This window comes from Rhinoderma darwinii, chromosome 5, assembly GCF_050947455.1.
Source record: "Rhinoderma darwinii isolate aRhiDar2 chromosome 5, aRhiDar2.hap1, whole genome shotgun sequence".
In the NCBI taxonomy this organism is placed as follows: Eukaryota; Metazoa; Chordata; class Amphibia; order Anura; family Rhinodermatidae; genus Rhinoderma; species Rhinoderma darwinii.
In genome coordinates this window covers 151393838-151465926 of record NC_134691.1, presented here as the reverse complement: position 1 = coordinate 151465926, position 72089 = coordinate 151393838, and the positions used below count along the sequence as shown (strand labels likewise).

Genomic DNA, 72089 nt, shown 5'->3' with positions numbered 1-72089 from the left:
CATAGAGGAAGTCATGCGTCCAGTCATAATTCCAAAATCTTTCAACCAGATCAAAAAGTACTGTATATCTATGGAACATGATCAAAATGATTCTACAGTGTCCATTTCCACTTCTGTTTTTTTGTTGTCTGCTGGCTCGTGGTACACTAAAATAATTTGCTGAGGTCTCTGGATCCATAATTTCTAGCACTTTCCATATCCTCTGGGTCTCCTGGGTCTCTTCTAGATATAAACAAGCAAGTACATTCTTTTAAAGGGAACCTGTCACATTAAAATTGCAGACTGATCTGGTGGCAGTTTGTTATAGGGCGGGAGAAGCTGAGTAGATTAATATATAGTTTTGTAGGAAAAGATTCAGTATAACTTGCAATTGATTGATCTAAATCTCTGTTCACTTGGTGCTAAGGAGTCCAGTGGGAGGTCCTTCTCAGTGATTGACAGCTCTTCCTGTATGAGTGTGCATACAAACCGCCCGCTGGATTCCTAAGCCTAGAATGAGCAGAAATTTTTAGTGACTCAATAAGGGCATTTGCAACACGCCAAAAGGACATCTCCAATGCTTAGCTTTAAAACCCTAGTTCTATTTTCCCCTTATTTTGCTTAACTATATCTTATTGAAGTATTGAGATTGTATGTATTTTTCTGCAATATAAATAGCTTAAGGTACTATTAATTGTTCGTTCGGCCGATAGTTATCGTTCCGCAACACCGCATAAACTTGTATGCTGTTTTGAAAATGTAAACTAGGCAATTATCGTTACAAATATTCAGAAATATAGGGATCATTACAATAAACTGCAAGGACACTTCTGAACTTTACATTTCTATACTGCTATGACATTAGGTTTGTGGGCCTTTCCTAAGAAGGTATGTGGTTGCCTTTATGAATGAAGATGGCTCTATGCATAGCAATTTTTCATACAAGTGTTTATTTGAAATCCTATCTTACAGTAACTTTTTCCTCATGAATTGAAAGCTCTTGTGAGCAGGGTCCTCGCTCCTCTTGTTTGAATGGTTATTCGGTTTTGTCACTGTGTAATGTCTGATATTGTCTGTGCATGTTCCCTGAATTGTAAAGTGCTGCGGAATATGATGGCATTATATAAAGATCATTATTATTGTTAATATTATTATTACAGTTGCAGCATGTAAATATCCTAATATTATTATTTGTTTTACAGCGCTGTTATAACGTCCGCGGTCGCAGACCGCAGACTCCCATCATCCTGCAGACGTCTTCCTCCACGGAGATGCCAGCACATGCGGCCGTCCTGTCCTGCAGTGACCACTAGGGTGCGCGCGCGAGCTCATTCCTGGCCTTAAAGGGCCAGCACGCACACATGTTAAAGATATGACTGATTGCTCCCACATCACCCTGGACTATAATAAGGACCCTGCCCCTTTACTCATTGCCTGAGCGTTGTTGTGTTTTCCTTGTCAGTCTAGCAAATGGTCCCTTGGTGTTTTCCTGTTCCCAGTGTTCCCGTTCCTGCTGCCTGTATCCTGTATCCCGTGCTGCCTTGTTCCTGTGCCTTAAAGAGTTGGAGTCGTGCTGTGTTACACCACGCCTGGTGTCTGCTGCCAAGGTCCCTTCTGAGCCTAGCCATCGTTACTGTCTGGACTATCACAGGTACACTTGCTCGGACTATAGACTTTACTTGGTACCCTGTTTGGCCAGCTGCTATCCCACTACGGCGGTACGGCCCAGTGGGTCCACATACCCACAGATCGTGACAGCTATTACCTTCCCTGGTGCTGTCCATATTACATACATTCATGTCAAATTCGTAACATGCATAAACAATAAAAATAAGAAAGTACAACATGAATTTGCTGAGTGACAGACTAGTATGGAAGCAGAGAGCGTCCTCTCAGCAACAGCTTATAATCTATCATGATTACTCTTTTGACTGATGATAGAAATTGAAAAAAAAAATCGCAATTGCAATTGATCTTTCAAGACAGTTGTTGCTTGTAGACACAATCTTATGATCTTGCTTTTGCATGTGAAAAGAGAAAACACTTAGACTACGATCACGGTCTGTAACCAGTAGAAAAATTGTTAGACTATTGTATACACAGTTTTATTTCCATCACTAAACAATTGGATCATACATTAGAACCTCGAAAAATCATAGCATGTTAAGACACCATTAACCTTATTTAAGTTGTATTAATTATAAATACAATCTCCATTACCAATAACACCCTTAACCTTCTACAAAATAATATCTTTACTAAACAAGTGTGTAAAAGGGTTTTTCTTAAATAGAAATTAGAGGAGAGGGGAGGGATTTGAGTAGAGCGATGTGGTGATTTAAAACATAACCTATATTTGTATTGTAAATTATAGAATACTCTACTAATACTACTACTAGTATTTCTATACTATAGTACTACTACTGGTACTAATAATATAAAATAAGCATAAAGTAATTATGTCAGGTTATAGATATTATTACCTATCAAGAACATCTTGGCCCTTATGTGATTATAGAGGTCCAGTGAACACCTATACGCAGGGCTGGCCTTAGGGGTGTGCGACCTGTGCAAGTGCACAGGGCGCTGCACCCTCCCAGCATGTAGGGGGCGCCACTGGGCTCTGCCTCTACTTTGTGCTCTGCTCTTAGTTACACACATGGAGTAAATAAGAGCCGAGGAGCAAGAGAAGAGGAGGAAGCTCTGCCCACACCCCTCCTGCAAGAAACCTGTGAGCCTGTCAGCAAGGAGAGATGGTAAGTGTCTATGTGTGTCTGTGTGTCTCTGTATGTGTATATGTGTGTGTATACATTATGTAGCTCTGTGTGTATACAGTATGTGTGTCTGTGTTTGTATGTGTATATGTTACAGTGTGTGTGTGTGTGTGTGTGTGTGTGTGTGTGCGTGTGTGTTGTGAAGATATCTGTGCTGCCCACCATATACCCTGCTGCCCCTTTATACCCTGCTGCCCCTTTATACCCTGCTGCCCCTTATATACCCTGCTGCACCTCATATAAACTGCTGCCTCCTATATACCCTGCTGCCCCTTATATACCCTTCTGCCTCTTATATACCCTGCTTTCCCTTATATACCCTGCTGTCCCTTATATACCCTGCTGCCCCTATATTCCCTGCTGCTCCTATATAACCTGCTGCCCCTATATACCCTGCTGCCCCTTATATACCCTGCTGCCCCTTATATACCCTGTGGCCCCTTATATACTCTGCTGCCCCTTATATACTCTGCTGCCCCTTATATACCCTGCTGTCCCTATATTCCCTGCTGCCCCCTATATACACTGCTGCTCTTATATAACCTGCTCCCTATATACCCTGCTGCCCCTTATATACACTGCTTTCCCTTATATACCCTGCTGCTCCTTATATACTCTGCTGCTCCTTATATACCCTGCTGCCCCTTATATACTCTGCTTCCCTTATATATGCCTCTGTGTGTGTGTGTGTGTGTTTATATGTGTCTGTGGGTATAGTTATCATTTACGACATTATCTGTACTCAGAGAGTTATCACTGTGTTATCTGTGGTGTTACATAGGACTGCAGGTGACATCTACTACATTATCTGTACTCAGTTATTACTGTGTGTTATCTGTGGTGTTACATAGGGCTGCACGTGAAATCTACAACATTAGCTGTACTCTGTATATATGTGCCTGTGTGGGTATATATGGGTCTGTTTGTGAATGTGCACAATTTGAAAAAATGTTGAGGGATCAGTGGCGCTCCTCCGAAGACTATTTGTAGAATGAACGATGTTTTTGCCGGCTGCCACCCACTGCGATCCCTCGGTGGATGAATCCTCCTTGCAGGGCGCAAATGTGTGATGAAGAGATAAGTAAAAGATGCAGTATCACATGCGGTAACTGCAACAGGCTTGGAAGAAGAACCCGTTCGTCTTCTTCCAAGCCTGGCGCCGTTACCGCATATGATAAAGCATCTTTTACTTATCTCTTCATTACATGTTTATGAATGTGTCTTTGTGCTTGTATATATGTGCCTTTTATGTAATTATATATGTTCCTGTCTTTGTATTTTTCTGCCGGTGTGCGTATATTTGTTTGTACGTCTATATATTTACCTGTATGTATATATTCCAGAATGTGTGTATGTATATTTGCCTGTATGTCTAAATATCTGCCTTTATGTATGTACAGTAAATATTTTCCAGTATGTGCGTGTATATATATGTGCTTAAATTTTGGTTTGTGTAGGGGGCGGAAATAAAGAATCCCGCACAGGGCGCCATCCAACCTAAGGCCGGCCCTGCCTATACGCTGGATTGAGTTAAAGGCTATGTACACGTTTTCCGGTAAAATCTGGTCCTGCGTGTCTCTGATCCAGATAATAATGATCACATCTAAGTTCATGAACTTAGATGTGATCATTATTAGCTGGCTACTGCATGTCAGCGTAACGCAGGACCAACTTTTACCTGAGCCATCAGTGCAGCTGGCCTGATGAAATCGACTTTGATGGCAGGATACAGCCTCTATGTATACAGGAGCTGTATTTTAAAAAGTAAAAAAAATAAATAAAGTCAATCTAAAAGTTGTTTGAAATCACTAAACGTATTGATTTATTTAAAATAAAATTTTGTTCAAAGCTGTACTTAGTCTTTAATGTACAGTATATGCATTTCACATGTTTCCCTTCTTCTTACTGGGGCATAGGAAGTCAATTTGACCCCACAATAAATTGGCAATAGTAGTGATTGACACTTTTCTCAATAATGCGTGGTGTATAGTGCACTTAGATCTATTGGGGGGAAATTTACTAACTTTCTACAAGTGTTTTCTGGCATAGAAAATGGCAAAAGGCCTTGTCTGACCGCTGTTGTTACACCATAATTGGGGCGCACAGCCAGCCAAAAAATGCAACACGTTTATTAGAAGGCAAACTCCAGCAAACTGTTTATTACGAATGGCGTTTAAGATTATGCGTTTCGAGCCCGAATCAGGCTCTTCATCAGATGGCCGTGCATTCCAGCATCTCAAATTTCCTGACATTCCTGTCCATATATGGACAGCGACGTCAACGGTATTTCCAGGACCCTAGTGCCCGACCAGTGCACTTGCGATGCTCTGGTCTCGGACTCCAGCATTGATTCTCCTGACATCACTGTGACAATGGGATATGACGCTACCATCCATTAGAGTTATATGTCGGGACTCCTCCCGATGACCTGGCCGAGGATTCTGGCATTTTAAATCTCCTAATTTCACTGTATATATATGGATAGTGACATCAGGGGCGGAATCCCTAGCCAGAGCGTTGCCGGCACTCTGGCCAGAAATTCCAGAATCTTAACCCCTTCCCGCATAATCACGTACAGTTACGTGATGGGCACTAGTGTGTTAGCACATCCCCACGTAACTGTATGTGATGGTGATGGAGCTAGCTCAGAATGTTACAGCTGGCACCTGATGTAATGGCCAGAACTGGAGATAACCGCCGATCCGGCCGATTAACCCCTCAGATGCTGTGTTCAATAGAGATCGCAGCATGTGAGGTGTTTTTAGCCACCGGCACCCCAGCAACATGATCGCTGGTTTGCCGGTGGCTGCAATGGCAACCGGAGGCCTAATACTGGCCTTCCGGTTTGCCAGCAATCGGAGGAGAGGCCTAAATGGCTTCCGGTACCATCGGCAAGATGGCGCCAGATTAGCAGCTGAACTGGCATCATATGTTACAGCGGACACGCTGCTGTAATGGCAGGAACCGGAGCTAGCTACGATTCCTGCCATTAACCCCTTAGATGCAGCGATCTAAAGAGATCACTGCATCTTAGTGGTTTGTAGCAAATCGGCAGCCCTGGCATACGATGGCAAGGCTGCTGACTGCTAACATGGCAACAGGAGACCTAACAAGGGCCTCCTGTCTGCCTTTACGGAAGCCGATTAGGCCCTGACCAGAGGCGGAGCCTGATCGGCTTGCTGTCAGTGAACAACTGACACTTCTAATACATTGCTCTAAATAGGTAGTGCAATGTATTAGAACACCAATCAAACAGTTGTAGCTTCAAGTCCCCTAGTGGGACTAAAGAAAAGTGTAAAAAAAGTAAAAATAAAAGTAGTAAAAAATACAATAAAAGTTTCAAGTAATAAAATAAAACACAATCCCCCTTTTCCACTTATCAAGTCGTTTATTATTGAAAAAAATATAATAAAACCATACATATTTGGTATCGCTGCAACTGTAACATCTTGAACTATAAAAATATTATGTTATTTATCCCGCACAGTGGACGCCGTAAAAAAAGCCTGAAAAAATACTGCCAGAATTGCTGTTTTTTTTGGCCACTTTGTCTTCCAAAAATTGAAATAAAAAGTGATCAAAAAGTCGTATGTATCAAAAAATGGTACCTATATAAACTATAGCTCGTCCCGCAAAAAAAGAAGCTTTCATACAGCTCTGTCGATGAAAAAATGAAAATGTTATGGCTCTTACAACATGGCGACAGAAAAATACATTCTTTTTACAAAAGTAATTTTATTGTGCAAAAAGTTGGAAAACATAAAAAAGTGCTATAAATGAGGTATTGCCGGAATCGGACTGACCCGCAGAATAAAGTTAACATGTAATTTATTATGCGTGGTGAAAGCTAAATAAAAAAAACGTAAAAACTATTCCAGAATTGCTGTTTTTTGGTCACCTTGCCTGCCAAAAAATAGGATAAAAAGTGATCAAAAATGGTACCAATAATAACTACAGCTCATCCCGCAAATAAGCAGCCCTCATACCACTACGTCTATGAAAAAATTAAATTAGTTAAGGCTCCAATAAGTCAGGAAATAAAAAATCTTGCAGTTGTGCGGGCCCGAGGGGAACATTTCTTCTGCTTCAAGAGGCGATTTATCAAGGCCCTAAAATTAGGGTACCAGGAAGGGGGGCCCAAACATATCTGCTGGAAGCGAAGGTGACCGTATTATACTAGGACAATGCTTCTCAGCAAAATCCCCCAAACTGCAAAGGTGCCGAGTGTGGACCAAAAGGGGATAAGAAAGGACACCATTTGTCAGTGAGACACTGGCCTGTGCATAAAGGATTGCTTCACAGCGTAACACACATCTATAGATTATTATATATATTTTTTACCCCATTATTATACCACCTGACTATGCCCCTGATGTATTTTGCCCAGCTTACATGTAGCCCCACATTATAAACTGAAATACCAGTAATACTCAAACAGAACAACTACCAAGCAAAATCCACGCTCCAAAAGCCAAATAGCTCTCCCTCAATTCTGAACCCTACAGCGTGCCCAAACAGCAGTTTACTTCCACATATATGGCATCACCATACCCAGGAGAACCCTTCTAACCATTTTTGGGTTGTGTGTCTCCAGTGGCACAAGCTGGGCATGACATATTTGCCACTGAAATGGCATATCTAGTGAAAAAATTAAAACTTTGCACCATCCGCAGCGCAATCATTTATTGAAAAGACCTGTGGGGTGAAAATGCTCAATACACCCCTTAATAAATGCCTTGAGGGGTGTAGTTTCCAAAATGGGGTCACTTCTCAGGGGTTTCTTTTATTATTTTACATCAGAGCCTCTGCAATTGTGAACCAATACTTTGTAAATTGCCAAATTAGGCCTCAATTTCGCATGGTACTCTTTCACTCCTGAGCCTGGTCGAATGTCCAGGAAAAAGTTTAGGACCACATGTATGGTGTTTCTAAAACCGGGCAACACAGCATAATAATTAGAGAGCTGTCTTGCTATGGTGGAACAAGCTGGGCACCACATATTGGCATATCTATGGAAAAAATCCCATTTTCACTCTGCAACATCTAGTGCACACTAATTTCTGGAAAGCACTTGTGGGGTTAACATGCTCACTACTTCCCTAGGTGAATACCTTGAGGAGTGTAGTTTCCAAAACGGGGTCACTTCTGGGGGTTTTCCACTGTTTTGGTTCCACAGGGGCTTTGCAAATGCGACATAGCACCCAGAAACCAGGAAAATCTGAACTCCAAATGGCACTCCCTCCCTTCTGATCCCTACTGTGTGCCCAAACAGCAGTTTATGACCACATATGGGGTATTGCCGTACTTGGGAGAAATTGCTTTACAAATTTTGGGGTGCTTTTTATCCTTTTATTTGTGAGAAAATGAATTTTTCTTAGCTAAATCTACACCTTATTGGAAAAAAAATGTTTTTTTATTTTCACTGCCCAATTCTAATCAAATCTATGAAACATGTGTGGGAGTCAAAATGCTCACCCCTAGATGAATTCCTCAAAGTGTGTAGTTTCACAAATGGAGTCACTTTTGGGGAGTTTCCACTGTTTTGTTCCCACAGGGGCTTTGCAAATGCGACATGGTGCCAAGAAACCAATCCAGCAAAATCTGCGCTCTAAAAGCCAAATAGCGCACCTTCCCTTCTAAGCTCTGACGTGTGCCCAAATGGCAGTTTATGACAACATATGAGGTATTTCCAAACTCTGGAGAAGTTGCTTTACAAATGTTGGGGTTCTTTTTTCCCTTTATTTGTTGAGAAAATGAACAATTTTAAGCTAAAGTTACATTTTATTAAAAAAATATATATATTTTTTATTTTCACTGCCCAATTCTAATAAAAACTATGAAAAACATGTGGGGTGAAAATGCTCACTACACCCCTAGATTAATTTCTCAGTGGGTGTAGTTGCCTAAATGGAGTCACTTTTGGGTAGTTTCAACTGGTACCTGAAGGGCTTTGCAATTGATTTTTGTTTTTTAGCTTTTATGAAACACCTGTGGGTTCAAAATGCTCACTACACCCCTAGATTAATTCTTTGTAGGGTGTAGTTTCCAAAATGGGATCTTTTTTTGGGAGTTTCCTTTGTTTTGGCATCACAAGACCTCTTCAAACCTGACATGGTGCCTTAAATATAATCCAAAATCCACTATGTGGTCCTTTACTTCTGAGGCCAGTGTTTCAGTTCATTAGCACACTAGGACCACATGTGGGATATTTCTAAAAACTGCAGGATCTGGGCAATAAATATTGAGTTACGTTTCTCTTGTAAAACCTTCTGTGTTACAGAAAAAATGAATTAAAAATGAATTTATGCCCAAGAAATAATAATTTGAAAATTTCACCTAAAACGCCTAAAAGGTTAAGAGGTGGGGAAGGATTCTGTTTGCAAACTGATGCCCCATGGTATCAGTGGTATCAGTGCCCCATGGTAAAACCTCATGGTAAAACCTCATGTCAAATGCCAATATACAATATATGGACAAAAGTATTGGGACACCTACACTACACATTACACCTACAGGAGCTTTTAGGGCATCCCATTCCAAATCCATAGGCAATAACATGTAGTTAGTCCCCTCTTTGCAGCTTCAACAGCTTTAACTATTCTGGGAAGGCTTTCTACAAGATTTTGGGGTGTGTTTGTGGAAATTTTAGCAGATTCATTCAGAAGAGTATTTGTGAGGTCAGACACTTGTGTTGGAAGAGAAGGCCCGGCTCGCAATCTCCATTCTAGTTCATCCCAAAGGTGTTCAATGGGGTTGAGATCAGGGCTCTGTGCATGCCAGTTAAGTTCTTCCACACCAAACTGTGGATTCTATTATTAGGCGGACAGATATGGTCATCTGTCGCCGCGACCGTGAATGCTGAACAGTGAGCTGTCTGCCGGGTGCTCGGGTCCGGCATATTGCGGAATGAATAGACAGATTACTGGGTGGGGCTGGGGTACACATCGGTACCAATGACAAAGTCAGTGGGAGATGGAAGGTCCTTAAAAATTATTTTAGGGAACTAGGAGAGAAGCTAAAGTCCAGAACCTCCAAGGTACTGTTTTGAGAAATACTACCAGCGCCACGAGCGTCACTAGAAAGACAGCGGGAGATTAGTGAGTTAAATAAGTGGCTTAGAAATTGGTGCAGGAAGGAAGGGTTTGGGTTCATGGAGAACTGGGCTGACTTCCCTGTTGGCTAAAGGCTCCATGGTAGGGACGGGCTGTATCTAAATGGGGAGGGTGCAGCTGTGCTGGGGGAAAGAATGGTTAGACGGCTGGAGGAGCTTCTAAACTAAGATCTGGGGGAAGGAGGGTGGGGATACACAATCAGGGTCAGATAGAGCACACAGGGAGTGGGATACAGAAGGGGTTAATGGGGATTTAATCGGGCCTGGGGATAGCAAGCCGGGTAGGGAGGTGACTAGGAATAAATACGGCCCTAAGAATATTAAAAGTGTCTGTAAGATTAAATGTATGCTGGCGAATGCAAGAAGTCTTGCAAGTAAAATGGATGGGTTGGAGATTCTAATGACTGACATGGATTATGATGTAGTGGGCATAACAGAAATCTGGCTGGATGAGAGCAATGACTGGGTAACAAATGTGGGGGGGCTACACCGTAATCAGAAGGGATAGAAAAGATAAAAAAGGTGTAGGGGTTTGTCTGTTTGTAAAATCCAGCCTAAGACCAGTCCTGAATGAAGACAATGGGGGAGACTGTGATTGTGTGGTGTCTTTATGGGTAAATATTCATGGAACGGTTAATAACGGTAAACTACTAATTGGAGTTTGTTATAAGCCACCAAACATAGCGGAACAGGTTGAGGATGAAATACAGCAACAAATACTAAACACAGCAACTAATAATGGCGCCCTTATTATGGGGGATTTTAACTATCCTGGCATTAATTGGGACATAGAGGCTGCTGGATGTGCTAAAAGCTTGACGTTTTTATACACAATTTAAGAGAATTATTTCCCTCAGTTGGTTAATAAACCAACCAGAGGGGATAATGTGCTGGATCTGGTCTTATCTAATAAACCAGACACAATATCAGATGTGGAGGTCCGGGAGCATTTGGGCAATAGTGACCATAATATGGCGAGTTTTAACATAATTTTCAATGACGCAATACGAAGGGGAGCAACAAAAACCTGGAATTTTAGGAAAGAAAAATTCAATCGACTGAGGGAAGCACTTCGTCATGTTGACTGGGATCATGTAATGGCAAATAGGGATACTGACACTAAATGGGGAGCTTTTAAAAGATATATTACATGAATCATGTAGTAAGTTTTTACCCACTGGTAACAAAATGGCTAGGAATAAAAGGAGACCAATATGGATGAATAGGGAATTACTGAATATAGTAAGACAAAAACAAAAAGCATTCAAAACATTGAAGGCTGAGGGTTCAGAAAAAGCATTCCAGACTTACAAAGATCTCAATAGAAAATGTAAAAATGAAATCAAGTTAGCAAAGTTATCTACAGAAAAACAAATCGCTAAAGACATTAAAATAGATCCCAACATTTTTTAAATAAATATATTAATGCCAAAAAGAACAAATCTGATAATATTGGCCCTCTTAAAGATGAGCATGGGGATACAATTGTAGAGGAAAAAGGGAGGGCTGAGATATTAACCCCTTAATGACCAGGCCATTTTGTGCGTTTCTCCTGAAAACAGCTCCATCATTTCAGACGTAAATGCAGTTAGCGTGTGCACATACCCTAAAACTGACAGGCAATCTATTATGCCGTGCCTCTGGCATGGCCTAATAGGCAGGTACGGAAGGCAGACCTGGGGGTCTTTGTTAGGCCCCCGACTGACATGAAAACCTAACTACGCCCCGCGATTTCTTTGCTTGGGCGCCGATGTGGTGACAGAGGGAGCTCCCTTCCTCTGTCAAACACATTAGATGCCACTGTCACTATTGACAGCATCTTATGGGTTAAACTTCCTGAATCGGAGAGCGCTTCGATTACGGCAGGTGCGGCAGGAGCCAGGCTGTGTATAACACTGGGAGTACCCACCCGATCAGAGTGACGGATATATCCGTCGCTATGCGGGAACTAACACCTGCTGGTGACAGATATATCTGTCGCTCTTTGTTAAGGAGTTAAACACGTACTTTTACTCTGTGTTCACTGATGAGGTGCCAGTACCAGATATTCAGGGGGACAGTGATAAAGGTTCCCCACCCAATATTTCCTGCTTAACACAGGAGGACGTACAGCTGCGCCTGAGCAAATTAAATATTGATAAATCCCCTGGCCCAGACGGAATTCATCCACGGATATTAAGGGAATTGTGCTCAGTATTGAACAGACCATTGTATCTCATCTTCTTAGGCTCTCTTATAACAGGATCAGTACCACAGGATTGGAGGACAGCTGATGTTGTACCAATATTTAGGAAGGGTAAAAAGGTGGAACCGAGTAACTACCGTCCAGTAAGATTGACATCTGTGGCATACAAAATATTTGAGGGTATTCTAAGAGATGAACTACAAAAGTATATAGCAGAGAAAAGTCTAACATCTGATAACCAGCATGGATTCATGAAAAACAGGTCGTGCCTAACCAACATGCTCGGTTTCTATGAGGCGGTAAGTGCAAATCTGGATGTTGGTCATGCGGCTGATGTGATTTACTGGGATTTTGCAAAAGCATTAGATACTGTTCCATACAACAGTCTTCTTCTGAATCTACAGACACAGGGACTGGGGGAACATGTATGCAAGTGGGTAAAGAATTTGTTAACGGACAGAAAACAAAGAGTTGTTATAAATGGAACTTACTCAAAATGGGTTGAAGTCAGAAGCAGGGTACCACAAGGATCGGTGTTAGGTCCAATTTTTTTTTTTTTTTCCCAATAACTTTTTATTGAGGTTTTACAGAGAGGCAATAGTGTAATTACAATATGAGTAAAAGCAACATTGTACACAGTATACAAATAATTGTTAGGATTCACAATTAGAAGATGTGTGTACATAGCGTGATTTCTACAATAGACAAATAGAACAATAATGTAATACGAACATTATGGTGTATGGTCTTTTCACAGTCACTAAATGTCAATGGGGGGAGCAAAAGTACAAGGAGAAAAGTCTCAAAGTACAAGTCTGGTGGGTCTGTTAGAAAATAGGCTCAATATGGAGGAGAAGCAAAATATCAGTTGACATTATCAGACATAGGTGGGTCTTCACACCAAAGATGTTGAAAGGAATTAATTTTGCACAATGCAAACCAAGGTGCCCAGTTCTTTCGGTATTTGGCATGAGAATGATATTCAAGATGTGATAGCTCCTCCATTCTTGCAAGCTGGGCTCCCTTCCTAAGCCAGTGGCTTATAGGCGGCGCAGCCTCGGTCGTCCATAGCTCCTTGGGGCCCCCCTTAGGGAATGTCGACCACAGATTTAGGAACACTGCTTGTGGGGTAATAACAATAGAGGAGTGTGTGATGATATTAAGTGTATGTTGTATCAATAGGGAGAGATTTTCTCGCATTCCCACCATAAATGTATAGAAGATCCCGGGGCTTTATGACATCTCCAGCAGTCTGGGGAGATTTCATTACATATTTTATTCAAAACCCAAGGAGTCTTGTACCACCTAGAGGTCAGTTTGTATGAGGATTCTTGCAATTTAATACATCTAGAGGCAGAGCCGTAGCTAGGTTCTCCAGCACCCGGGGAAAAGATTCAGTTTGGCGCCCCCCCCCCCACCTCTTTCCCGACATCTCCTTCCCCCTCGCCGTGTTTGTTTTCTCTACCAATCAATGACGTGTCATTTCTTTTCCACATTTCTTTTTATGTAACTTGAGCATAAAAACATTTGTACATTTTACAAGCAATATAGTTCTATACACAACACCAGAACCAAGCTCAGTACATAAATACAGCCCCAGAACCAAGCTCAATACATATATACAGCACCAGCACAAATACAGCTCAATTTAGTGCAACCCCTGCTGTACAGGTTTGTACAGCGTAAAACTACAACTCCCAGCATGTCCTGAACAATGGTGAGGTTATGCTGGGAGATGCTGTTTCACAAAAAATAAATCATATCATAATCATACCACCCATCATCTCTCTGCAGATCATACAGTGACTACAGTGCTGATTAGAGGCAGAATGAACACTCACCGGTGACGTCTCAGATTCTAGTTATTTTTCTCCATCCGGTCCAGTCCTCTATGATGACTTCTCCCGGTCACAGCCCATTTCTGCAGTTTGCCGCTCAGATGTCTTCAGCTTCTCAATTTTCCAACATTTCTACATCTATAAATAAAGATAAAATTATCATTATACCACACACTACGCCCCTAAATATAATAGCGCCATACACTGCACCTCTAATTATAATAGCACCATACACTGTGTCCCACACACACTGTGCCCCCTGTAGATAGTGTCTGCCATAGAGCCCCCTGTAGATAGGGCCCCCATAGAGCCCCCTGCAGATAGTGCCCCCATATAGCCCACCCCTGTATACAGTGTCCCACAAATAGCTCCCCCTATAGTGCTCTACAGATAGCCCACCCCTGTATATAGCCCCCGTGTAGATATAGCCCAGCCCTGTATATAGTGCTCCACGTATAGGCCAACCCTGTATATAGCCCCCTGTAGATATAGCCCACCCCTGTATATAGTGCTCCACAGATAGCCCACCCCTGTATATAGCCCCCTGTAGATATAGCCCACCTCTGTATATAGTGCTCAACAGATAGCCCACCCCTATATATAGCCCCCCTGTAGATATAGCCCACCCCTGTATATAGTGCTCCACAGATAGCCCACCCCTGTATATTGCCCCTATAGATATAGCCCACCCATGTATATACTGCTCCACAGATAGCCCACCCCTGTATATAGCCCCCCTGTAGATATAGCCCACCCCTGTAAATAGTATCCCACAAATAGCTCCCCCTATAGTGCTCCACAGAAAGCCCATCCCTGTATATAGCCCCCTGTAGATATAGCCCACCCCTGTATATAGTGTTCCACATATAGTCCACCCCTGTATATAGTGCTCCACAGATAGCCCACCCCTGTATATAGCCCCCCTGTAGATATAGCCCACCCCTGTATATAGTGCTCCATAGATCGCTCCACCCCTGTATATAGCCACCCTGTAGATATAGCCCACCGCTGTATATAGTCCCCCTGTAGATATAGCCCACCCCTGTATATCGTATCCAACAAATAGCTCCCCCTATAGTGCGCCACAGAAAGCCCACCCCTGTATATAGCCCCCTGTAGATATAGCCCACCCCTGTATATTGTCCCCCTGTAGATATAGCCCACCCCTGTATATAGTACCCCACAAATAGCTCCCCCTATAGTGCTCCACAGATAGCCCATCCCTGTATATAGTCCCCCTGTAGATATAGCCCACCCCTGTATATAGTATGCCACAAATAGCTCCCCCTATAGTGCTCCACAGATAGCCCACCCCTGTATATAGCCCCCTGTAGATATAGCCCCCCTGTATATAGTGCTCCATAGATCGCCCACCCCTTTATATAGCCCTCCTGTAGATATAGCCCACCCCTGTATATGGTGCTCCATAGATATCCCACCCCAGTATATAGCCCACCTGTAGATAGACAACCCCCAGTAGATAAAGTCCCCCCATGTAGATAAAGCCCCCCCGTGTAGATAAAGCCCCCCGTATATAAAGTCCCCCCCCCCGTAGATAAAGTCCCCCCGTAGATAAAGTCCCCCTTGATGATAAAGCCCCCCCCCGGTGTAGATAAAGTCCCCCTTGTAGATAAAGCCCCCTGTGTAGATAAAGCCCCCCATAGATAAAGGCCCCCCTGTAGATAAAGCCACCCCCGTAGATACAGCCACACACTTTTTTATTACAATAAAAAAACAAAACTGTTCAAACTCACCTTATTCCCGCTCCCACGCCGGCTGGCAGCAATGGAGACCTGCTCTCTTCTGCGCAGGTCTCCTGGGGGTTGAACGAAGTGTCTATGAAAGGCGCCGATTGGCTGGGCAGGATGACTTTGTCTGTCATTCAGCACCTTTCAGCGACGGAAGCGTGACTCGTACAAAAGAGCCCCCTGTAGATAGTGCCCCCAAATAGCCCACCCCTGTGTATAGTATCCCACAAATAGCTCCCCCTATAGTGCTCCACAGATAGCCCACCCCTGTATATAGCCCCCCTGTAGATATAGCCCACCCCTGTATATAGTGCTCACAAGGATCGCCCACCCCTGTATATAGCCCCCCCTGTAGATATAGCCCACCCCTGTATATAGTGCTCACAAGGATCACCCACCCCTGTATATAGCCCCCTGTAGATATAGCCCACCACTGTATATGGTGCTCCATAGATAGCCCACCCCAGTATATAGCCCCCCTGTAGATAGACAACCCCCGTAGATAAAGCCCCCCGTAGATAAAGTCTCTCCGTAGATAGAGTCCCCCCATAGATAAAGTCCCCACCGTAGATAAAGTCCCTCCGTAGATAAATTCCCCCTTGTAGATAAAGCCCCCCGTGTAGATAAAGTCCCCCGTAGATAAAGTCCCCCTTGTAGATAAAGCCCCCCCTGTGTAGATAAAGCCCACCGTAGATAAAGTCCCCCCTGTAGATAAAGCCAATCCCGTAGATACAGCCACACACTTTTTTATTACAATAAAAAAAAAAAACTGTTCAAACTCACCTTAATCCCGCTCCCACGACGGCCGGCAGCATTGGAGACCTGCTCTCTTCTGTGCAGGTCTCCTGGGGGTTGAACAAAGCGTCTATGAAAGGCGCTGATTGGTTGGGCAGGATGACTTTGCCTGTCATTCAGCGCCTTTCAGCGACGGAAGCGCGACTCGTACAAAAGAGCTGAATGGATGGTCACGGAACGTACCCGGCCATTCATGCTTCTAATTGTACCTGTGTCCTACAGACACAAGTACAATTATAGTGCAGGAGGAGGTGGCGCTGGCGCCCCCCTCTAAGTTGCGCCCGAGGGACATGCCCCGCCTGCCCCCCCCCCCCCCCCCCGAGGTATGCCCCTGCTAGAGGTTCCAAGGGAGTTTCTAAAAATCTCCTTGGTGTCTTTGTCAGAAAAAGTAGTATTCAGTTCCAACTCCCAAGGTTTAAGAAAGGAGGGCCGTACCGATGAATTCATCTTAATGAGATTGTTATAGTATAATGTAATAAGCTTCTTAGGTGGTTGGCGAAGATGAAGGGTTTTTTCCAACCAAGATGGCGGGCGGTCATGTGGCCCCTGCCTAAGCGTTTCCAGGTAACATTGTCTGAGGTGAAGGTAAGGCTGGGTTCACACGACCATGTTACGTCCGTAATGGACGGAACGTACTTCGGCCGGAAGTTCCGGACCGAACACAGTGCAGGGAGCCGGGCTCCTAGCATCATAGTTATGTGCGATGCTAGGAGTCCCTGCCTCTCCAGGGACTCCTAGCATCGTACATAACTATGATGCTAGGAGCCCGGCTCCCTACACTGTGTTCGGTCCGGGATTAGGGGCCGAAATACGTTCCGTCCATTACGGACGTAACGTGCTCGTGTGAATCCAGCCTTAGTGTAAAGGATCTGCCAGGCACTGCGGGGTTAACTCCCAGAACTAATCAGTCAGCACCTGAGAATACATCCCTGAGACTGACTCCTGCTTCCACCATTCAGGCTGGCAGGCTTAGGAGTGGGAGAGCCTATCGTAACCTGGCCAGACTCAGCTAGCTCCCGCCCTCGGTCTATTTAAGCCTGCACTTCCTGTCCCTCGGTGCTTGTTATTGCTTTTGTTTCCTTCCTTGTGGTTCCTGGCCCAGCTACAGCTCCTGCTATTTTTGATCCTGCTCCATACCGACCCTGGCTTACCGACTACTCTTCTGCTTTTCGTTTTGTACCTCGCACACTCCTGGCTTGACTCGGCTCGTTCACCACTCTGGTTGCTCACAGTGTTGCCGTGGGCAACGGCCCCTTTTCCTTGCTTGTGTTCCTTGTATGTTTGTCGTGTTTGTCGTGCACTTACTGAGCGCAGGGACCGCCGCCCAGTTGTACCCCGTCGCCTAGGGCGGGTCGTTGCAAGTAGGCAGGGACAGAGTGGCGGGTAGATTAGGGCTCACTTGTCCGTCTCCCTACCCCCTGCCGTTACACTTAGAGTGAAAATTTAGTGACGAGAATCAAGGTTGAGTTCTCCTTCCAGGGAGGGCAGGAATGGCCCCGTTAGACAGTATGAAATCATATGTGCTGCAGGACGCTGCTCTAGGAAGGGCAGGACAGTCTCCAAGTCTCTCAGTTTGTGACTGCACAAGGTCTCGGACCGTCATCAGGGGAGACGGAGTCAGGTGCAGGGATTTCATCCCTTCATCCTTTGTCCATGTTTATTTGGAAACAGAGGTAAGAGAGTTACTAGAGAGTAAAGGGGCTGCATTGGGTTTATCAAGCTACAGAAGGGAGGTTAGGGGGATGCCTATGGTGGTCTCCTCCACGGGAACCCCATGTCTACCCGAAGTATGATCAAACCATTCAGTTATCCTGGCTAGTTGTACGGGGTGGTAGTAGGATTCGATGTCTGGAAGACCTATCCCCCCTGAGCGTTTAGGAAGGACAAGGGGGCTAAATGATATTCTGGGTTTAGTATTGTTCCAAATGTAATTGGAAAATAGTCGTCTAATGGAGCAAAAATAAATAAATCGGAAAAGGGAATCGGGAGAGTTTGGAATAGTTAAAGGAGTTTGGGGAGAATGACCATCTTTAGTAAGTTGGATCTACCAATCTAGGAGATATATGGGATTTGCCAAGACAAAATAGTGGTTTTAATATCGGAGAGCAAGGGTGTGTAATTACTGTGATTCCAGAGGTCAGGAGAGGGAGTTTAATTAATTCCTAGGTATTTTATACTATCTGAATGAAGTAGGAAAGGGGATATTAGTTTCAGAGACGTTAACAGAGCCGGAGCGCAGGAGACACAGAGGCCTTTGGATTTGCTAGAGTTAATTTTGAAGTTGGATAAATCACCAAATCGGGTAAATATCTCCTCGAGTCGGGGTAAAGTAGTAGAGGGGTTAAGTGATGAAAATAAGCAAATCATCAGCGAAATGCACTCGGTTGCCAATAGAGACTCCTGCAAGTAGTGGCTCCTGACTCAGACTCTGGATCAAGGTCTCGATTGTGAGGACAAAGAGGAAAGTAGAGAGTGGACAGCCCTGTCTTGTTCCATTCCTAATCTGGAAGGGGTGCGATAGGTAGCCATTTACCCTAACTTTGGTGTATGGGGAAGTGTATAGTGAAAGGATTTTGTGAATGAAAATTTGTGGAAAACCGAAACGGGAAAGTGCCCTGACCATATAGGTCCAGTCCACCCGGTCGAAGGCCTTTTCTGCATCAGTAGACAACAGAACCATAGGAACCTTTCTCGACCGGGTGTACTGGATCAAATGGAGAACACGCGTAGTATTGTGTTTACCCTCTCTAACTTTAACAAAACCGGTTTTCTCCTGGTCAATCAGAAACGGTAGCAATGATTGCACCTGTTAGCTATGATTTTGGCGCCAATATAACATCCACATTCAAAAGCGATATGGGACAATAACTACCACATTGCGATGGGTCGTTACCCTCTTTTGGTATTACCGAAATATGTGCTTCAAGCGCTGAGGGTGAGAAATGTTGAGAAGCGTTAAGAGAATTACAGTGAGGGAAAAATGTTAGGAAGATGTCTCCAAACTGTTTATAGTATGAGGCTGGAGGACCATCAAGTCCCGGGGACTTACTAGAGGGCATACGTGAAAACGTGTCACAGCGTTCTGTAATTGTGAAAGGGGACTCGAGCTGGGTTTTTTGTGTATCAGTCAAGATACGAAGAGAGAGGGAATCTAGGAAAGACTCAATCATTATGGTTCTGTCAGCAAGCTCCTTGGGAGTCTCCCCAGGATGTAGACCGTATAGTGATTGATAGAAGGAGCAAAACTTAGCTGCAATGTCATTTGTGTCCACGAGCACAGCTCCAGTAGGGTACCGGATTTTGGGGACATAGCTCTGTTGTAGTTTCTTTTTAGCTAAGTATGCCATGAGTTTGCTCAGCATGTCACCATGCATATAGTATTTGTGAGTAGCAGAGATATATGCCTTTGCTGTTCGCAAGTTCAAGCATTGTTTTAGCTTTTCTCTGCAAAGTATTAGTGAGGAAAGAACCCCTTGAGCTGCAGAAAGTTTGTGTTGGTTTTCAAGGTCGGATATTTGGGAAAGGAGGCCGTCAATTTCCCTGTTCCTCTCTCTCTTCATAAACGAACCCATAATAAGGACCCCTCTGATCACTAGTTTATGAGTCTCCCAAATAGTGCTGGTGGAGGCATCAAGCGTATCATCCTCCACGAAGTAAGATTTCAGTGTGGACTCAATTCGCTGCTTATTACGTGGGGAGTAGAGGAGAGTTTCATTAAGTTTCCAGTTATATTGCCTAGGCAAAAGAATGTGTATATTAAGGAACATGGATATTGGGGCATGGTCCGACAGGAGAATGTTGCCTATAGAGGGCGAATCTACTAAGGGGAGTTGGTGGTTTGTGATTAATAGGTAGTCTAGTCTTTGGTAAGAATGGTGGGGGTGGGAGTAGAAGGTGTAGTCCCTAGTATTGGGATAAAAGATTCTCCACACATCAATCAAATGTAAAGAGGTTAAGAGTCTGCAGACTTTCCCCGAACCAGAGTAGATGTGAAATAAGGAGTCAAGAAGAGGCTAAAGGGTAATATTGAAGTCTCCTCCCAGGAATGTCAGGCCCCCAGAGAACTGGGAAAACGTTTCCAGAGTGGCAGACAACCAAGGAATCTGACCTGAGTTCGGGACGTATATTTTCCCAATGGTGGTCAAAGTGTTCGCCATTTTACCTTTTATGAAAAGAAAGCAACCTGTGCTATCGGCGATCTGGGAGATTAATTCAAAGGGATGTCAGATCGGAAACCTATACTGACTCCGTTACGTTTGCCACTATCATTGCATAAGTGGAACAATGTAGTGTAAGGTGATTTAGGAAGATTTGGAACTTTATCTTTCAAAAAATGGGTTTCCTGCAGCAACAGCACAGACAAATCCATTCTCTTAAGGGAGTGGACGACCTGGGAGTGCTTAGTAGGTGAGTTGAGGCCCTTGACATTCAGTGTTGTGATCCGAACACGTGACATAAATGCACAAGTAAAGAAGATGAGAAACACAGAAAAAATAACAAAACAAATAGACTACTTTCCAACGTGTAGGTAAGGATACTTGCACTGCTCTACAGTGCGATAGTAGTCAGTTAAAAACTGACTGGCTAAGAGGCATGGTGAGAGTGAACGAGTGTATAAGGATATGCACCCATGAACTCATGCCATCCTGGCTCAGGGACGTTCATGTTTCAAGACAGAATATAGCAAAGCAGTGGATGAAAACATATTTTAAACAACCTGAAAAAATAAGGTTAAGACAATATATCCTTAGACAGACAGAGCATGGATGTGAAGAAAAGACATTCTTAAACAGGGCAGCCAGTCTATCATGGAGGGTTGTTTGCCAGTCTCTTCTTAGGTAGGCAGGATCTAGGTTTCAGCCAGATGTCCGGTTTAGGCAGAGAGGGTAGAGAAGCTACATCTGTGTATGGATGCCAAGATGGTAGGTGTGGTCAAGTTCTAGGGGAGGACAAGATTTCTCTAGGTCTTCCGGTGAGCGAACGATGAACAGCCGACCTTGGAAGTGGTTGTATGGTATTTTTACGTTTCGGAGTCGTTCCGTAACGACTCCCAGAGACCTTTGTTTGGTCAATGTGGTCGTGGAAATATCCTGAAAGAAAGTCAGTTTATGTCCTTCAAATATAAAATCCAGCATAGCGCTTGCCTTACTGAGCACAGCTTCTTTAACAGGAAAGGACAGCAGTTTGCATAAAATATACCTTGGGCGTTCACCTTCTTTTGATTGTGGGCTTAGGGCCCTGTGGGCTCTTTCAATCTGTAGGTCTGGGGGCGAATCAGGGCTGAGGACAAAGTCCAGGATTTTCTTAGTCATGGACATGGTCTCATGTGGAGGGAAGTTATCTGGCAGTCCCCTTATCCTTAGATTTAGTCGCCCTCTGTTGTCTTGGTCTTCCAGATAGGTGTGAAGAGAATTCAAGTGGGTTTGATATGCCAAGAGAGCAGAAGAGGTCGCGTCTCCGTGGGTGAGAAGAGCAGTTTTAGTTTCTTCAAGTAGCTCAACTCTAGCCCCAATGTGTTGGACTTCCTGTTTAATATCAGCAAGTTCCCGCATTACAGGTTGAAGGGCATTTTCAATAATCTTTTGTAAGCCTTTAGAAGAAATGGAGATCATTGAGGGTGGGTCAGATGCCGCCTCCTCCACGTAACTCTCAGTGTCTGAAGTGTCATGTTGATCGGTGGACACCAAGGTTTTTTTAGCGGAAGATGTAGACCTCTGGGCGAGTGTTTTTTCAGGTATTTATCCATGTCAGGCTGGGATTTCTTCTGTTTGGGGGTATTGGGAGGGTCTCCGTGTTTAGCCTGACCAATTTGCACCATATACCTTTGTATATACGTCAGAATGAGCCGGTAATGAAAAGTCTGCGTTGCAATCACATTCGTTAATAATGTTTAGACATGTAGGCATTAAGTGGTGTGTCCTAATGGAGGTATCAAAAAAAAACAAAAACCTGATCACTGTTCATGTTGCATAAAGCTCATAAAAAATGACCAAACCTCGCATTACGTAATTGAGATAACAAGTCCTTGTATGACTAAAATATCAGTATTTGGACAGCAGATTAGCAATTGCATTAAAATTATTTCAGCTAATCGCTGAGTGTACAGCAAACACCTTGTACAGTACTGGCTTTAGTATGTAATCTGACCTTATTGCAAAGGAAAAAGAGGAAAACATCTATCAGTCATTCATATTAGAGTAACCAATAGAAGAATCGCTGCATTCATATGCAAGTAGTCTGTCCTAGAAGGCTGGGCACTGTTAGAGCAGAGCTTTCAGAGGAAACAGACACACTGGGATACAAGCAGATTAACATCCTTCCCAGGCAGCGAGAAAGAAAATGATGACACCTGGAACACACAGCTAGAGAAATATGAGGTTTTTAAGCAACTACAATAAGTTCTTTATTTATATGACTCTGGGGAGAATGACTCTGTATTTTCATTTATTCATCTTTGTGGTTACGTTGGGATTTGTGCTATTGTTCCTTTGTAATTTCAGCCATTTCAATGGACAGAATAATTTACACCGACTTCAGTTTTCCCATGATGCATCTCTGTTACAGATCGCATGTGACAGACTAGCCAAACAGAAAAATACTTTTATTTGGGTAAACTCCTTAAAAACTTCTATCAAGAGAACGAAATGTATAGAATATATAATCCAGAACCATTACATCACAGCTCCTCTCTCGTCTGAAGAGGCTAATTTTGCCCTCGCCTACATAATTGTGGTGCACAAGGAATTTGATACATTCGAGAGATTGTTTAGGGCTATCTACATGCCCCAAAATATATACTGTATCCATGTGGATGAGAAGTCGAGCGCGGATTACTTGCAGGTAGTAGATGATTTTCTAAATTGCTTTCCTAATGCTTTTCTTGCCTCGAAAATGGAGCCTGTGGTTTATGCTGGAATATCGAGACTGCAGGCTGATCTGAACTGCATGAAAGATCTGCTGAAATCAGAGGTGCAGTGGAAGTATGTGATCAATATGTGTGGACAGGATTTCCCTTTGAAGACAAACAAGGAAATTGTGCAACATTTAAAAAAATTTAATGGGAAAAACATCACTCCTGGGGTCCTGCCTCCAGATCATGCCATCCCCCGCACCAAATATGTTCATCGTGAGGATATAGTACATTCCCATGTACTGAGGACCAATATTGTAAAGCCTCCCCCTCCTCACAATATAACCATATACTTTGGGTCTGCATATGTTGCCCTGACAAGGGAATTTACTCAATTTATTCTGGAAGATCAGAGAGCTGTGGATCTACTGAAATGGTCTAAAGACACTTACAGTCCAGATGAACATTACTGGGTGACTCTGAATAGAATACCAGGTATGAGCATTGCAACCACATAAAGCTAGACCAAAATACCTAAATATTTATTTAGCATCTTGCTAAAGATGGTAAAATCCTTTACTGATCTCTTCTTATTTTTTATGCATATGGTATGTTAAAATAATGTTCATGGAATTATATTAATTTTGTATTACACATTGTAGTTTATGTTGAGGTTGTGAGTTGTTTCTCTGTGGAGCATAGAAAGGTAGAGGACCGTGCCGGGCTTAGTTCCTTGCCCCCACGATCAAACTATCCCCCCAATAGATTACCCTTCCATCAGACAATAAAAAATAAATGAGTACACTCACTTCTCACACTCACTCACTTCATCGCTCCTCTTCGCTTCTCCCCTCCAGGTCACCTCAGACTCTCATTATAGGCGTATGCCGGCCGTAGTGAGAGCCTGAAGACCCAGAGGGGAGAAGCAAATAGAAGCGGTGAGTACACATTTTTTCACCTTGTCGATGTAAGGGACTGAATAGCGCACGGCCACGGTTGTTGTGGCGCTCAGGCAGCGGAAATATGCAACAGATTTACTAACATTTACTAAATAAATCTGTCACGTCATACTCAAGCGGAGAAGAAAACCCTTTTAAGCCACACTAGTGACCCAGTCCTACTCCAAATAAAAGTTAACTCTTAATAAATTAGGCACATCTCACTCCAACTTTCTTTAGATTAATACTGGCGTATGAGAGGCCAGTCTTAATAAATTCCTCCCATGGTGTGTTCTATTTGGCCAACCTTTCCAGGTAGATATTACACTAATCTGAACCAATAAGTAAATCTCTGGTGCACATCCTGCTGCCTTCTGGATCATATATAGATGAAACCTTTAACAGATTAGGAACAATAAAGCGGCATCTGACATTACTACAAATATAAGAAACAACAACTGTGGAAAAAGCTACCACAATTAATAAAAAGGTAGCATGTTAATGCAAATTAAATATTAAAGGGGTTTTCCCATAAAACCAAAATGGCCCAAATAAATTTCCATATTAAAATGAAAACAACTCTGTAATACTGTGAATTTAAAAATATTGCGCCTTTCCAGTTGTATAATAACCTGTATCCCATGTCCCCACAATCCAGGAAGTGTCCTGTTAATCACATTTTTGGCGCATGCTTGGGCGCATCCTTAGATTTCTATGGGCTCAATTGACTTTAAGGGAGCACCTAGAGCACAATATGAAGCATATGCAGTAGTAGCTTTTACTGTGTGCACAGACGTCGAGGGCAGGTGTACTGTGTGGATGAAATGACAGATGTAGCACTGCGCTGAGGAATTGTGAGGGGAAATGCACAGTCTGCCAACATTTTGAGTATAGAGGAACCATGGGGACACTGAAACTGTGAAAGAAAAGATTTTTTACTTTAACAGATTTATATTAAAATTTATTAGAAATGTGGTTCCAGTTATATCGAAGTGAATTTGTTTGGGTTTGTAGAAAAACCCATTTAAGCTATTTATCTGTTCACTTTCTACTTTTCCACTTTTATTCTTCTCCTGTTATGAACATAACGTACAAATACGTATATAGTGATTTTTAGTTTATATAGTGATTTTTAGTTTTATGCACCAATGATATAGGAGAGTTGTAGAGGGTTCAAAGGCGAGCAACTAGATTATTAAATGGGATTGGAAGTGTCGCTTACATTGAAAGGTCAGAAAAATTGGGATTGTTCAGGTTGGAAAAAAGACACCTTAGAGGGGATCTGGAGGATACTTAATATGTATAAGTATGTGTGTGGTCAATACAGAGAACTAGCACATGATCTGTTCCTTCCAAGGTCTCTACAAAGGACATGGGGACATTCATTGCGTGTGGAAGAAAGACGTTTCAGACATCAATAAAGAAAAGGGTTTTTTACAGTTAGAGTAGTTAAACTATGGTATGCCCTTCCCCAAGAGTTAGAGATGGCAGATGCTATGTCAGCATTTAAAAAAGCCTAGATAATTATTTACTGATGAATGGCATTGAGAGTTTAACTAATCTAGCAATAAAAGACGTGAAATTGATTGAGAAAGGTTAAACTTGATGAACCTGTGTCTTTTTTCAACCTGTGTAATTATGACGTTATCAAACTATACTTACCATTTAATAAGTTGGGATCAGCCCATGGGGTTTCTGAAATCTTTCAGGTTGATCTGTAAGAGGGTCAGTTTCTAGCGTAGCCCTTGGCCCTGACTCGTAGCCCGCTCGAGTAATAAAGTCAGACACAATCAATGGAAACACAACTTAACTCCTCTCCATGGCAACAAGCGCATGGTTACAACATGGCACTCATCTTAGCGGTTACAGGAAATTGTACACAGCATAGCGGTTACAGTAACAAATGGGCTCAGGCCTCTTAGTGGGCACAGGACTTGGCGGTTAGGATAACAATGGGCATTGTTTTTGGCTGTTACAGTGTCTTAGAGGGTACAGATATGGGTGGTTTCTTTAATAGCACAACTCAAGGCACTTGTGTCTACACAGTCTTTCTTTGGCTGAGTCTCTGGTCTATCACTTTCAGGCAGGTATCCACAGCCGTCACCTGCCTGGGCACAGTAGCTATCTTGCTCTGAGAGTGGTCTGTAATCACTAATAGAAGATACAAACCTGCTTGTCGTCAGGGCCCATTTCACCCAGAGCAGACTGCTCAGATAAAGGTAACTGGTGCGTACCGCCCATCAGGGTCCACAAGGTCTACCCTCGCAGAGACAAATGCTGGCAAAACCCTCTCCTTTACATAGCCCTTCCACTAGTTTAAGCAGCACTGCAAGTCCCGTGCAGTATCTCACCCTCGCACCGGACAGCTTGGTCTACTGTCTGGCTTTTCGTCTCACACCCATACTCACTCTCATCAAGGCGCTTCACGGCACCTCCTTAATATCTTACACATGCCCACTGTGTTGCCAAATCATCACAGTGCCAACATATCAACAATACAGCATAACGTGCAAACAGATATAAATACAGTGATAAAAAACAGTCCTAAGTGTACTTTGTCTGCAGAGGGGGCTTGTCACCGTCGAAGTCAACCTCTATAACTTTGCAATTCAAATCTCTATTTTGCAGGTGAGAATTTTTTGCTTAATAGGTGGCACCAAATGCTTGTAGTTCAGCAATATGTTGCTTCATAGTTGCCAAAGGACTTGTTCCAGCAGACTCCATATTTGAGCCAGACTATTTTTAAATTCTGTAGCAGATTTGGATTCCAGTCGCTGAAACGATCAGACAGGAGGGTGCTGATAGGAAGAGTAGTTAAATAATAGTCCAAGTTCGGTACCCAGACAAGCGGCAACAGGTTGTAGCATGGGGCAGGGGGCAGGAAACAATCAAAGTTTGGTACACAAATCTAAAGCAAAAATTTGTAGAGAGGCAGGAAGGAACTGGACTACAGGCAGGAAGCTCAATAGTCTGGCAAGGAGGAAGTGCAAGGTCCAAACTTAAAGGGGTTATCCAAGATTATGAAAATACAGAAAAGTACCTGTATGTGTTTAAATGCTCACCAGGTGATGCCACCATAGCTCAGAAGTAATTATTATTCATTATCATTATTTTACACAGCAGCTTTGTTTTGATGCAGGCAAGACTTGCTGGGGGGCGGGATTATCACGTAAAGGATTACGGTTCCCATGATTCCTCTCTCCTGTCACAGACATTGACTATATATGCCGCCGCCTACATGCCCCTCTAATTACAAGGTGTAAGATAGTGCTGTAATTACTAAAGAGGATCTGATACTAGTTTATTAATGCCCTACCTCCTAACTAATCTAATAGACGCTATGATGCTGATAACTACAGTGTAATTTTTTTCCCCAAAAACGTTTATTATTTGCAAAGTTATGAGCATTTTTCTAAATATGCTAATTTGACTATACTTGCCAAATGGGAGGTAACTCTTTCTTTTTACTCTGGACAGTGAAATGTTTTCTGTATGATGCTGTCCAATCACTGTCATACAGTTCTCCTCTTCCTAGCCCAGGAACACAGCGTGGTCATATATTACACAGCTTCCATTCCGACTGTGTTTTCAACTGGTGATATCGCTAGTTGTTTCACAGCTAGAATCTCATCTTTCATATGCCACCAGAATCACTGTTCTCAGTGGTCCACAGCTGGTGATATGGCTAAGTGATCGCCCTTCCCTCTAGCCTCAGTCTCTCACACTGTGTGAAGCAGCTTCATGCTGATAGGACAGCGTCAGAGGCTGTGAGGTAGCTCTACCTCAGGAGAATTGCTGGTGTTGACACCCACTTGTCTCAGTATAGCCTCATTTGCATATTTGGAAAAATATACTTGACTTTTAAAATAACCTTTTTGGGACACAATTTTCACTAGCATTATCAGTGTGACAGCACCTATTCTATTACCAAGATTGGGCATTACTAAACTAGTGACAGATTCTCTTGTCTTCACACACAACACAAATCTATGAAACAGGATCCCTCCAGAGACAGGGATAGATTGGGGAGCGGAAGAGATAAAAGTTTTCCGATGTGTGGTTTCCTTCTTTAGAGAGGGAAGGGGAGATAACCACATGACCAGACAAAGGAACCGCCCACAAGCAGGAGATAACCACCAGGAACCTAGAGGGAGTGTGTCATTATCTACAGAGTGCACTGCGGCATTACCTAAGGGGGTGTGTAGAATTATCTACATAGCACTGGTGCATTATCTACAGAGGGCACTGTGGCATTATCTACGGGTGTATGGCAGTATCTACAAAGGGCACGGGGGCATTATCTACAGAGGGCAATGTGCCACTATCTACAGAGGGCAATGTGGCATTAACTACATGGGGCACTGTGGCATTATCTGGAGGGGTGTCATTATCTACAGAGGGCAGTGTGGCATTATCTACAGAGGGCACTGTGGCATTATCTAGGATGGGTGTGGCATTATCTATTGGAGGGTGTGGCATTATCTACAGATGGCACTGTGGCAGTATCTACAGAGGGCACTGTGGCAATATCTACAGAGGGCACTGTGGCAAGAGAGCATGGTGGCACTATCTAAGAAGGGGCTGCCCAATCTTGACATTCTTGTGTCTGCCAAACGCTGCCAACTTAGCAGCCAGACTGCATTTAGCGACACTTAAACTGGAAAACTGGATTGTTTTAATAAGCACGTGGAGTAAACTCGCAAATTTTATGAAAGTTTTAAACCAAACGGTATTATTATAGTAATGTAGTATTGTTATAGTAATGTAATATTATTATAGTAATGTAGCATTATTATAGTAATGTGATATTGTTGTTATAGTAATGTAGTATTGTTATAGTAATGTAGTAGTATTATTATAGTAATGTAGTATTATTATAGTAATGTAGTATTGTTATAGTAATGTAGTATTATTAAAGTAGTTCAAATAACTAATTGATTAACAAATAATTTTGTATTGTATTCAATTTGAAAGTAATGCAGCACGTCAACTTCAAATTTTTTCAATGTGTGGCCCATTTATCCCGCCGAGTTTGAGACCCCTGGTCTAAAGGGTTGACATTTTACAATACAAACATGATCAGTAAAAATGTGTACATATTAATAATAAAAATGTTTAAATAAACAACATTGGTGGGATATACTGCATACCAGCAGATCGTTAGAGCAAAGTTAAAAAATGAGGAGGTTTAATGAATAAATATCATGGAAGTGTTTAGTACAGTATGTAAGGTTGGGGTGGGGGAAGAGCAAACTATGTAAAACAATAACTTATTAATTACATAAATAGGTTTCCCAGTGGCCGGGGAAGCAGCCAGAATAATGGTTACTTTGTAGAGAAACACATATATCTAGATGGGCAGCGAGTTGTTTTATTATACAGCATCACTAAGCAACGGAGCAGGGGACCAATGAGAGCGCACTGTAGTTGAAAAGACTACAGGACACTAAGTAATGTGGAGAGTACGAAGGCTGGGACGGGATAAAAATCACTCGTTGGCTGTAGTACACACATACTGGGCGATATGCTGAATCTAAAGAGAGGGTAGTGCGCCGCAAGGTGCACGCAGACCGCACGCCATGTTTTGCGCCCTTTAACAATTTTAAAGGCTGGGCCAGCCTGGATAGTAGGTGACAAATAATGTTTATAAGTGAAAAAACCTTCATGAATGTGCACAGTGGACACGAGAGCGGGGGACTAATTACAAGCGTTCTGTGGTCGTCAAGACTACAGAAACATAAGCAGTACGGAGAGAGTGGAAGCTCAGAGAGGACCACAGTGTCCTATCGGCTGGTGTCTGTATACAATGGAAGATGAAGGGAAGAAAAACTGGGGGGGGGCAGGGGGAGAAGAGGGCAGGTGATGCGTTGCAGGTGTGCAGGCAGGAGGGAGGCTCTGTTGAGATCTCTTTTACAGCTTTAGATGGGGCAAATCATAGTGTTAGTTAATAGACAGTGTATGATATATGCGCATTTAATGGGTAGCACACCTGACCCCCGGAATTGTTATGAGGAGGTGAAATGCAATAAATCAATACAATGAAGATCTAACAGCAAAATAGCAAGTATTGGTAAACACTGATAGAAACATGTAAATCATAAGAAAATATAAAACATTTATGAAGGAACAGAACTCCAGAGAGGTAAAGAGAATATGACAAATAGACACAATATCGACGGGGTAAAACACGCGTAATATAAGACACGTAACGTGTATAAGATCACGAGCTAAAGCGTGTAGAATGACCGATATGAATGTAAAAGGCACTATGACAAAATACAAAATCAATATGTGTGTGCTGAGATATTGGGTAAAAACTCCAAAAGGTTAAAATATGGTCTCGATGATTTCATTCAAACCATCGGGTTGGAGGCAGGATAACTAACTTAAAAATCCATGAAGACTCTCGTTGCTTGAGCCTCTGGAATATATTAGGAACTGTTTGTGGGATTTTTCTAAGTGAAGTGACCCCCTACCTTCTGCAGCCTTCAATTCTACTCTGTAAACAGCCAATTGTCGGCCAATGCTTGACAACAGGGGGTGGATAGCAGATTACGGGAAGGGAGTGGCAATAACTTCACCCAGAATTTGCATGGGTAAAACAACTGAATTTTAAAGGATGGGTGTCGCGAAAAAAAAATTTTTATATCAATTTGCTTTTAGTGTTTTATTAAAAAATGTTTTATTTATTTGTGTGTTTGTGTTTTACTTTTTTTTATTTTTGCACTTTTTCTTGTCTATGGGGGTTGCCATTTTTTTTTTCATCTCTGTATGTGTCGATTAACGACACATACAGACATGGAATACGGCACATACAGCCCCATAGAGAATGCGAACGGGACCCGTTCCATTCACTATGCTGTACACCGTCTGTGTGGGAACGGCGCATTTGCCGCTCCCACACAGTCCAAATTGAAGGTCTTTTCTTGTGGACCGGAAGCCGCGGCCGGACAGTAAGATTACTACTTCTGGTCGCGGCTTCCGGACTTCTGTTCTAATGCAAGCACTTGGAGCAGACGGACCGGACGGACCGGAGGGAGCGGCGGCGGCAGGAGCAGGTAAGTTATTTCTGTGTATGTACGTGTTTTAGTGTGTGATTACTACTGTATGTAAACCTACTACACTGTGTGTTAGCTCAAAAAATGGCGACACGCAGTGTAGGAGGTTTGACCGTTCAATCCCCTCCTTTCTCCTGGCACTAGCCAGGATAAGGGAGGGGGGATTCTGTGAGCTCACTAGAGCGAGTGTGTTTTCTCATATTTTGCAGCATAAAGCAATGTGGTTGCTTTACCACATGCCAATGCTGCAATTTTGGGAATTGCTCCATCTAGTGACAAGCACTGGGAAATGTTATAAATTAGAATCTAATTTATAATATTTCCTGACTCGGGAAAAAATTAAAAAAATTAGAACAATGTTTAATCATTTATACACTAACTGTTTAACTAAAAAAAAAAAAAAAATTTCTATCGACACATTCCCTTTAACAGTGAGTAAATTAAAAAGTTATTTTATATCAGGTTTACTATTAGATTAGTATAAATTGTTTGAAAAGTTAGTGTCCATTTAAGTTTGGACCTTGCACTTCCTTGCCAGACTATTGAGCTCCCTGCCTGTAGTCTAGTTCCTTGCTGCCTCTCTACAAACTCTTACTGCTCCTTTGTATACCGTACTTCGATTGTTACTAACCATGTACATGCCTCACGTTACAACCTGTTGCTGCCGACTCTTTTCATGACCACGTCTCTGCCTTACGCTACGAAGACTTACATGTGTACTGACCCTTGATATATTAATACACAATCCTTAGCTCACTCCCTAATCTGTCTATATATATATTTTTTTAAACTAAATAATCCCAATTTTGATATTTTATCTGGTCTACTGGAGTCCATCCATTCTATTTATTCCATTGGTTGTCATTACTGCTCTGCTTTGTTGCAGTTAAAACTGCACGCAATACTCAACATGTAGTCTAACTAGCGATTCGTGTAGAAGTTAGATAGAGTTTGGCATGATTTTTTTCATGGGGATTCTAGAGTTCAGCAGGATCAACCTGCAATACCATTTCTATCAGGGCAGAAATGGTGGAAACTAGGATAAGACAGGATGAATTTAACAAATTTAATTTTCACCAAGTTACACAAGAATATGACCAGATTTCTTCCTTTGACAGACCAATTATTAGATTTAAAAAAACGTTCAATTCATAAGTGTAATTCCAGTCACAAATAATTCATTGATAAATAGATTGTCATATATCTGACAAGAATGAGTGAGTTAATTCTTTATCTCTCTGTTCCTCTTATTAATCATTAGTCAAACCTTTACTCTTTCAAATTTCACGAGAACCAACTGTTCTTATTTCTAACTCTTAAACGGTGCATAAGGTACTATAATAGTCTTACAGAAAGGTAGGCGTAACCGGTAGAAATAAGGCAAGGTTTGTGTACAATGAGGACAATGTCTGTGCAAATAATTGAAGGTGTCACACAATACATAGTGCTTGCACAATATGAAGGAAGTTTTGGAACATGAAGTTTTAAATGACTGTAATTTAGAATGAAGTAATATAAGGGAACTAGAGACATCACAGGTGCATGTTGTTAAAAAATCTACTAACATGACAAATGGAATAGAATAGTCCTGATCAGGGGCGTAGCTAAAGGCTCATGGGCCTCGATGCAAAAGTTCTTATTGGGCCCCCCCCCCCGCAAACTTCTCATGGCCGACGGTCCGCAGCTTTCAGCTGCATCGCTGGGTCTCCTAAGTGACCCAACAATGCAGCACTAGCAGCCGGGGCGTCACTAAGGCTGGGTTCACACACCCTATTTACGGACGTAATTCGGGCGTTTTAGCATTGAATTACGTCCGAAAATGCGGCTCAAAAGCGTTGGCAAACATCTGCCCATTCATTTGAATGGGTCTTACGATGTTCTGTGCCGACGGTCATTTTTTTTACGCGCCGCTGTCAAAAGGCGGCGCGTAAAAAAGACGCCCGCGTCAAAGAAGTGCCTGTAACTTCTTCAGATGTAAATGGAGCCGTTTTCCATGGACTCCATGGAAAAACAGCTCCAATTACGTCCGTAATGGACGCAGCGAAAGACGCCTGCACATGCCATTACGTCTGAAATTACGGTGCTGTTTTCTCCTGAAAACAGCACCGTAATTTCAGCCGTAATGGACGCTGCCGTGTGAACATACCCTCAGGGCTTAAAATGTCAGGGGAAATAGCCCCAATACATATGTGTCCGCCCCAAAAAAAATGTGTGTATAGGAGACAGCATAGCATATCTATAGCACTACGACCCTATAAACTATGGATAGGATTAGATACATTGGCTCAGTAGACAGTATCACACATGATAGGATTAGATACAGTGGCTGAGCAGACAGTATCACACATGATAGGATTAGATACAGTGGCTGAGCAGACAGTATCACACATGATAGGATTAGATGCAGTGGCCCAGCAGACAGTATCACACATGATAGGATTAGATAAAATGACTCAGCAGACAGTATCACACATGATAGTATTAGATACAGTGGCTCAGCAGACAGTACCACACATGATAGGATTAGATACAGTGGCTCAGAAGGCAGTATCACACATGATAGGATTAGATACAGTGGCTTAGCAGACAGTATCACACATGATAGGATTAGATACAGTGGCTGAGCAGACAGTATCACACATGATCGGATTAGATACAGTGGCTCGGAAGGCAGTATCACACATGATAGGATTAGATACAGCGGCTCAGCACAGTATCACACATGATAGGATTAGATATAGGGCCCAGCAGACAGTATCACCCATGATTGGATTAGATATAGGGCCCAGCAGACAGTATCACACATGATAGGATTAGATATAGGGCCCAGCAGACAGTATCACACATGATAGGATTAGATACAGTGGCTCAGCAGACAGTATCACACATGATTGGATTAGATATAGGGCCCAGCAGACAGTATCACACATGATAGGATTAGATACAGTGGCTCAGCAGACAGTATCACACATGATAGGCTTAGATATAGCGCCCAGCAGACAGTATTACACATGATACGATTAGATACAGGGCCCAGCAGACAGTATCACACATAATTGGATTAGATACAGGGCTCAGCTCGCTGACATTGCGGCTCCAGCGCTGGACCCAGGAAAGGTAAGAATAATAATTTTGCTTCTTTATGTGTTACTGATTATTTTTGTGTTTGTTTTTTTTTACAGGTTCGGTTGTTGGACTTTGGATTCGAGGACTTCAATGACGGCGTTTTTTTTTATTCTCAATAAATGGTTAATGAGGGTTGTGTTTTTTTATTTCAATAAAATATTTTTTCTATGTGCTTGTATCTTTTTAAACTTTATTATCACCGCCTTAGTAATAACCGCTGGCTGATTGACAACCTCCATTACTAAGGCAGGGCTTAATGTTAGCAGGTGCAGATGCCAACACTAACCCCCATTATTACCCCGGTACCCTACCACCAGGGATGCTGGGAAGAGCCGGGTACGAACCAGTACCCGTCCATCTGTAGTGACGGGCAGGCACCGGGGTGGCCGCAGGCTGGTAGTATTAGGCTGGGGAAGGCCAAAAACAGTGGCCCTTCCCACCCTGGTAATGCTGCCTGCTGCTGCTGTGTTGTATCTGGCTGGTTATGAAAATTGGGGGGGGACCCCACATCGTTCTTTCCAATTATTTTTTATTTTTATTTTTTTTAAATGACGTGGGGTCCCCCCATTTTTCATAACCAGCCAGATACAATAAAGCAGCAGCAGCCTAGCATTACCAGGGTGGGAAGGGCCACTGTTTTTGGCCTTTCCCCTCCTGATAATACCAGCCTGCGGCCACCCCAGTGGCCGACCATCACTACAGATTGTCAGGTACTGGATTGTACCCGGCTCTTCCCAGCACCCCTGGTGGCGGTGGGTACCGGGGTAATAAAGGGGGTTAGTGTTAGCCTCCGCACCGGCTAACACTAAGCCCCGCCTTAGCAATGGATACTGTCAATCAGCCGGCGGCCATTACTAAGGCGGTAGTAATATAGTTTAAAAAAAAAACACAAAGACATAGAAAAAATATTTTATTGAAATAAAAAAAAAACCCACACAACCCTCATTAACCATTTTATTGATAATAAAAAAAAGCCGTCATCGAAGTAGTCCTGGAATCCGCCGTAGTCCAACGACCGAACCTGTAAGAAAACACACAAAAAAAACGATTAGTAACACATGTTAGGCTTAGATACAGGGCCCATGTGTGATACTGTCTGTGGGACCCTGTATCTAAGCCTATCACAACGTAGGCTTAGATACAGGGTCCAGCAGACAGTAATCTTATACAGTATAAGATTACTGTGTGCTGGGGTCCTGTATCTAAACCTACAGTGTGGTAGGCTTAAATACAGGGCCCATCAGACAGGATCACGCATGGGCCATGTATCTAAGCCTACCATGTGATTGGCTTAGATACAGGGCCCAGCAGACAGCATCACACAATCTGTGATCCTGTCTCATGGGCCCCCTAAGCCTGCTACATCGTAGGCTTAGGGGTTGTGCAGTCCCTAATCATTGATGGCCTATCCACAGGATAGGCCATCAATAGCTGATGTGTCTAGCGAGACCCGCAAATCAGCTGTTTTGAAGGGGCCGCAGCACTCGTACGAGAGCTGCTTCCCCTTCATTTCACTACTCGCTCACACTGTGAATCGCCGACACCAATTCACAGTGTGACCGGAATGAAGTGACCGGAATGAAGGGGAGCAGCTCTCATACGGGTGCTGCGGCCCCTTCAAAACAGCTGATTGGCGGGTCCTGGGAGTCGGACCCCGCCAGTCAGGGCTAATCTTACCTTCCTCTTCAGCCGCGGCGGTAGTTCTGTCGTCTCGATGCTGTGCGCGGCGTATAGCGCTGTGACGTCATGCGCTGCGCATAGCGTTTGACGTCAGGACCTCCGCTGCGATCCGGAACCAGGAAGGTAAGTACAGTCTGTTACTATAGTAACAGGGGCCCGCGGCCCGAGTTACTATAGTAACTTTTTATTGATGTGGTGCGGGGGGCTGTGGGCCCCCCTGGCTTCGGGGCCCGGTCGCAATTGCGACCGCTGCGACCCCTATAGCTACGCCAGTGTTCCTGATCTAAATGAAATCACATGGGTCCCAGCAGTTATTGAGCAGCAGTGTGTCAGGAATTTGTACAAGCCAGAAGTCATGTTTAAACCAGTCAAGTACACAAACAAACTTTTTTACTCAAAGCAGTGAGTGTTTTTTAAATGAATCAGGTACAGCTGAACAAAACATTGAATCCCCCACAAGGAGAAGAAAAATATGCATATATCTGTGGCTCCCTTAAAGGGAATGTGTTGCCAGCAAAACATGTTTTGTTTTTTTTTTAGTTAAACAATTAGTGTATAGGTGATTAAACATTGTTCTAATTTTTTATTTTTTTTCACGAGTCAGGAAATATTATAAATTGGATTCAATTGGATTCTAATTTATAATATTTCCCATTGCTGGTCACTAGATGGAGCCATTCCCAAAATTGCAGCATTGCATGTGGTAAAGCAACCACATTGCTTTATGCTGCAAAATTGGGTAAAAAGCCCTCGCTCTAGTGAGCTCTCAGCATCCCCCCTCCTTTATCCTGGCTAGTGCCGGGAGAAACGAGGGGTTTGAACGGTCTAACCTCCTACACTGTGTGTCGCCATTTTTTGAGCTAACACACAGTGTAGAAGGTTTACATACAGTAGTAAACACACACTGAACACAAACATACATAGAAATCCCTTACCTGCTCCAGTCGCCGCCGCTCCCTCCGGTCCATCCGCTCCGTCTGCTGCCGCTGCTCCATGTGCACAAGTCCGGAAGCCGCGACCGGAAGTAGTAATCTTACTGTCCGGCCGCGACTTCCGGTCCACAGGAAAATGGCGCCGGACGGCGCGCATTTCAAATTGAACTGTGTGGGAGCGGCGCATGCGCCGTTCCCACACAGCGGCGTACATGTTAGTGGATGGAACGGGCCCCGTTCGCAGTCCCTATGGGACTGGAGCTGCCGTATTCCATGTCTGTATGTGTCGTTAATCGACACATACAGAAATGGAAAAAAAAATGGCAGCCCCCATAGGGAAGAAAAAGTGTAAAAATAAGAAAAAGTAACACACAAACACACAAATTAATCCAAACGTTTTTAATAAAGCACTAACATCTTTAACACATTTAAAAAAAAATTGTGGTGACACTGTTCCTTTAATGAAATCTAAGGGTGTTACGGCCCAGAGTTCATAGCTCCCCTACACTTTAATGAAAGGATTATCTCTGTTGCCCCCTCTCTTTGTCTTCTCCTATTTACAGCTACTGCTTTGATTGTAAAACAGAGGTTGTTCTGCAAATAGGTAAGTCTGAGAGCCATAACTTTTTTATTTTTACGTCGATTAAGTGGTATGAGGGCTTATGTTTTGCAGGATAAGCTGTAGTTTTTAATCCTAAAATTTTAGGGTACATGCAAGGTTTTGATCACTTTTTATTCTATTTTTTTGTGGGCGATAGGGCGACCAAAAATAGCAAGTCTGGCGTTTGCATTTTGTTTTTTTTTAGGGCGTACACCGCGCGGGTTAAATAATGATATATTCTTATAGTTCAGACTTTTACGGATGCATTGATACCAATTATGTTTATTTATTTTTTTACAATGCTTTAGGGGGAAAATGGGAAAAGGGGGGTTTTTTGAACTTTTAATATTTTTTCTTTTTTTTTACATAAAAAAAAACATTTACTAATGTTGTGCAGTATATCTTCTTTCTGACATGGCCATATTAAGCCCTGCCAGAGGCACCCGCATTGTGTGAAGCGGGCTCACAGCCTGAGCCCGCTCCATACTTTCCCTACCTGGCTATGACTTAGCTATAAGTCCAATGTCGGGAAGGGGTTAAAGCCACTTCAGAACTGATCTGGTCCATAAAAAAATGGCTTTTGAAATTTTCTTTAAAATGTGAGAAATTGCTGCTAAAGTTATAAGCCTTCTAACGCCCTGGAAAAATAAAAGAATGCTCAAAAATCAATGCAAACATAAAGTAGACATATGGGATATGTGAAATAGTAACTATTTTGTGTGGTATTACTATCTGTTTTGCAAGCAGATACATTTAATTGAATAAAAATGCTAATTTTTGCAAATTTTCTAAAAAATTTGGTTTTTTTCCACAAATAAACACTGAATGTATCGACCAAATTTCACCACTAACTTAAAGTACAATGTGTCACAAGAAAACAATCTCAGAATCACTTGAAAAAATAAACATTCCAAAGTTATTACCACATAAATTAACACACGTCAGATTTGAAAAAAATCTATCCTGGTCCATTAGACAAAAACAGGCTGTGTCCTTAAGGGGTTAAAAAAACAAGCATGTAGAGCAAAAATCAAAGTAGTATACAAACAAGTCCATCAAAATAACATCGCTCCACATAAACAAAGATAACAATCCATGTCATGTCTTGAGGTTTAAGAATTTTAACAGTTGAGAGATAAAATAATTGAGTGGTAAAAGGTCCCAGGAACTGTTTAATCGGGGTTAGCTTCAGCCCAAAAAAGCACTATCATAATAAAAGGTTAACGATGGTTGCCGAATCTGTTTGTACTTTGGGTTAGAGCATAGTTCTAATAGGAAAGATTTTCCATTCTGGCGAGTTGAGATTACCTTCTTAGCCAGTGGTGAACTGGGGTATTTGCAGAGGCCCAACAAAGTGAGATGAGGACTTTACCGTAGTTAACAGTTGAAACCACAAAATTCCTAGGTATGGATGGCCATCGATTTTTAAATAATTATTTGGGGGGACAAAGTGACCTTACAGATATGAGACATGATGGATTGTACTTGTGCCCAATCTTTTTGCAATCCCACCATATGTGCCAGATGCTTTATGACATCATCAGCACAGCAGGGAAGTTTCATTCAAAATTTTGTGTAGTATAGAGTGCGTTTTATACCATCTATAGGTAAGTTTGTTTTATGTTTTCTTGAGCCAAACGGTGCACATTTTGTTGCAGAAATTTTCTGCGATTGGAAGTCCGTTCTATTCATCTGAATGGAACTTGTAGAAATCCATGCACCTACTGCAGAAACAACCCCTTTCAGATGAATGGAACTGATTTTGCATAAGTTTCTGCAACAAAATTTGCCACATGGAACTGTACCCTAAGGCATCTAAACATAGTAAGTAAACTTAGTAAGTTCCTATAGATTGTTTTCATCTCATCTTTAGTTCGTTTGGCCGCTTTAGGAAATCTTCAATATAATGCATTGAAATCAGGATTTGAATAAACTTACTAATATGTTTTTATATGTTTATGTGCGTTCATAAGCTACTTGTTATCACAGCTGAATTTTCCAGACATCCTTTTTTCCCGTCCATAATATTGCCGCAGAAGCATGTGACCAGACACGTCACTCCACATCCTCCATCGTAACACACTGTACCTGCGCTAGTATCCCGAACACTGCATCTTACAATGGAGGATGCAGAGTGACGTGTAGTGTTATCAGATTGTCATTTAATCACCCATGTATTGACCATTTATTTGCTATTTTTATTTATGTGGACCAGGTACATTACTGTAAAAACACGATGATACTAATGAGATTTCTTTTATGATATGGTATACAAGCAGCATTCTTGCTGACAAACTTATACAATATTCAGAAGTGGATATATTTTTCTTATATATTTTTTTGCCCCATTAGAATTTTTTAAAGCTCTAGTGGCTACATGATAAGCGGTAAGGCTTTACCACTTGGAAAGATTTACGATGCAAACTGTGCAAAAAAAAAACTGCCGCGCATGATGTGTGCCAAATTTATTATGTGTTTTATACTCATTTTACAACTCACTTAACAGTTTAGATAAGTGACTAAAAAAGAGCATAACTAAAAGGAATCATTATCCCCTTCCCTCCACAGCCATTTTTCATTTTAATTTTTTCCTCCCGCTGTCACCGTAGTCGTCAGTGAACTTAGATATGATCAATAACAGCTGGATCATGCGTGCCAGAGACAGGCAGGACCCGCTGTCAACGAAGCAGTCAATCCCGCTGACCTGACTGATTCAGGTTTCGGCGCACAATACAGTTTCTATATATAAAGGAGACATAGAATTTCTATCTCAAAAAGTTAAAATAATTTTTAATAAAAACAAATTACAAAGTTGCACCAAACACTCTAACACCCGGTTTTGTAAAAAAAAAAGTTTTCAAAGGATTTCGTTAGACCCCCAGGCTACCAAAACAACAATTGGCACCCTGCGATCGATTTGTGTGGGGCGGGCGATTGGACTTTGGCGGGGCTGCCCCCTCATTCTAACAGCTTAGATGCCGCAGTTGCTATTTGCTGTAATGCAGCATCTAAGGGGTTAAAAGAGCGGGATTCCGCTCATTGCAGTGAAGTGTCTGCTGTAACATACAGCCAACTCGCTTATCTAATGGAGCAGGCTTAGCCTGTGACCCTGTTCCATACCCCTTCCCCCAGCCTCCGCCGTATACATACGGTGGATGTCAGGAAGGGGTTAAATGCACCAGATTTTGTTTACCTTTCTTTGTTTTGATTATTCTTTTGGCACAAAATATTGGTGTAAAGTACACTGGCTATAAGGTAGCATAAGGAAAAGTTTCTTACTTGTCTAGCAAGATGCGCCAAATTAATCATGCAGCATGTGCCACTGTGATTAGTTTGGTGCAGTTTCTGCCTGTCTGGTCCAGTTTTATCCTGTAAGAACTATAGGGTATACAGGAAATAATGGTAATAGTGTATGACTCCTTTGTTTCTTATGTATTAATTTATAGTGGAGTTTCTATTAATTACTTGGGAGGTGGTTATTCATACCTTTGGACACCTAGCCCCCTAACTAATCGACCTGTGAGACATATGGTTACAAAATTGTATCACGCAGAGCTGGAAATACCATTAGGCACAACAGTCCCCTGGCTAGGGATGCTCTTCAGGGAAACGGCGGTTGCTCCACAGTCTCAGGGTATGTTCACGCGCAGAGTTTTTAGGCGTATTAAATACGCCTGAAAATATGGTTGCTGAACACATACAAACATCTGTCCATTGAAATCAATATGAAAGACGTCGTTATGTTCAGGCGGAGCATTTTCAATGTTTCTGTTTTAAAAAACAACGCATAAAAAAGCGACCCGTAAAAAGAAGGAGCATGTCACCTCTTGAGCCATTTTTGGAGCTGTATTTCATAGTTTTAATAGAAAAACAGCTTAAAAAACATCTAGAAAAATTGCCTCAAAAAAACATTTTCAGCTTCAAAAACAGCTGAAAATCAGAGGCTGTTTTGTCTGAAAACAGCTCCATAGTTTTCAGCCATTTTTTTGTTGTACGCGTGAACATACCCTCAGGGTAAGTTTGTAGTTGATGCAGTATACATTCAATCCCTGTATGTCTAGTCTCTAAGAAGACTTCCAAGTTAGGCTATGTTCACAAGGCAAACCAAAAACGGCTGTAAAATACGAAGCTGTTTTCAAGCGAAAACAGCCCCTGATTTTCAGCCGTTTTTTAAGGAACTTGCGTTTTTTTATACGTTTTTTACAGCCATTTTTGGAGCTGTTTTTCTATCGAGTCAATGAAAAACGGCTCCAAAAACAGCTCAAGAAGTGACATGCACTTCTTTTTTACGGGGCTTTTATTACGCGCCGTTTTTAAAAACAGCTTTTTCCCATTGAAATCAGATGTTTAGAGGTGTTCAGCCCCGCATTTTTAGCCGTTTTTTGGGCTATTTACAGCCCGAAAAACGGCTGAAAATAACCCGTGTGAACATACCCTTATATTGCACTTGGCCATCTCTTGGAAAAGTTGGAGCATCCATGGAGTGCTGACACAGAGAATTTCAAATATCCCTGGTGCCCAGCATAGTACTGGAGAATTTCCAATATCCCTGGTGTTCAGCATGGTACTGGATTCCTGGTGTAGATATAGAAAACTATTTTGAAAAATAATATTATATTATATTATTATATTATATTATATTATATTGAAGAACTGCTGTTTTCCCTTTCTTTAAGTGCTACTGCACCAGTCACATGGGATGAAACGTCATCCCTCCAAGCCGGACTGCACGCAGAAGCAAAGAGACCTGGGTATAATTATAATTCTAAGTATAAGTATAATCTTTTTTTTTCTGAGTTGCGATTTTAACGGTGGAATCGTAGCTTTTCTGCCACAAAAATCGCAACATCTGCCATTTGTTGCAGGGTTTTACCTCCCCATTGAATTTAATTCAAAAAATCCGCAACAGCAAAGCAGTGTTTCCGAAGTATAACTTTACACTTTTTTTCATTGTATTTTTTACGTAGCATGTGGAGATTTGTTCAGATCTCATCCACTCTGCTGCTACTGTATTACTAGCGCTGCAGATTTTCCGCAATTAAATCCGTAAAATCAGCACTGTATATGCTACGTGTAGACATACCCTAAGCAGAGGCGTAGCTAGGTTCTTTAGCACCCGGGGCAAAGATTCAGTTTGGCGCCCCCCCCCCCCCCACCAAAATCTTTCCCAACATCTCCTTCCCCCTCGCCGTGTTTGTTTTCTCTACCAATCGACGTGTCATTTCTTTTTATGTAACGCGAGCATAAAATTATTTGTACATTTCACAAGCAATATGGTTCTATAAACAACACCAGAACCAAGCTCGGTACATATATACAGCCCCAGAACAAATACAGCTCAATTTAGTGCAACCCCTGCCGTATAGGTTTGTACGGCGTAAAACTACAGCTCCCAGCATAGCCCGAACAATGGTAAGGATATGCTGGGAGATGCCGTTTCACAAAAAATAAATCCTATCATAATCATCTCGCTGCAGATCATACAGTGACTACAGTGCTGATTAGAGGCAGAATAAACATTTACATTAAGTGACTCACCGGTGACGTCTCAGATTCTAGTTCTTTTTCTCCATCCGGTCCAGACCTCTATGATGACTTCTCCCGGTCACAGCCCATTTCTGCAGTTTGCCGCTCACATGTCATCAGCTTCTCACTTTTCCTACATTTCTACACCTATAAATAAATATAAAGTTATCATTATACCACACACTACGCCCCTAAATATAATAGCACCAAACACTGCACCTCTAATTATAATAGCACCATACACCGTGTCCCACACACACACTGTGCCCCCTGTAGATAGTGCCTGCCATAGAGCCCCCTGTAGATAGTGCCTGCCATAGAGCCCCTGTAGATAGTGCCCCCATAGAGACCACCCCTGTATATAGTGTCCTACAAATAACTCCCCCTATAGTGCTCTACAGATAGCCCACCCCTGTATATAGCCCCCTGTAGATATAGCACACCCCTGTATATAGAGCTCTACAGATAGCCCAACCATGTATGTAGCCCCCCTGTAGATATAGCCCACCCCTGTATATAGTGCTCCACATATAGTCCACCCCTGTATATAGTGATTCACAGATAGCCCACCCCTGTATATAGCCCCCCCCCTTGTACATATAGTCCACCCCTGTATATAGTGCTCCACTAGATAGTCCACCCCTGTATATAGTGCTCCACAGATAGCCCACCCCTGTATATACTATATACAAGGGTGGGCTATCTGTGGAGCACTATATACAGGGGTGGACTATATGTACAAGGGGGCTATATACAAGGGTGGGCTTTCTGTGGAGCACTATAGGGGGGAGCTATTTGTGGGATACTATATACAGGGGTGGGCTATATCTACAGGGGGACTATATACAGGGGTGGGCTATATCTACAGGGGAACTATATACAGGGGGACCATATCTACAGAGGGACCATATCTACAGGGGTACCATATCTACAGGGGTACCATATCTACAGGGGAACCATATCTACAGGGGGACCATATCTACAGGGGGACTATATCTACAGGGCTGGGCTATATCTACAGGGCTGGGATATACACAGGGGGGCTATATATACAGGGGTGGGCTATACACAGGGGGGCTATATATACAGATGGGGGCTATACACAGGGGGGCTATATCTACAGGGGTGGGCTATATACAGGGGTGGGCTATATACAGGGGGAATATATCTACAGGGCTGGGCTATATCTACAGGGCTGGGCTATACAGGGCGACTATATCTACAGGGGGGGCTATATACTGGGGTGGGCTATCTATGGAGCACCATATACAGGGGTGGGCTATATCTACAGGGGGCTATATACTATATAGCCCACCCCTGTATATGGTGCTCTATAGACAGCCCACTCCAGTATATAGCCCTCCTGTAGATATAGTCCCCCTGTATATAGCCCCCTGTAGATATAGTCCCCCTGTAGATATAGTCCCCCTGTATATAGCCCAGCAGATATAGTCCCCCTGTATATAGCCCAGCAGATATAGTCCCCCTGTATATAGCCCCCCTGTAAATATAGTCCCCCTGTATATAGCCCAGCAGATATAGTCCCCCTGTATATAGCCCAGCCCTGTAGATATAGTCCCCCTGTATATAGCCCAGCCCTGTAGATATAGTCCCCCTGTATATAGCCCAGCCCTGTAGATATAGTCCCCCTGTATATAGCCCAGCCCTGTAGATATAGTCCCCCTGTATATAGCCCAGCCCTGTAGATATAGTCCCCCTGTAGATAGACACCCCCTGTAGATAAAGACCCCCGTGTAGACAAAGTCCCCCCCCCCGCAGATACAGCCACACGTCTATTACAATTTTAAAAAATAAATAAATTTCAAACTCACCTTATTCCCGCTCCCACGCCGTCCGGCAGCCATGGAGACCTGCTCTCTTCTGCGCAGGTCTCGAGGGGGTTGAACGCAGCGTCTATGAAAGGCGCTGACTGGCTGGGCAGGATGACTTTCCCTGTCAGTCAGTCAGCGTCTTTCATCGACGGAAGCGTCACTGGTACAAAAGGTACCAGTCGCTTCATTCGTGGAAAGGCGCTGAATGACCGGGCACGGAACGTGCCAGGTCATTCATTGCTTCTAATTGTACCTGTGTCCTTGCGACACAGGTACAATTATAGTGCAGGAGGAGGTGGCGCTGGCGCCCCCCTCTGAACTGCGCCCGGGGCACATGCCCCGCTTGCCCCCCCCCCCCCTAGCTACGCCCCTGACCCTAAGGTTATGTCCCCACACATAGAATATACTGCACATTTTCTGCAACAGAAAATCTGCAGCAGAATGTCTAGAAAAATGCTGGAAAATCTGTCACAGAAATCCACACCAAATGCGGTTTTCCTGCTCATATTGCTGCGTAAACGCTAGTTTTTCTGCAGCGGTTTTACCTGCGGAATTACTGTTAAACATTGGTTATAGCAAAGTATATGTGCACCTGCGGATTTCCAGCGGTTTTTACTGCGTTTCCGCTGCGTAAACGCTGTAGAAACCGCAAAAGCATAAATCTGCTGCTCCCCATTGAAGCCCATGGGCCAAACATCTCCGCACAGAACACGCAGCATAAATTGACATGCTGCGAAATTGAAAAACGCACTTCAGAACACTTTCCGCACGACTTTTGTGCGTTTTCTATCTGCAGCGTGGGCATCAGATTTTCTAAATCACGTTCACTCTGCTGCTACTGTAAATACTGTGGAATTTCCGCACAGAATTCCGTTGCGGAAATTATGCAGCTTTTACGCTAGGTGGGAACCCGGCTAATAGGGGGAAAGCTATCAATCAGTGCTGTTCGGTGGGGAGATCCACAGCTAATGACTATGCCTTAGGGCTTATTCAGATGAACGGGATATACGTCCGTGCAACGCTCGTGATTTTCACGTGCGTCGCACGGACCTATATTAGTCTATGGGGCCGTGCAGACAGTTGCGTGATTTTTCCGCAGCGTGAGTCCGCTGCGAAAAAGTCAGGACATGTCCGTTCTTTGGGCGTATTTCGCTCATCACGCACCCATTGAAGTCAATGGGTGTGTGAAAATCACGCGCACCATACGGAAGCACTTCCGTGGGACGGCGTTATTCGCGCAACAGCTGTAAAACTATGAATGAAAACAGAAAAGCACCACATGCTTTTCTGTTTACAAACATCCAAACGGAGTGTCATAATGATGGCGGCTGCGCGAAAATCACGCAGCCACACATCATACGAGGGTGACACACGGAGCTGTTAAGTGCCTTTTACGCACGCAAAACGCCGTGTTTTTTGCGTGCGCAAAACGCACACGCTCGTGTGAATCCGACCAAATGGGAACCAAGCCATGATGCAAAGAAACATGATTTAAATACATGGAATTGTAGTAAAGTCAATTGGAGAAGTGTATTTGCATGTTGTTCATAAAAGCGTTTTACTCATTTTTCAAGTGGATTTAGCATAGACAAATATATTTCCATATATACAAAGATCAAGAATAGCACAAAAGTGACATTTAAAGAGGCTCTGTCACCAGATTTTGCAACCCCTATCTGCTATTGCAGCAGATAGGCGCTGCAATGTAGATTACAGTAACGTTTTTATTTTTAAAAAACGAGCATTTTTGGCCAAGTTATGACCATTTTTGTAGTTATGCAAATGAGGCTTGCAAAAGTCCAAGTGGGTGTGTTTAAAAGTAAAAGTCCAAGTGGGCGTGTATTATGTGCGTACATCGGGGCGTTTTTAATACTTTTACTAGCTGGGCGCTCTGAAGAGAAGTATCATCCTCTTCTCTTCAGAACGCCCAGCATCTGACAGTGCAGATCTGTGACGTCACTCACAGGTCCTGCATCGTGACGGCCACATCGGCACCAGAGGCTACAGTTGATTCTGCAGCAGCATCAGCGTTTGCAGGTAAGTCGATCTTATAGTATAAAATCTTACCTGCAAACGCTGATGCTGCTGCAGAATCAACTGTAGCCTCTGGTGCCGATGTGGCCGTCACGATGCAGGACCTGTGAGTGACGTCACAGATCTGCACTGTCAGATGCTGGGCGTTCTGAAGAGAAGAGGATGTTACTTCTCTTCAGAGCGCCCAGCTAGTAAAAGTATTAAAAACGCCCCGATGTACGCACATAATACACGCCCACTTGGACTTTTACTTTTAAACACACCCACTTGGACTTTTGCAAGCCTCATTTGCATAACTACAAAAATGGTCATAACTTGGCCAAAAATGCTCGTTTTTTAAAAATAAAAACGTTACTGTAATCTACATTGCAGCGCCTATCTGCTGCAATAGCAGATAGGGGTTGCAAAATCTGGTGACAGAGCCTCTTTAATTATTGACTTGGTATTCATTCAGTAAAGAAGTAATCTTGTATGATGTGAAGAGTAAATCCTCCTCAAATTTGTTACATTCTCCAACAACCACAATATCAACAAATACGTTTTCATCACAAGGAACTAAAAGTGTAGTCCGGGTATAAACTGATCAATTTGTTGCGATGTCCTGTGTAGGGAGTGTGTTATTTGCCCTCCAATGGCAAACTGAACAGGTGAGTTTTAAGTCTTGTGTAAATAGTTTCCAAGGATGATATCTCTCTGGATGATCCAGGTAATGAGCTCCAGTGTCATTTGGAAGTGATGTAGCAGATGGCAAATGCTTTGGCAATGGTATAAGCCCTATAACTACAAACATACATGGTATTTGTTGCATTTCTTATTGCGGCGCACACAATAAGGACATTTATCTCACATTTGGACATAACTGTACATCCATTTTAGACGACAAATAGGCATATAGTTACATTCGTATGATTAAGTCGGCACAGAAGCTGTGCGCTTGCCATTCATACTGGGACCAGCAAGCCTAACAACGGCCTTCTGGTCTGCCATTAACGGAAACCTTTTAGTGGAAAAATGACAGTTACCATACACTGCACTACTTAAGTAGTGCAATGTTTTGTACAGGCGATTAGAAGATCAGGGATTGAGGGTTGTAGTTTTTAAAATGGGGTGACTTCTTTGGGGTTTCTCTTATTATTGCACCCCAGAGCCTTTTCAATTGTAGACCAATGCTGTGTAAATCACCAAATTTGGCCTCAAATGCGTATGGTGCTCTTTCACTCCTGAACCCTGTCATATGTCCAGGCAAAAGATTAAGGTCACATGTTTTTAAAATCTTAAAACATTGCACAATATTTAGAGAGCTGTCTGTTCATAGTGGCATAATCTGGGCATAACATATTGGACACTGACTTGCAATTTTCACTCTTAAACATCCATTGTGTACCTGTGGGGTCAAAATGCTCACTACACTCCTAGATGAATTTCTTGAGGGGTGTAGTCTCCAAAATGGGGTTTACTTTTTAGGGGTTTCCACTTAACTGGTACCTCAGGGCAATGCGACATGGTGTCCAAAAAACCATCCAGTAGAATCTGCGCACTAAAAACCGATTTGCGCTCCTTTTGGAGCTGTGATTGAGCCCATATGGAGTATTGCCTTACCCCGGGAGAAACTGAGTAACATATTTTGAGGTGCCTTTGCTCCTGCAATCCTTGTGAAAATTTTAAATTATGAGCAGGCACTACATATTATTGTAAAAAATGTCATTTTTTATTTTCACAGCCCAATTCTAGTAAAATCTATAAACACCTGTGGGGTCAAGATGCTTGAGGGGTATAGTTTCCACAATGCGTTGCATCTGGTGGCTTTGCAAATGTGACATGGCATTCAGAAATCAATCCAGCAAAATCTGCACTGTAAGGGCACATTCACACGTGGCGGAATTGCTGTTGAATTCCGCTGCGGACAGTCCGCAGTGGAATTCTGTAGCAGCCGTTTTTTAAATTTGTTTCTATACATTTTTAGGAAAGTTAGTTCAGACGTTGCGAAAAATAACTGTGCGGAAATGAGGCTGCAGTGCAGAATTTTTCCTCCGCAGCATGCTCATGACGTTGCGGAGAAGAAGCGGAATTTCACTGCGGATTTCAGCCTTTGCAATGCAAAAACTGAAATCTGTGGCAAGTCCGCTGTGATATCTGCAACGTCTGAATTACCTGTCAAATATGCAAATGTTGGTGCAGATTCATTGCGTAATTGCCCCAAATCTGAAGCAACATTTGCAGCGGAAAAATTCTGGGACGTCTGAATGTGCCTTTAAAGTCAAACAGCACTCCTTCCCTCCTGAGCCCTGCCATGTGTCCAAACAGCAGTTCACAACCACATATGGGGTATTCCTATACTCAGAAGAAATTGTGTAACAAATATTGGTGTTATTTTTTCTTCTACAGTCCTTGTGAAAATAAAAAATTGTAATTACAAAAATAAATTTTTGGGGGAAAAAATAATTTTCTATTTTTACAGCTTAATTCTAATATACTTTCTGAAACACTTGTGGGTTCAATATGTTCACTACACAACCCAAAAAGGTGTAGTTTCCTTAATGGGGTCATGTGTGGGGTTTTGCAAATGTGACATGGCAACAGAAAACCATTCCAGCAAAATCTTCACTCCAAAAAGACAAATGGCGCTCCTTCCCTTTTGAGCCCTGCCATTTGTATCAGCATTTGTAACAGCAGTTCACGACCACATATGAGATATTTCCATACTCGAGTGAAATTGTGTAACAAATGTTGGTGGGATTTTTTTTTTCCTTGAGGTGGGTAGTTTCCTAAATGGGGTCACTTTTTTGGGGGTTTCCACGGTAATGGTACCTCAGGGGCTTTGCAAATGCGACATCACCATATGAAGAAAAATTGCTAGACCAAATATGTACAACAAATTTTATTTCTGATCATCAAAAAGAATTTAAAAAAAAAATAATTATCCGTGCAATTCAGGCATTAAAAACAGGATGACCATCATGTTGTCAAAAACAAGGGGTATAAATATTTCAAGTAAAAATGATTACATAAATTTTTACTTGAAATATTTATACCCCTTGGTTTTTGTTTTTTTTTGCGGAATACCGAACACAGATGTGAACTAGGCCTAACTTGGCATAGGAGCTAGGCCCAGTTCACATCTGCGTTCGGTATTCCGCTGTTCTGCTCCGTCAGAGGAGCAGAACAAGTGAAGAACAAAGGAATAACCAGAAGCGTCGGACCCCGGACAACACCGGCGGCCGATGGAACCCATTGACTTCCGTTATTTTTGGTAGAACCTGCGACAAAGGCCCCTAACAGAGCTTGCAACGCAGATGTAAACAAGCCCTTACATATGATATATAAATTTCAAGTTAATCAGCAAAGGAGAAATATAATACAATACTAAACAGTATTCCCCAAGAAAAATATACAAGGCATGTGTCAACAACATAACATGAGGTACACCCACCACACCGGACGAGCGTTGATACATAATATAATATGAACATTTTCTCCCAAAGAAAGCAGTTTTACTTTCTAGCAATTCTGAAACTTTGTATTGGAAAAAAGGAAGCTCCTTCCTAATGCATCTGATTTATATGCACTGGTGATATACTTTTCCTGAAACAATGTTTTTTTCCTCTTTCAACAGATTTTCCAGGGTCCATGCCAGATGCTAAATGGGATGGTAATCTCAGAGCAATAAAGTGGAGTGATGACAGTAGTCACGATGGTTGCCATGGTAACATGCTTTCATTGTTTTTACTGTAGTATGAAAGTCAAAGATAACAGGACACTTGATACACATAGCAGAACAAGATATAGCAGATCCAAGGGGTGAAGAGACGACTTCTTTTTGAAATGGCTATTTAAAATTTCAACTATTGATGTGTACAACTTTCACTTGATCTTACAATGCTGACAGACAACGGTCTTCCATTACATAATACATTGGTCTCAACAGAAGTTTTTAGAAAATTACATTATTTTTTACTACTATAAAAACCGCACCGTAGAGAAACACTACTACAATAATGATTATTATATTGTGTTTTTAAATGTAGTATTTCATTTGATGTAGACGAGGTACACCTGAACAATGGCATTACATACAAGGAGAATAGGCTCATAGGATACTAAAAGAAGTGTCTCTCATTGTAAAGTATTAGGATAAACTATTATTTTTACTAAAATTAATAAAAAAATATATCCTAGCTATTTCCGACCTGAATGATCAATTTTATGACTAGTGACATCAATGTCTAAATATCCAGAAAAAAATTAGAAAGGGAAAATTTAATTTCATAGCCCTCCTCATTTTCGTGTGTGACAGATGTAGCTTTCAAATGGTACCAAATTGTTATTTTTCTAACTTTTTTTTATTAGGGAAAATGAGCATAAAAAAAAAAAAATTTCCTTTATTTTTCCTTCCATAATTGGAAGTAGTTGGTTTTTCTTTAACCAAATACATTTACGTCAAATATGTGTACTTTGGTAGTGGTGTTACTATAATTCCCAACATTACAGGTTCTTCCCTATTCTAGTTCTAGGATGTCTCCAACGCTTCGGTGACATGTGGCTTCTGCACACAGATCAAAAGCACCCGTTTATAGAAATTAAGTATTATTCATGTATTTACGTATAATTAGCATGGATAACATGATCTATATTATCCCTACAAATATAAATATAAATAAATATATATATTTCTATAGACTTCACATAATAGTGATCTAATGGGTACAAAACATTAGATCTCCATTAACTGTGATCTGAATATAGAGGAAGGATGAGGGAGTACACAAGTTTTAAGGATGGCAAGTTCTCTTTTGTATTGTGGATGAAGGGCATAGCTATAGGAGGTGCAGAGGTAGCAGTCGCACCCAGGCCCTGATTCCTGAAGAAGCCCAAAGGCCCCTCTGCAACGTAAGAAGACACCAGAATTATAAATGGCACATGATAGTTAGTTGGCACTGTTAGGCTTTGCTCACATAGCATTTTTACACTAGATTCGGCATATGTGCCAGATAAAACGCATCCATGAAGCCCCATTGACCCGACGTTCTTCTGGCATACTGTACGTTTGTTTTTTTTTGACAGAATACCTTTTTTTAGTGTACTGAAAGTTTAGTTCGCTGTAGGAACAGCCCAACTTTCCCCAATGTCTAGGGAAACAAAGATCAGACAAGTTGATTTTTTACCTGTCTGATCGTTGCCTGGACCTATATTTTTCCACCAGTGATAAATGTACCAGACATTTCTCTCCTCCAACACAAACAACATGCCTGATCAGTTAAGCTGATAGATAGCTGTTTGCTGAAATATTGTACCAAACAAATGACACCATATTTACTTCTGGGAAAAATAAAAAAACAACCAGTGTAAAAGCTATTACAGCTACCGTTAATGTTGTCACCCAACTTTTTCAAACTCCACAATGGCAGCTTCAGCCAAGTTATGCAGTGATATACAGTGAAACCTCTATGAAATGACCACCCAAGAATTGTTGTGGAAAATGGTCTTCTAGGGATGTGATCCTCTCAAAAAACACAGAAATTGGGGGAATTGATAATCCATTACAGACAATCTGTCACAGAAAGATCTGGCCTAGATGGGTGGTCTTCTCAAATAAGTGTTTTTTTTTTAGAAGTTTTAATGTATTCAGTAATGCCATGTCACCAATTAACTGAGTAGATGTCTATTCAGGTGCCTGGGGCAACAAATCTGTGGTAGCTGAAATAGTGGCCAGTTAACCGAGAAAAGAAAAGAGGCAAAACAACAGGTACACTCGAATATGATTTATCAAATTATTTCAAGTATCCTTACAAATATCCATACAAGACCATACAAATATAAAAACAACTACAAACAGAACAGCATAGACTATGAATTCTTACCCTACGGTCCATTCATGAAAGATATAGGAAAATGCCTGATCTTATACCTCAAAATAATCACATATATACCTAGTTACATAGACTATGTCTTGAAACACCCCTTTTCTCCTATCGTTTTACTATCGCTGGGTTTATTTATGTCTGAGACATCTTTTTCTCTGATTATTCTGAATGTTTTTTTGTTCTTATTGAATTATATGCCAATTGGGATGGCACTTTACAATTTAGGTAAAAAAGAGTTGAGTCTTTATGAATTATATTTACTTAAATATAAATTTAACCCCTTAATGACCGCCGATACGTCTTTTTACGGCGGTCATTAGTGGGCTTTATTCTAGAGCGCCGCTATTCTACGTCGCTGCTGTAGAATAAAGTAAACAGAGCAGGGAGCCGTGAAATCTCCCTGCTCTCGGCTGCCAGAGGCAGCTGAGGGCTGGGGGCGTCCCTGCTCTGCCGGGTGAGATCGATATTAGTATCGATCTCACCCGTTTAACCCTTCAGATGCGGTGCACAATAGCGAGCACCGCATCTGAATGGTTTTGGAGAGAGGGAGGGAGCTCCCTCTCATCTCACTGACACCCGGCGATAAAATCGCCGAGTGTCTGTGTCTTCTATGGCAGCCGGGGGTCTAATAAAGACCCCCAGGTCTGCCTGGAGCGAATGCCTGCTAGATCATGCCGCAGGCATGACCTAGCAGATGCCTGTCCGTTTTAAACGGACAGGCAGTAATACACTGCAATACAAAAGTATTGCAGTGTATTATAATAGCGATCGGAGCATAGGGAAGTCCCCTAGTGGGACTAGTAAAAGAGTAAAAAAGTTTAATAAAGTTAATAAAATAAAAAAAGTGAAACAAAAAAAATGAAAAACCCACTTTTTCCCCTTACAAAATGCTTTACTATTAAAAAAAACTAAAATAAAGCAAAAAAGTTACACATATTTGGTATCGCCGTGTCCGTAACGACCCCGACTATAAAGCTGTTACATTATTTAACCCGCACTGTGAACGCCGTAAAAAATAAAATAAAAAACAATGGAAAAATTGCTGTTTTCTGTTAATCCTGACTTTAAAAAAATGTGATAAAAAGTGATCAAAAAGTCGCATCTACTCTCAAATGGTACCAATAAAAACTGCAAGTCGTCCCGCAAAAAACAAGACCTTATACAGCTATGCCGACGCAAAAATAAAAAAGTTACAGCTCTTTGAATGTGACAATGTAAAAATGTAAAAAATGGCTTGGACATTAGGGCCCAGAATGCAAGCAGGGGGAAGGGGTTAATAAGGCTAAACAGACATTTTAATCACCTGATAGAAGAGGTCAAAGCCTGCATCTCTTCTCACATTTATCCTTTAAGGGGTTTTCCCATGATGGACATTTATGACATATCCACAAGATGTCATAAATGTCAGATAGATGCGGGTCCCGCCTATGGGACCCCCACCTATCTCTAGAACGGGGTCCCCTAAGCCCTGTTCTAGCTTTTTGTGCTCACGCCGCCTCACGCCTCCCCCCGGCCACTTACTGATTACATGGTCGCTGAGCTACGCTGTTTCCGTAACTCCCATAGTAGTGAAAGGTAGTTACAGAAGCAGCGTAGCATAGCTCAGCGAGTTACGCTGTTTACGTAACTCTCGACCATGTAATCAGTAAGTGGCTGGGAGGCAGTGTGAGCACAAAAAGTTAGGGCGGGGTTAAGGGGACCCTGTACTAGAGATAGGTGCGGGTTCCATAGGTGGGACCCGCATCTATCTGACATTTATGACATATCCTGTGGATATGTCATAAATGTCTTTGATGGGAAAACCACTTTAAGGCAGAGATCCCCAACCAGTGGCTCGGGAGCCACTTGTCGATCCTGACCTGCAGTTGTGTGGCTCGCAATAGGATCCCTGAGTTACATTGGCTACAATAAGATTTCCAAATTGACAATATTGAAGACCTTTCCTAACCTCTGAATCATGCCAATTTGAATGGTATAATACATATCTTCTTCTGTATGGGCATCTTAAAACCATGCTTGAACCACTTTCTTCACTTCCGCTAAATGTTTCTCCATGTTTGGAATGCGGGTCGCAGCCAACACTCCATTTAATGTGGCTCACAAGATCCAAAAGGTTGGGGACTTCGGCCTTAGGCCGGGTTCCCACGTAGAGTAAACGCTGCAGAATTTCCGCAATGGAATTGTGTGTGTAAATTCTTCAGTATTTACAGTAGCAGCAAAGTGGATGAGATTTACTAAATCTCATACCCACGCTGCAGGGGGAAAAACGCAGCTTAAACATTAATAAATTTACCTGCAGTGCGGCATTTAATTCGGCAGCATGTCAATTTATGCTGCGTTTTTGTTGATTTTCTGTTGCTGGTTTTCCCCATTGAATTAATAGGGGATGCAAAACCAGAAAAACTTTGGCCAAGTGTTGCAACTTTTGTGGCGTATTCGCAGCGATTGCGCCGCAAAAAAAACACAACTCCAGAAAAAAAAATTATACTTTCCCAGAATGGACTCCTTCTTCCCGCAGTCTGGCCTCCTGGGATGATGTTTTATCCCATGTGACCGCTGCAGCCGATCACAACTGCAGCATCACATGGCCTGCAACGTTATCGTAGGAGGCTGGAGCAGACGTTAAAGGAGGGGGTAAGTATGAGCGCTTTTTCACGCAGCAGGATTTTCTGTCCGAAAAACCATACCACAATGTGGTGCGATTTTTGGGACAGAAGGTTGCTGCGGGTTCCAGGTCTGATACGCTGCGTAATTTTTACGCAGTGTATCTGACCCGTGGGAATCTGGCCTTAAGGGCTCATTCAGATAGATGTTCTGTATCCATGTTTAACTTCCTGTGGTTCTACTGACCCGATCTTACAACACAATAGATCCTTATGGAGCCGTAACGCTTGTTCAATAGAACCCCAGTTGGTCCGGGTGTTATATCTCTCTAAAGAACAGTTAAACATGGATACAATACACCCGTTTGAATGAGACCTCACCCACATGTATGAGTGCCTCTCAGCTCTGAAATGCACAAGAGGGAACACAAGACCCCTGTTCTAGCTATCATTGGGTTCAAGTCAAACATTGAAAGCTACTGTATAAAAAACTTTAACTTTATTTTTACATTTATGGCTCTATAAATAACAGATTTTGCTGTTTTTCTCTTGTCTTTTTCAGGTCATTATGTCAGAGGAGTGTGTGTGTATGGGGCAGGAGATTTACAGTGGTTATACAACTCCACAAGTCTTTTTGCCAATAAATTTGAGCTGTCAAGTCACCCTCCTACAATAGAATGCCTGGAGCTGAGGATACGACGTAAAACATTAGCTCAAAGCGAAACAGCACTGCAACCAAGCTGGCTCTTCTAATAAATATGAAGAACTCAACATATTGGTTAACACAATGAAGCAATATAAAATATTTTGAAAATGTGTATAATTATTAAATAATTAATGTTTTTACTATTAGATTCCTGGTTTTAATTATTCCTTCACACCCAAGTGTTTACTGTTCAGATAGGAGGATGTCTTTCCATTTTTTTTTTCTTGTTTACTTTTGAAAAGTAATGAAAAGTAACCAAAAAAGTAATGCATCCTTAAAAATGACTAACAAAATCAATGGGATGTGTCATAATACTTGTTTCCAAGTATTTTTAGTCCCAAAACCAAAGAAAAGAACTGATGGGTTCAACGAGAAACTCAAGAATACCAGTCATTTCAATTAATGAAATGACTAAAAGTTATGTCTCTATTTATGCACCATTAATTATTTATTATATGGCAATTACACATGGCCTCCATAGTCTGCAGCACTATATAGAAAATATAATTAGGAGGGAAGTTAACATCATTTCCACGCCAGCATAGCATAGAAATATCATAAACTGACGAAAACTCACAAAAATGTTGACTTTTGCCACTTTATAAAAAAACTGGGGGAGCTTAGCAGAAGGGTCATGACCACCCATGGCCCAATGCATTTACTATAATTCACACAAGAAACTGATGTATATTGTAGCGGAAATCCTTAATTCAGTGGCACACGGACAGCCAAAGATGTAGAAAAAAATGATTAAGAGGCGTGTGCCTAAGGATAGACCATCAATTTTAAAATCCCGAATAACCCTTATAGGTGTTAGTTATCCAAAAATTTTCAAAACTCTACAAGGCTGGGAGCAACCTCAATTTCTCTGCCACTGCCCTGTAGAAGCCATCAACAGATGAGGGTTTTACAGTTCTACAGCAATAATATTCCGCAAGATTATTTTACTGTTGTTAGGAAAGTTTTACATTTATGATTACTTTACCTAATGAAGACTAAAAATGTGTATCTGTAAAGCCTTGACTAACAAAATGTATAATATGTTTTATTGTTAAGATAACTGATATTATATATTAGGAGGGGGTAGCTGAATTCCTAAAAAGGGAGATTAGAATTTCTAGACAGAGGTTTAACTTCTAATTAGTTTAATTAGTTTTGAATTGTGATATATGAAGCAAAATGTAACAAGATCTAGTCCAGACATGTTATTCTCAGAATATGTATAAAAACTCTGTCATTCAGGATAGAGGCAGACATTTTGCCATACTGTCTCCTTATCGATAAGAATAAAAGACGCGCATCACTATTCAGATGACTCCTTGAATCTCTTTGATAAGAACATAAATTAATCTATCATTTGGTTCTTCGAACCGGAAATCCAACATCTCCTGACCCACCCGAGGACTGCATACCGTGCACAGGGTGAGTTATTCAATGAACTCACTGAAACTAAAGACCTCCGGCTGAATTGCCGTAAAACGGAGGCTAGTCTGATGGGATGAATGGGGTGGAGTGAAGGATTCTAAAAGAACGTATAGAGAAGAATTGAGGATTCGAGTTTTCATCTGAATAAAGGTAATATAAATTTGTTTATATATGTTTTTATTATTTTTCATATTTAGATGTTATAAGGTTATGTGATAAAAACCTAAGTTGGATCTTAGGTACTAAGACTGGGTCTTAGTTATAATAAGCACAGGTCTTAATATAAAAACTTGAGAATAACGGTTCTCGAGGTTAGAAGTCCATAGCCTGTGTGAGAAGGCTACAGGTAATCAATAACTCTGTGCAGCACGTAAAAGATAAAGTACTTGGAGATTTGAAGGATCTCCTATAGATTAAGGATTATAGAGTATTAAGATTACTTGTTTAACCAGTTCAGGACCGGGCTATTTTGAGCCTTCAGGACCAGACACCGTTTAGCCATTTTTAGCACGTGCTAGTTAAATGGCTACAACTCTTTTATTTGTTGAGCTAGCGACGTGATTTTTGCGATGTTTTTTCCGTAGACAACGTAGGTTTCTTTTTTATCATTTTTATACACATCCTTTTTGCTATTTTAGAATTTTTGTTCTTAAAGTTTGAAAATAATAGTAAAAATATAAGCTTATTTACCTTTCAGCTATTTTTTTTTGTAATAACATAGTTTTACCCTAAAATAGACATTTTATTTGTGATCGTCATTGTCTAGCGTACATTTTAATATATTACATGTCTATATTAGGGTAATTGGGTCCGGGCTAGCGTTACGACAATGATTGGTGGAGGGAACGTTTTTTTGGGGGTGGGTATTTTTTGTGTATTTATTATAAAAAAAATTTGCACTTTACTTTACTTTTATTTTTTTATTACTATGGTCTGTCCCTCAAAGGTCAAAAAAGACCTTTGGGAAACTTTATATATTTTTTTCTTTCTTTTACACCATCTTTTTCCACTGTAACTGGGGCTGCACAGCAGCCCCAGTTACAGGGGAAAACAGCCCTCTCATAGTGACTATTGTCACTAATAGGGCTGTGCTGGGTCTAGTAAGACCCAGCAGCAGTCTGTCACTAACGGCAACCGGCGATCATGCCTCTATTCTTATACACAGCATTCGTTGAGCGCTGTGTACAAGTGATCAGAGAAGACATAAGCAGCGAAAGCTGCTTCTATCCTCTCCTCAGGGTCCCCGGCAGTCACTGACAGCCGGAGACCCGACATTCAGCCGCCCAATCGCTCAGGCAGCAAGTTAAAACCTGCACCGTAAAAAGTCTATGGCGTGGGTTTTAAGGGCCCTGACTGCTGGCCATAAAAACACAGCCAGCAGTCGGAAACCAGTTAAAAAAAAAGTTGAATAAGGAATTATGTATGGTTAGGTGTTAACTCTGTTAATTGGGCTACTTTAAATGACAAAGTAAGTAATTACAGGTGTTTACAGAGTAAGTTGATATGAGAGAAAAAATTGTTGAAAAGGCTGGCAGCCATAAGATGGTCGTTTGCATGTGATGAATAGAATGGCTTGTGGAAAGTTGAAAGAAATAATTGCTATAAATTAAACATATATGAGAAGTATACTTATAGAGTAAAATGATAGGATAATAAGTATTGAAAACCGGTTGAATCTGTTTATTTGTATGTTTTGTCTTCAATGTTGAAAAAGTGAAATGCTGAGACAGTCTTTCACAAAATCCTCATCGTGGTCACCTCGGGTGAGCGACATTACTGTCTTGGGACTGTGTTTTGGTAAGCGGCTCTAGGCGTCTAGATTGAAGCGAGCGCTACAGTCCAGGGAGAATAACGTTTTGGTAAGTGGCCTTATTTATAAGGTGCAGTGAGCATTATTATTCGCAAAATACTTGTAGTTCATCCCAAACTATAACTAAAATCCACATGAGACTCCTTGACTGTGAAGAATGAATGTATGAGGGTTAAATAAATAAAACCCTGTGTGTATAAGGGAGTCCAATTAGGTATGGTCCTAGGTAAAATTGTTACCAGGACAAATTCGTAGGAAATATACTGTTAAAACACCCAGGAACATTAAGTATATGACTGATCAGCATAATACTTGTGAATGATTGTTGTGAGTGTGATAGCAAAAAAATTAAGAAATTAAACTTTTTGCTGATGTATCAATGTGGAGAATGATGACGTGTCTTGTGGGAGAACAGAAGATATACTGATTCTATTGTGTGAGTTAACAGACAGGGAGTCACAGGAATTCCATCTGTTCATCTAACCATTGTATATAATAAATTAACCTTTATCTTTACCACATTATATTATATAGACATGTGCCAGTGGTATTGTATATTTAGTCTCTCTATCTTCTGGTGTGCATACCTCATATTGGCTATATAAACTGCTGTAATTAATGATTTGATGTCCAATCTCCATAGGAAGATTTTGGTTTATATTACAGATTGTAAAATATGTGTTATATTGTAAAATATGTAAAATTGTTATGCTAACTGCATGTTTGCTGTTTGAATGAACGGAAGTATATGGTATAGTCTCTCTATGTGTTACAGACTTATCCACCAGAACGTGTGTCTAAGTTGAGACGCATTATTATAAACTCTGTGTGTGAAGTGGCGGGTAACGACTCCGGTCCGCGAATCTGGACAGCACTCTTGCACGTCCACGTTGTGACTATTATTGCGCTCGTGGTCAGGAGTGAGTTAGCGAGTTAACAATTGAGAAAAGTAAGATAGAAGTATATGAATATAAGTGTTTTCTACTATATTTCTATGTTGTGTTCTCTTGTGATGTGGATGTATGGACTGTTCTCTCACTAACAATACAGTGAATGGGTAATATAAGGACCTTTGAAAGGTGTGTGAATGTATAAGGCAAGTGAAGGGTTACCCCTGAACTGTCTGTCTGCTATGAGGGACGGTACACATCTGGCTACTATACCTTTCAGGCTATCAGATGAGGAGAACCTACAAGGTCTGCAATGCATGTTATATTTATATAATGCATTCTATAATCCAGCTGGATCAATTACAGTGAAGGAAATAAGTATTTGATCCCTTGCTGATTTTGTAAGTTTGCCCACTGTCAAAGACATGAACAGTCTAGAAAATCACATTGTCAAAATTATATATATTTATTTGCATTGTGCACAGAGAAATAAGTATTTGATCCCTTTGGCAAACAAGACTTAATACTTGGTGGCAAAACCCTTGTTGGCAAGCACAGCAGTCAGACGTTTTTTGTAGTTGATGATGAGGTTTGCACACATGTTAGATGGAATTTTGGCCCACTCCTCTTTGCAGATCATCTGTAAATCATTAAGATTTCGAAACTGTCGCTTGGCAACTCGGATCTTCAGCTCCCTCCATTAGTTTTCGATGGGATTAAGGTCTGGAGACTGGCTAGGCCACTCCATGACCTTAATGTGCTTCTTTTTGAGCCACTCCTTTGTTGCCTTGGCTGTATGTTTCCGGTCATTGTCGTGCTGGAAGACCCAGCCACGAGCCATTTTTAATGTCCTGGTGGAGGGAAGGAGGTTGTCACTGAGGATTTGACCACTGGCGTAGCTATAGGGGTCGCAGCAGTCGCAATTGCGACCGGGCCCCGAAGCCAGGGGGGCCCACGGCCCCCCGCACCACATCAATAAAAAGTTACTATAGTAACTCGGGTCGGGCCGCGGGCCCCTGTTACTATAGTAACATACTTTACTTACCTTCCTGGTTCCGGATCGCAGCGGAGGTCCTGACGTCAAGCGCTGTGCGCAGCGCATGACGTCACAGCGCTATGTGCCGCGCACAGCATCGAGACGACAGAACTCCCGCCGCGGCCGAAGAGGAAGGTAAGGTTAGCCCTGACTGGCGGGGTCCGACTCCCGGGACCCGCCAATCAGCTGTTTTGAAGGGGCCGCAGAACTCGTACGAGAGCTGCTCCCCTTCATTCCGGTCACACTGTGAATCAGTGTCGGCGATTCACAGTGTGAGCAAGTAGTGACATGAAGGGGAAGCAGCTCTCGTACGAGTGCTGCGGCCCCTTCAAAACAGCTGATTTGCGGGTCCCGGGCGACATATCAGCTATTGATGGCCTATCCTGTGGATAGGCCATCAATGTTTAGGGACTGCACAACCCCTAAGCCTACGATGTAGCAGGCTTAGGGGGCCCATGAGACAGGATCACAGATTGTGTGATCCTGTCTGCTGGGCCCTGTATCTAAGCCAATCACATGGTAGGCTTAGATACATGGCCCATGCGTGATCCTGTCTGCTGGGCCCTGTATCTAAGCCTACCACACTGTAGGTTTAGATACAGGGCCCCAGCACACAGTAATCTTATACTGTATAAGATTACTGTCTGCTGGACCCTGTATCTAAGCCTACCTTGTGGTAGGCTTAGATACAGGGTCCCACAGACAGTATCACACATGGGCCCTGTATCTAAGCCTTAGGGTATGTGCACAGACACTAATTACGTCCGTAATTGACGGACGTATTTCGGCCGCAAGTACCGGACCGAACACAGTGCAGGGAGCCGGGCTCCTAGCATCATAGTTATGTACGATGCTAGGAGTCCCTGCCTCGCTGCAGGACAACTGTCCCATACTGTAAACATGTTTTCAGTACGGGACAGTAGTCTGGCAGCGAGGCAGGGACTCCTAGCGTTGTACATAAGTATGATGCTAGGAGCCCGGCTCCCTGCACTGTGTTCGGTCCGGGACTTGCGGCCGAAATACGTCCGTCAATTATGGACGTAATTAGTGTGTGTGCACATACCCTAACACATGTGTTACTAATCATTTTTTGTGTGTTTTCTAACAGGTTCGGTCGTTGGACTACGGCGGATTCCAGGACTACTTCGATGACGGCTTTTTTTTTTTATTAATAAAATGGTTAATGAGGGTTGTGTGTGTTTTTTTTTTTTATTTCAATAAAATATTTTTTCTATGTCTGTGTTTTTTTAAACTATATTACTACCGCCTTAGTAATGGCCGCCGGCTGATTGACAGCGTCCATTACTAAGGCGGGGCTTAGTGTTAGCCGATGCAGAGGCTAACACTAACCCCCATTATTACCCCGGTACCCACCGCCGCCAGGGGTGCTGGGAAGAGCCGGGTACGATCCAGTACTTGACCATCTGTAGTGACGGTCGGCCACTGGGGTGGCCGCAGGCTGGTATTATCAGGAGGGGAAAGGCCAAAAACAGTGGCCCTTCCCACCCTGGTGATGCTAGGCTGCTGCTGCTTTATTGTATCTGGCTGGTTATGAAAAATGGGGGGGACCCCACGTCATTTAAAAAAAAAAATTGGAAAGAACGATGTGGGGTCCCCCCCAATTTTCATAACCAGCCAGATACAACACAGCAGCAGCAGGCAGCATTACAAGGATGGGAAGGGCCACTGTTTTTGGCCTTCCCCAGCCTAATACCAGCCTGCGGCCACCCCTGTGCCTGCCCGTCACTACAGATGGTCGGGTACTGGTTCGTACCCGGCTCTTCCCAGTACCCCTGGTGGCGGTGGGTACCGGGGTAATAATGGGGGTTAGTGTAGCCTCTGCACCGGCTAACATTAAGCCCCGCCTTAGTAATGGAGGTTGTCAATCAGCCAGCGGCCATTACTAAGGCGGTGATAATAAAGTTTAAAAAGATACAAGCACATAGAAAAATATTTTATTGAAATAAAAAAACACAACCCACATTAACCATTTTATTGAGAATAAAAAAAACGCCGTCATTGAAGTCCTCGAATCCGAAGTCCAACAACCGAACCTGTAAAAAAAACACACAAAAATAATCAGTAACACATAAAGAAGCAAAATTATTATTCTTACCTGTCCTGGGTCCAGCGCTGGAGCCGCAATGTCAGCGTGCTGGGCCATGTATCTAATCCAATCATGTGTGATACTGTCTGCTGAGCTGTGTATCTAATCCAATCATGTGTGATACTGTCTGCTGGGCCCTGTATCTAATCGTATCTTGTGTGATACTGTCTGCTGGGCCCTATATCTAATCCGATCATGTGTGATACTGTCTGCTGAGCCACTGTATCTAATCCTATCATGTGTGATACTGCCTTCTGAGCCACTGTATCTAATCCTATCATGTGTGGTACTGTCTGCTGAGCCACTGTATCTAATCCTATCATGTGTGGTACTGTCTACTGAGCCACTGTATCTAATCCTATCATGTGTGATACTGTCTCCTGGGCCACTGTATCTAATCCTATCATGTGTGATACTGCCTTCTGAGCCACTGTATCTAATCCTATCATGTGTGATACTGTCTGCTCAGCCACTGTATCTAATCCTATCCATAGTTTATAGGGTCGTAGTGCTATAGATATGCTATGCTGTCTCATATACACACTTTTTTTTGGGCGGACACATATGTATTGGGGCTATTTCCCTGACATTTTAAGCCCTGAGGGTATGTTCACACGGCAGCGTCTGTTATGGCTGAAATTACGGTGCGGTTTTCAGGAGAAAACAGCACCGTAATTTCAGCCGTAATGGCATGTGCAGGCGTCTTTTGCTGCGTCCATTACGGAAGTAATTGGAGCTGGTTTTCTATGGAGTCCATGGAAAACGGCTCCATTTACGTCTGAAGAAGTGACAGGCACTTTTTTGACGCGGGCGTCTTTTTTACGCGCCGCCTTTCGACAGCGGCGCGTAAAAAAAAATGACCGTCGGCACAGAACATCGTAAGACCCATTCAAATGAATGGGCAGATGTTTGCTGACGCTTTTGAGCCGCATTTTCGGACGTAATTCAATGCTAAAACGCCTGAATTACGTCCGTAAATAGGGTGTGTGAACCCAGCCTTAGTGACGCCCCCGGCTGCTAGTGCTGCATTGTTGGGTCACTTAGGAGACCCAGCGATGCAGCTGAAAGCTGCGGACCGTCGGCCATGAGAAGTTTGCGGGGGGGGGGCCCAGTAGGAATTTTTGCATCGGGGCCCATGAGCCTCTAGCTACGCCCCTGGATTTGACGGTACATGGCTCCATCCAATCTCCCATTGATGCGGTGAAGTAGTCCTGTGCCCTTAGCAGAGAAACACCCCCAAAACATAATGTTCCCACCTCCATGCTTGACAGTGGGGACGGTGTTCTTTGGGTCATAGGCAGCATTTCTCTTCCTCCAAACACGGCGAGTAGAGTTAATGCCAAAGAGCTCAATTTTAGTCTCATCTGACCAGAGCACCTTCTCCCAATCACTCCCAGAATCATCCAGATGTTCATTCGCAAACTTCAGATGGGCCTGTACATGTGCCTTCTTGAGCAGGGGAACATTTCGGGCACTGCATGATTTTAATCCATTACGGCGTAATGTGTTACCAATGGTTTTCTTGGTGACTGTGGTCCCAGCTGCCTTGAGATCATTAACAAGTTCCCCCCGTGTAGTTTTCGGCTGAGCTCTCACCTTCCTCAGGATCAAGGATACCCCACGAGGTGAGATTTTGCATGGAGCCCCAGATCGATGTCGATTGACAGTCATTTTGTATGTCTTCCATTTTCTTACTATTGCACCAACAGTTGTCTCCTTCTCACCCAGCGTCTTACTTATGGTTTTGTAGCCCATTCCAGCCTTGTGCAGGTCTATGATCTTGTCCCTGACATCCTTAGAAAGCTTTTTGGTCTTGCCCATGTTGTAGAGGTTAGAGTCAGACTGATTGATTGAGTCTGTGGACAGGAGTCTTTTATACAGGTGACCATTTAAGACAGCTGTCTTTAATGCAGGCACCAAGTTGATTTGGAGCGTGTAACTGGTCTGGGGGAGGCTGAACTTTTAATGGTTGGTAGGGGATCAAATACTTATTTCTCTGTGCACAATGCAAATAAATATATATAATTTTGACAATGTGATTTTCTTTTTTTTATATATATATAATCTATCTCTCACTGGTAAAATTAACCTAGCCTAAAAATTCTAGACTGTTCATGTTTTTGACAGTGGGCAAACTTACAAAATCAGGAAGGGATCAAATACTTATTTCCTTCACTGTATGTAAGACACTGTCTTTATTGTACCCACCTGTGGAGAGAGATGAAATCCCTCCTTTAGTAGTTGCTTACCCAGACAACTACACCTGCTTTCTGAGGAATGGGCAATGTAAGAAAGTAGGGAACGTCACTGAAGAGTTTTGTGAAACAACCATAGATATTGGTACCGATAATGGTAATAACTCCTCTAATTCGTTTACCAACCAGACAAGGGCAAGTACTGATCTCTGATGGCTATGTGGAGACAGAAAGCTGAGACCTAGGCTACTGGCCAAGTGGCAGGGAAGCTGTACTCTGGTTCAGCTTCTGATGCCATTCCACTTCTTTTCAGCCCCTGAGTTTCAGAGAATGAGAAAATAGCCCTGGAGACTATCTGAATCGCTATAAGCGGTCTATCCCTGGAGGTTCCCTTGACCATAGAATATACATAGATGAAATAGGAGTACCCCGAGGGGTGCCAAATGAGTTTAAGGCCTGAAATCAGATTGCATCAGGCTTCGAGTCTGTATTTTTCTGGTGTTCTATGATAAATAAGAATGTCAACTGGATTAATTATATTTATTACAATCAACAGAGAGTTGTTAATTATACCAGAGATGCAATAGAGGGCATTGCAGATCAGTTGGGACCTACATCTTTAATGACATGGCAAAATAGAATGGCCCTGGATATGTTACTAGCAGAAAAAGGGGGTGTCTGCAAAATGTTTGTATCGTCTGTTGTACTTTTATTCCCAATAATACAGCTCCTGATGGTACTATTACCAAGGCATTGGAAGGACTCAATTCCCTGTCCGAAGAGCTTGTGGAAAACTCTGGAATAAATGACATCTTTACTAATTGGCTTGAAGGATGGTTTGGAAAATGAAGTAACCACATATCCAGTCTATTGATTTCCTTAGCAACAGTGGCAACCATATTTGTAACTCGTTGGTGTTGTTGAATTTCTTGCATAAGGGGACTAATTCAGAGACTCATTGACACTTCAATTAATAAAACAATGTACCAAGAGATTCAAAATGAGGACTTATGATGGCTTGAAAACACCCCATGACAAGATTTTGAAGAAGAAAATCTATTTTGGATGTGTCACAGAACATTCCTTGATAAATTTACAACAGGGGGGAATGTTAGGAAAGTTTTACATTTATGATTACTTTATCTAATGAAGACTAAAAATGTGTATCTGTAAAGTCTTGACTAACAAAATGTCTAATATGTTTTATTGTTAAGATAACTGATATTATATATGAGGAGGGGGTAGCTGAATTCCTAAAAAGAGAAATTCGAATTTCCAGACAGAGGTTTAACTTCTAACTAGTTTAATTAGTTGTCAATTGTGATAAATGAAGCAAAATGTAACAAGAACTAGTCCAGACATGTTATTCTCAGAATATGTATAAAAACTCTGTCATTCAGGATAGAGGCAGACATTTTGCCATACTGTCTCCTTATCGATAAGAATAAAAGAAGCGCATCTCTATTCAGATGACTACTTGAATCTCTTTGATAAGTACATAAATTCTTCTATCAACTGTGGGTAAATATAGTTATATAGATACAGACATAGCATTCATCAGTACATTTGGCACATACTGTATTCATACTGTATCCACACTATTCATTTATTATTTCTTACTACACATCCCATGCACCACACACACACCACTCCCCTCAAGACCAGTGGGAGTGGCTATTATTATTTAAAGCACCTGCTCACTCCTTCATCAGCATTTTCTGACCTGGCTGTGTCCATTTGCAAGTATGGCCTTTTTCTGTGTTTTCATATATGTCCCCTTGTTTTTATCGGTTCTGTTTGTACATCAGGAACGTTCTGTTCCATTTAAGGAGTTAGGGACTCGCAAGTCTGGGGATCCTTGTCGTGGATTGCGAGCTTGCGTCCTTTTGGCCAAAATGATTACTAATACCCCAGGTATTTTTCATTACTACATATATTCGCTTCTCTTGGACACAGCTGGGTCTTTGATGCTGGGAGAGCATGGTGTGTTGTTGTTTGGCATAGCAAGCAGGGTAGCCCGCTCTATGAACTATCAAGGCGTCACAAATAGGCTTCTACCTGGCTATACACGTTGTGCCTCATGACGTACACACTATCCCTCCATGTTTCACACACTTGCACCCCATTATCCATTTTATTTCTATTGAGGCACTTTACTCATTACTGCCCCCTATATTTCACTCATAGTATTACACTTGCACACACACACTATTCATTTATTATTTCTTACTACACATCCCATGCACCACACACACACCACTCCCCTCAAGACCAGTGGGAGTGGCTATTATTATTTAAAGCACCTGCTCACTCCTTCATCAGCATTTTCTGACCTGGCTGTGTCCATTTGCAAGTATGGCCTTTTTCTGTGTATCCATACATTGCCTTGCGAAAGTATTCACAACCATATTTGGTGTTTCTCCTGTTTTGTTGCATAAAAACCTTTAGTTAAAATAGAATTCTTTTTTTTGGGGGGGGGGGGAGTTTGTACTATTTGAGCTACACAACTTGCATACCACTTTCAAAGTGCAAAATATTTTTTACTATTACGCAAACAATAATTGAAACAGAAAACAGAGAATTTTAACTCCTTCCAGCGATTGGGCATGACTGTACGTCCAGATTCAAAATGAGTTCCCGCACAAGGGCGTACAGTCACACCCTGTAGATAAAGCCGGCACAGGAGCTGTGCGCGCTTCATCTTCAGCCGCTGTCAGCTGTCATACACAACTGACACACCGCTGCAACTGTGGCGACGGCAGTTACCGCTGATCGCAGCCATTTAACCCCTTCAATGCGGCTGTCAATGGCGTCCGCCGCATTGAAGTGGTTGACAGAGGGAGGGGGCTCCCTCTGTACCCCCTCCCCCCCGCAATCCCCCCGCAATGGATCGCGGGTGACGATGGTTGCTATGGCAACCAGGAAGCCGTTACAAGGCTTCCTAGTTGCCCAGGTAGGAAGCCTATTGTGTCCTTCCCGAGGCAGGACCTAATACGCTAACTGTCAGATGAAGAATGACAGTTACAATACACTGCACTACATAAGTAGTGCAGAGTCATGTTCCAGGGATCAGAAGACCAGATCTTCAAGTCCCCAGGTAAGTGTAAAAAAAAAAGTGAAATAGGTAAAAAAAAATGTTAAAGAAATATAAATAAATAAAAGTTTTAACTAATAAAAACAACAATGGCCCTGTTTCCCTGATCAACTCCTTTATAATTAGAAAAAAAATGAAAACATGAAAAAAAACTATACATAATAGGTATCGCCGCGTTCGGAACGACCTGATCTATAAAAATATCACCTTATTTTTACTGCATCGTGAACACCGTAAAAAAATGTAATAAAAAACAATGACAGCATTTTATTTTTTGGTCATCTTGTCTCAAAAAAAATGTAATAAAAAGTGATCAAATAGTTGCAAGTAACGCAAAACGGTACCAATGAAAACTGCAGTTCATCACACATAAAACAAGACCAACCGCAGCGATATCAACTAAAAAATAAAAAAGTTATGGCTGTCAGAAAATGGCGACACAAACATGATTTTTTTTAGAAAAGAGTATTTTTATTGTGGGAACGTAGTGAAACGTAAAAAAACAATATAAATTTGGTGTCGCTGTAATCGTATCGACCCGCAGAATAAAGTTAACATGTTGTTTATACTGCAAGGTGAACACTGTAAAAAAAAAAAAAAAATGTGCTAGCATTGCTGTTTTTTGGTTTCCTCATCTCCCCAAAAATTTCATAAATAGTCATAAAAAAAAATCGCATATACCCCAAAATGGAACCAATAAAAATTACGCCTCATTCCGCAAAAAACAAGCCCTCACACAGCTCCGTCAACGGAAAAATAACACGTTATGACTCTCAAAACGCAATGATGCAAAATGATGCTAAATAACGGCCCAGACTAATTTTTTAGGTTCATTCACCCTATTATTACATTATCCTATTATGCCCTGATGCACTCCGCCCAGCTTACATATACCCTGATGTACTCCGCCTAGTTTACATATACCCTGATGTACTCCGCCCAGCTTACATATACCCATATGTACTCCGCCCAGCTTACATATACCCTGATGTACTCTGCACAGATTACATATACCCTGATGTACTCTGCACAGTTTACATATGCCCCCACATTATAAGCTTAAAGACAAGTAAAACACCAAGCAAAATCTGCGCTTCAAAAGCCAAATGGTGGTCCAACTGAGCCTGGCAGTGTGCCCAAACGGCAATTTATGACCACATATGGGGTATTACTGTATTCTGGAGAACCCGCTTAACATTTTATGGGATGTGTGTCTACGGTGGTACAAGCTGGGCACAACACATTGGGCACTGAAATAGCATATCTGTGGAAAACGGCAATTTTCAATCTGCAACATCTATAGTTTACTCATTTTTGCAAAACACTTGTGCGGTGAAAATGCTCACTACACCCCTAGATAAAATCTGTGAGGGATCTAGTTTCCAAAATGGGGTAATTTTTCGGGGGTACCACTGTACTGGTACGATAGCTCAATGCAACATGGTGTCAAAAAACTAATCTTGTAAAATTTCCACTCCAAATACTAAATGGCGCTCCTTTCATTTAGAGCCTTGCTGTGTGTCCAAATAGCAGTTTATGACCACGTGTGGGGTATTTCCTTACTGTGAAGAAGTTGCTTTACAAATGTTATGGTGCTTTTTCTCCTTTATTTGTGGAGAAAATGGAAAATTTTGAACTAATGCTACGGTTTATTGGAAAATAATGTAATTTTTCATTTTCACTGCCCATTTCTAATAAAATCTATGAGACACCTGTGGGGTCAAAATGCTCACTATCCCCCTAGAGGAATTCCTCAATGGGTGTAGTTTACCAAATGGAGTCATTTTTGTGGAGTTTCCACTTTACTGGTATTTTAGGGGCTTTGCAAAAGCGAAAAACCAATCCAGCAAAGTCTGCTCTCCAAAAGCCAAATGGCGCTCCTTCCCTTCTGAGCCCTGATGTGTATTCATACAGTGGTTTATTACCACATATGGGGTATTTCCGTACTCTGGAGAAGTTTCTTTACAAATGCTATTGTGCATTTTCTCCTTTATTTGATGAGAAAATTAAACATTTTGACCTAAATCTACGTCTTAGTGGAAAAAAATTTAATATTTCATTTTTACTGCCCAATTCTAATGAAATCTATGAAACACCTGGGGGGTTAAAATGCTCACTACACACCTAGTTGAATTGGGGTGTAGTTTCCAAAATGGTGTCACTTTTGTGGGGGTTACACTGTACTGTTACCTTAGGAGCTTTACAAATGCGACATGGTGCCGAGAAATCAATCTAGCAAAATCTGTACTCCAAAAGCTAAATGGCGTGCCTTCCCTTCTGAGTCCTGCCGCTTGCCCAAACAGCAGTTTATGACCACATGTTGGGTATTTCCGTACTCTGGAGAAGTTGCTTTACAAATGTTGGGGTGCTTTTCCTCATTTATTTGTTGAAAAAAAAATAAAAAATTCTGAGGTAAAGCTATATCTTATTGGAAAATAAAGTCATTTTTCATTTTCACTGCCCAATTCTAATGAAATCTATGAAATATCTGTGTGGTCAAAATGCTCACTACACCCCTAGATGAATTTCTCTAGGGGTGTAGTTTCCCAAATGGAGTCACTTTTGGGGGGTTTCCTTTTTTTTTTGCACAACAAGACCTCTTCTAACCTGACATGGTGCCTGAAATATAATTTAAGAAAAGGAAGGCCCTAAAATCCACTGGGTGCTCCGTTGCTTCTGGGGCTTTTGTTTCAGTCCAGTGGCACACTAGGTCTACATGTGTGATATTTCTAAAAACTGCAGAATCAGGGCAATAAATATTCAGTTTTGTTTCTCTGGTAAAAACCTTCAGTATTACAGGAAAAATGGATTAAAATGGAATTTCTGCAAAAAAAGTTACATTTGCACATTTTTCTTCCACTTTGCTTTAATTCCTGTGAAACGCATAAAGGGTTAAGAAACTTTCTAAATGCTGTTTTGCATACTTTAAGGGGTGCAGTTTTCAAAATGGTGTGATTTGTGTGGGTTACTAATATATAAGGCCCTCAAAGCTACTTCAGATCTGAACTGTTCCCTAAGAAATAGCCTTTTGAATTTTCTTGAAAATGTGAGAAATTGCTGCTAAACTTATAAGCCTTGTAACGTCCTAGAAAAATAAAAGGATGTTCAAAAAATGATGCAAACATAAAGTAGACATATGGGAAATGTTAGCTAGTCACTATTTTGTGTGGTATAACTATTTGTCCTACAAGCAGATACATTTGAATTTCGAAATATGCTAATTTTTGCAAATTTTCTCTAAATTTTGATGTTTTTCACAAAAAATATTGAATTTATCGACCAAATTTTTTCACTAACATAAAGTACAATATGTCACAAGAAAAAAATCTAAGAATCGCTTGGATACGTAAAAGTA

General features: G+C 42.0%; 1 protein-coding gene across 2 annotated transcripts; it reads left to right on the top strand.

Annotated features, from left to right (window-relative positions):
* Positions 1 to 22695: 22695 nt before the first annotated feature.
* LOC142652761 (N-acetyllactosaminide beta-1,6-N-acetylglucosaminyl-transferase-like) lies at positions 22696 to 56323 on the top strand. 2 transcript variants are annotated; one of them, XM_075828434.1, is made up of 4 exons: positions 22696 to 23775; positions 50621 to 50710; positions 52675 to 52750; positions 56034 to 56112. In XM_075828434.1, the coding sequence occupies exons 1-3, from the start codon at positions 22803 to 22805 to the stop codon at positions 52719 to 52721; spliced, it is 1110 nt and encodes a 369-aa protein (XP_075684549.1). In that variant the 5' UTR covers positions 22696 to 22802; the 3' UTR covers positions 52722 to 52750; positions 56034 to 56112. The 2 variants fall into 2 exon arrangements, with proteins under 2 accessions (XP_075684549.1, XP_075684548.1); XM_075828433.1 differs by lacking the exon at positions 52675 to 52750 and having other exon boundaries at positions 56034 to 56323.
* The last annotated feature ends 15766 nt before the right edge of the window (positions 56324 to 72089 follow it).

What these genes read in the sequence shown, in the direction of transcription:
- LOC142652761 (XM_075828433.1), top strand. Translation starts at nt 22,803, where the DNA reads ATGAGGTTTTTAAGCAACTACAATAAGTTCTTTATTTATATGACTCTG. An exon ending in GACTCTGAATAGAATACCAG is followed by an intron (nt 23,776 to 50,620) that starts GTATGAGCATTG and finishes CTCTTTCAACAG; the next exon opens with ATTTTCCAGGGTCCATGCCA. An exon ending in TAGTCACGATGGTTGCCATG is followed by an intron (nt 50,711 to 56,033) that starts GTAACATGCTTT and finishes TGTCTTTTTCAG; the next exon opens with GTCATTATGTCAGAGGAGTG.